Source organism: Helicoverpa armigera, chromosome 10, assembly GCF_030705265.1.
Source record: "Helicoverpa armigera isolate CAAS_96S chromosome 10, ASM3070526v1, whole genome shotgun sequence".
NCBI classification, from domain to species: Eukaryota; Metazoa; Arthropoda; class Insecta; order Lepidoptera; family Noctuidae; genus Helicoverpa; species Helicoverpa armigera.
The window spans coordinates 6,919,261-6,991,349 of NC_087129.1; the positions used below are offsets into that span (position 1 = coordinate 6,919,261).

The window sequence follows — 72,089 nt, forward strand, 5'->3', positions numbered from 1 at the left end:
ATTCTCGTACAGAACAAAGTATAGGTAGACCTTTACGTAGCTATCTTTGTCATCTTTGAGATAACATCAAAGAAAATGTTCCTTATCGACTACCTTGAGAAAAAAATCTAAGAAAAATAAATGCTTAGTTTTTTCGAATGGAATAGAAAATAATTTGTTCGAATGCTGACCAAGCAAACTCTTTTTCGATGAAATTCTATGGAAACTACTTTAAAGGGCCCACCTACACAAGTGCGCAGATAGACGGTATTCTAAGTAGGCTTGATGAATGAAAATGATTCACCAATATATTCTAAAAGGATCTCGATCTTCTTACTTAGCCGTTATCCGCACGGTCGGTTTATTTCAATTTCGTTCATAAAAGACGCTATTCTCGGATTTGAAGTAGATTTATCATGCTCGGATAAAGCGGGCACTTTTTGTGCTTTTCTTGTGCCTGGATCTGACCCGAGATCTGTCCACTTAATGTGAATAATGGTGTACGATGGAAAACGAATGCGAACGCGAACACAAAGGACAACAATGCGAACGATTCCACAACTCGATACAAGGATTTTGGCGAGATAATGCTTGTTGTTGTGTTTTCATGGCTTTATGTTTATTTGGATTGTAAGACGGTACGGTGATGGAAAATCTTATTTTTTCTACGCAACTCCTGAAACTTAGTTCATTATTGTGGTGACTCCACACTACTATTTCCACTCATGTAACAGATTTCTATTTATTGCTCTCAAAGACTCATAAATTAGTATTTATTTTTTCTCAACCATATTTTAAAAGTCTGAAATTAAAAAAAAAAAACCGGTTTCAAACATTTTTTTGTATCACTTTTATTGGAAAATAAAAAACATAAAATTATAAGCACTGGAGAAAACTTTGGTTTGTACAATTCAAATACCTACCATATTTTCTTACACACGTGTCAAACGTCTGTTTAACATCTTTGTAGATATAGTAACATCAAAAAAGTTTACCGTAATTATTTAAAAGCTAAGGTTAAACAAATATGTACAGCTACTTATTATGCCGCCGAAATTATGCATTACGAAATTATTGTGTAAATATACAAACAAGTCTGTGGGAGAGATTCTCAGTAAAATATATTAAAAGTGTGCACAGACCACAAAAATACACCTACCTGTATTTATCTCGAGTCAATGCTAACGGCGTCCAAATATTTGCAAAACATGAGGTAAACATAATTAATGCGAATTTCACACTGTACAAATATGCAGTCACAGTCGCAAAATCATACAGTAAAAATCTTAGTTCCAAGGTAGAATACCACAACTCACCCTTTTAAGTAACTTATCAAGGAAAACTAAGTAGAACATGATTGCATCACAACATTATACATAGACATTTTAATGCACATCGTCATATCGGCCGCCGAGATGAAGACGATATCTGAGGAATGCGAGACGTCTACGGATAATCGATTCCTTAGAGGCAAAAGCTCCCGTGATCGTGAGAGATGCACTCGAGATGAAGCTACGCTGAGTATCCTACTCTGACGTAGTTCCGTGTCTGTGTACTGCGATAGCCTTGATCTGATATACATTTCAAGAAGCATCGTCTGCTTGCTGGCAAAAAAATAATGGACTTTTCAACATAACTTCTCAGGATTGCAATGTTGTAAAGAATTTACGCCACGTATGATAACAAAAGAATCAGCATTCCACACGGCAGGGAGGAGTCACGCGACCGCTCCGCCGGACCGTACACCGCGTAAATAGTTAAATCTACTACTCTAATACAATTTGTAGTAAACCATGATCCCGACGCTAAGGTCGCATTATCGGATTGGAAAAAACTGTTACAAAACAATCTTGGTGGAACAAAATTGAATCTTACATGTGAAGATTTTAAGACGCTATTGGTTTGTAAGTGGAGACGTGAATACGAGGCCGAGTTTTACAATGTTCATGTGACGGCAGGACCTTTTTGTTGGGCCTTTTGTGCAGAGAATCCGCGATGCCCTGGGGGCCGAGGGGCACGATTTCCATTACACGAGAGAGTTTTTCGAAGAGGTCTTTGCTTTCCGAAAATTTTACACTAGATTCAATTATGTTTTTCTAAAGCTTCGGGTTACTAAACCACGGTTCTATCTTTTGTACAATGTTTAATTGCCTATGGAATCCGGTTGTGATCAGGGTAGGTTAATAACCTATGTTTTACAGCAATATTATATAAAAAGTTTACATTACACTGTTCGAGCTTTCTATTTACTGGTTGTAGTAGGTTATGAAACCAATCAGTTCATCAAAATTGAAATGAAATGCGTGCTTCAATGCTGCAGTTCAGTAACGCAGTAAGAACGACAAAGTATTGTAGTGTATAACTATACATACGAGCGATACAACGCTGCGTTCAAGATCAGGGGAACGTGCAGTCGCTGCTGGATGCGGTGTACAAATGATGCAATATCGGCTAGTCACGTTTAGCTAGTATTTTGAGCTTCCACTTTGCTCGCGCTTGTAACACAATGAGTTGCTTCAGTTTTGAAAATATGCTTTGCCTGTCAGAGGTAGGTACTTGTCGACGCGACTGTAATCAAAATAGATACCTACTCGGTATTTTGTAGTGCATCAGTACGATTACCACATATGTACTTTGATATTGTTATTGGTACTAATTACCTACCTTTTGTTAATCGCGGGAGAATTCATTCAAAACTGTTTTTCGCACTCGTATGAAGGAAGTTACTTACCTCCAGTAATATTCATATCAGAAGAAACTGGAGTTACCTATGTTCTTCCTGATTTTTTTAGGGTTCCGTAGCCAAAATGGCAAAAACGGAACCCTTATAGTTTCGTCATGTCCGTCTGTCCGTCTGTCCGTCTGTCCGTCTGTCACAGCCGATTTACTCGGAAACTATAAGTACTACAGTGATGAAATTTGATGGGAATATGTGTTGTATGAACCGCTACAAAAATATGACACTAAATAGTAAAAAAAAGAATTGGGGGTGGGGCCCCCCATACATGTAACTGAGGGATGAAATTTTTTTTTTCGATGTACATACCCGTGTGGGGTATCAATGGAAAGGTCTTTTAAAATGATATAAAGTTTTCTAAAAAACATTTTTCTTAAAGTGAACGGTTTTTGAGATATCAGCTCTCAAAGTCGTAAAAAGTATGTCCCCCCCCCCTCTATTTTTATAACTACGGGGTATAAATTCTAAAAAAAATAGAGGTGATGCATGCTAATTAACTCTTTCAACGATTTTTGGTTTGATCAAAGTATCTCTTATAGTTTTTGAGATAGGTTGATTTAACTGTAATTTACGGAACCCTTCGTGCACGAGTCCGACTCGCACTTGGCCGGTTTTTTAGATACACTTTTGATATCTATTAATCCCTGTCTAATTTAAAAATCTATCCCTTTCAAATCCTGCGTGATGTCATTGTCATGACTTTTGTTTCATTAAACATTTCTTTGCTCTTTCTTATATCTATCTGTCTCTTTCATTTTGTGCATGACGTCATTGGCATGTCTTTTGTTTCATTGGACATTTGTTTGCTCTTTCTTGAATATCTATCTATCTCTTTCATTTTGTGCGTGACGTCATTGGCATGTCTTTTGATTAATTGAACATTTCTTTGCTCTTTCTTATATCTATCTGTCTCTTTCATTTTGTGCGTGACGTCATTGGCATGTCTTTTGTTTCATTGGACATTTGTTTGCTCTTTCTTGAATATCTATCTATCTCTTTCATTTCCTGCATGTCGTCATTGGCATGTCTTTTGTTTCATTGGACATTTGTTTGCTCTTTCTTGACTATCTATCTGTCTCTTTCATTTTGTGCGTGACGTCATTGGCATGTCTTTTGTTTAATTGAAAATTCGTTTGCTCTTTCTTAAATATCTATCTGTCTCTTTCATTTTGTGCGTGACGTCATTGGCATGTCTTTTGTTTCATTGAGCATTTGTTTGCTCTTTCTTGACTATCTATCTGTCTCTTTCATTTTGTGCGTGACGTCATTGGCATGTCTTTTGTTTAATTGAAAATTCGTTTGCTCTTTCTTAAATATCTATCTGTCTCTTTCATTTTGTGCGTGACGTCATTGGCATGTCTTTTGTTTCATTGAGCATTTGTTTGCTCTTTCTTGACTATCTATCTATCTCTTTCATTTCGTGCGTGACGTCATTGGCATGTCTTTTGTTTCATTAAACATTTGTTTGCTCTTTCTTGACTATCTGTCTATCTCTTTCATTTTGTGCGAGACGTCATTGGCATGTCTTTTGTTTTTAATTAAACATTTGTTTGCTCTTTCTTGACTATATATCTATCTCTTTCATTTCGTGCGTGACGTCATTGTCATGTCTTTTGTTTTATTAGACATTTGCTTGCTCTTTCTTGAATATATATCTATCTCTTTCATTTTGTGCGTGACGTCATTGGCATATCTTTTGTTTCATTGAACATTTGTTTGCTCTTTCTTGACTATCTATCTGTCTCTTTCATTTTGTGCGTGACGTCATTGGCATGTCTTTTGTTTCATTGAACATTTGTTTGCTCTTTCTTATATCTATCTGTCTCTTTATTTTGTGCGTGACGTTATTGGCGTGTGTTTTGTTTCTATTTAAACATTTGTTTTCTTTTTCTTAGAAATTAATCTCCCTTTCATTCCGCGCGGGACGGTACTTCACGTTGATTCGAATGAGGGTTTTCTAAAATGGCATCTACGAGGTGGCAGCACCGAGTCGTCAGGTCCACCTGTCAAAGCGCTTATCTTTATTACGAAACGTGAACGATTTTAGTGTTTTTTTATTTTATAATTAAAACAGTCTATTATTGTTTTACAATTCAAATGCCGCCGATAAAAAACTAAACCATATTGTGTAAACAAATTATAGTAAATTATGTTATCTACCTTTCAATGAGCTTTTCCTTAGTACCGGTAAGTTTTGCACCCCTCATTATGAGCTCAATTTTTAGTTCGGAAACCTTTTTCTGACATTAGTCCATAATAAAATCAATAACACTTTCAATACAACTGAATTTCAATAAACAATAAGTTCGGCACCTACAATTCCATACTATTTGACAGCTGTTTGGACCAGCCGCATACGTAGCACCACCCGGTGGCAGAAAAAGAAGAGAAAACACTCATTGAAAAGTATTTGGAAAATAGCGATTATTTTTTATTTATTTACTAATAAAATATTTAAAAAATATTTCACAAATCGGGTCCAGGCATCTTTGAACAACCGGTGAAAGTACATAAATAAATATTAAAGATGCTGACGAATTGGGAAACTCCTTTTTGAGAAGTCGGTTAAACCCGTGTTTTGCATAGATAAAAAATCCCTTGAAAAGGTTTATAATTCCCTGGGGCATTTCTAGCACTACATCCATCGTATATTACATCGGCAGACATTATTTCCGCGGCACATAAAACGTATGTTACAAGGATACATGACTTACTTGGGGACAAAAGTCAGGCGGAACATCTGTTAAGCAACTTCTTAAAGTTGTGTGTAAGAACAAAGTAGAATGTGTGTCCTTAGGGCCCGGCCGCATGGCTCCGTACAAACTTTCTGTATAAACCTCACTCAATACACAAAACCGAAGGGTTTTTTATGAAATGTGTACACGCTGTATTCATGTTAATTTATTTTTAAGCTTGTTTTCTACAGTTGATATTATTGTTCTGGTGTATTCTCCCCATTTATCGATATAGCTATGATTTAAAAATATTTGTTTTAAACTTAAAAAAGCACTAAGCCAATATCAAATCATAATCGATTTGAATAAACGATTTTTGAGTTTGAGTTTCGAAACCAAATCCCGGTTGAAAAAGTTTCAACCTTTTGGACTAGTTTCAAATTTGGATGATTGTTTCACAGATCATAAAACAACATGAAGATCAAGCCAAATTGCGAACCTTTCTCTTTAGAAGTCGGTGTAAACATTAATTATTAGATATTGAAACAACAAAGCATTGCTTTTACGCTCCAATTGTACCTAATATAATGTGTTTAAGGCACACAGGCAGGCAGGCAAGTGAAACTCGATTAAATTCCTTTTAATAGGCTGTTTCTACCTGTCACTCGCATTGTGTATCATATTACAACGTACTAAGTGCACGTTAGACAAACATGAGCGACCAGCGACTTTGGGTCTTGGGTAATTGAGAAAATTGTTCATAGTGAAAACGTTTACTTATAAACAAATATTTGTGCCTAAAAGTCACTGACTTGAACAAAAAATACGTTTATTGTATGCATTATTTGTTTCAATAATTATTCTCTATTATCGAGCAATTAGTTTACAAAGGAGAAATGCAGAACGTTTACTTGAGCACTGCGCACACGGCGCGGCGTCTCGTAGCGTGTTTCTTTGCCATGCTACGCAAATTGAACTACGCGCTCGCGTAGCGTTGTGCCTACACAATACGCTTACGTTACGCCGTAAGCGAAGAGTCTTACTTTAATTTCCTCGAGCTTTAAAATTAAAACGCTCCTCTCAACGTGTGAACAAACTGATCGACACACTAAAAACTAACGTAAGTAGTTCACGAAGCACAAATCTACCCACACAAGCAGTTTCATAAGCAACATCAATTATAATTGTAAATATCAATTAAAGGCTTCAGGCGATACGCTTGCCAAGGTTTATTTAGTCTCAGATCTTCGGTTACATAATTGTGTATGCTAAAGGCATTTCTAATTTCATTACTACGTAAAATTAACATGAAATACAATTGGTTACGAAACATAAAAGTAACTAAGCACGTTGTAATAAATACGATTGTTTGAACTTATCCCTTTATTCTTGAAAATGTCTAAGAATTTATATTTGGGGAAAGCGTTCTTTAATTTAACAAAGAGTAAACACCAAGTGTCTTTAAAATGACGGCTTCCCACAAAAATTGTATGTCAAATATCCCCCTCCTTAGGGTGAAACGCCGAGGGTATGCACCGTAAATGTTGATATTGTAATTACAAAAGTTATTATGTCTGGTACTTGAATAAATGGCCAATTCGTTGGAAATATTGTCGCTACGGTAATGTCAGGTGATTCGGCGACGGGCTCCCAACAATACGGTAAAAACGTTCCCGTAATTACGATCATTTTATTTGCTATTTCATTAACATGAATGGTGATCGCCATCCGGATTGTATCTGTTGTGTAATCATAATAAAATCGATACAACCTATAAAGTGTTTGTTTTGCCGTGTGCGGCTTTGCATGATGAGTGTTTCTTTATACAGGAAAAAGATGAATCTGTAGACGCATAGAAAATAACTGATATATCAAACAACAATTTCTCACGAGACGTTTTCAATTAAAACCCATGCGATTAAAAAACTAAAAAAGCTGATACAAAAATAATGAAATTAGTAAGAGGATTAGCGCAGGCCGGCGTCAGACGTACGAACTAGTATGCGGTCTCGTGCGGAATGAGGACCGCACTGAATTTTCTGGTCCGTCGCGCCGCGAGATGGAGGGACCTTCGGAAAATGCCTAATAACCTGCGCTCTACACTAGCTAATGAGATGCTGATTTTAATTAGTAGCAAATAGGTAGAAGATCGAATTTTAAAAACAATACTTACATGCATTTTGAAATATGTTTCTTGTGACTAAGTTGTGTGTGTGAATACGTTGTAAGTAAGCATCTAGTTTTGCTACAAAATATTTTTATCTAATCATGCTGTGATTTTAGCTTCGTAAGTTAAAATGTAACACACCAATCAAAAGCAATCAGAAAATCACACGAACATGAAAAAAACATCCCAAAACGTCACCAAACCACTAACCTAGGTAATCCAATCAGCAACACTATATGTTGTGGCACGGCCGCAGTAAACAGACGTATATTTGCGTACGTTTCAAATTCTCGGCGCATTCGAACACGCAGGGCATTTCACCTGCCATAGTTTATTACCTATTCAGCGGACTCGCACAAATAAAACTGTATAATGCATAAGCGAATGGCGAGTTTGATTTACGAGCGCGCGGCGGCGGCCGGCGAGTCGCGAGCTGAATAACTAACGCACCTAGGGGCTATTCAAATGCCCTTATCCCGTGTCCGGCTGTTGTTACTGTAGTGTATGCGCGGGCGCCCGGCGTGAAGCAGTCGTGCAACAACCGTGGCCGCGAGCGTACGCGTCCAGCGCCCCGCATATACTAGATTCACTCCAGTCTAAAAGTGTGTTTTATTTGCTGTCCAGTCAGTACAAGTGGCGACGAGGATAAAAGTGAGTACATTGTGTCCATAAAAAATAAAAAATAATAAAAAAAAAAAAACAGAGGAAGAAACAAGTATTATATTAATGGTTGCTTACCAGTAGTTTGCGTATGAATTCGTTGTAAACCACCTAGGTATTACAAATTGATAACAAATAAGAGTATGAACAATGAAAAAATTAATACCCATTGTCACTATACACATAAGCAATTAAAATAATACTTAAGGGATTGATACGTAAACGAATTTTTCTGGTAAACGAATCTAAATATATCTACCTCCATACCTATCTTTATTGTTAATGGCTTGGTATTGCACCAGGTGAAAACAAATGAAGGCCACGCAAACACAAAACTATGAAAAAGAAATGTTATTGTGCACGTATAAACAGAACCGGTTCCTCTTTACTGATGACATATTTAAGTTAAATTAATTTCGAGTGCAATAACGATCTTAAGTACATGCAATAAGGTTAAAAAAGAAAATACATATTTACAATGTATCTATTTTACTTCTCTGTACAAATTACCTTCATAATCTTTACGTTTACCATAGTGTTATTTACAATTCTTTTAAAAGATTAATTCATACCTACCCGCATAATTATTACAATTCCATATTTTTCAATAAGTATGTGTATTTATTATTGGATATGGTTTAATTAGTAATACATTCAAAAAGTAATAACCATTTCAACAACAATTCAGCTTACGGATTGAAAATGTATGTGTATTAAGGTTACATACTTATTATTTTCTACATCATTAACAAAATTACTTATTTTATTTTACCTACTTATATGCTTGCACAATTAACATCATAGTTATAAATGATAAGGTGTAGACCTAAAGGCCATGCAATAAGTTAGTGACAAAAGGCCACGCAAATCACAATTATAATAAAAGTTCAATAAAAGGCCATGCAATGAAGGACCATGCCGATAAATCAACCTATTTAAAGGGAATGTGTAATATGGTATAAGCGACATTATTACACTAATAAACTATAAAAATATAATAAGGTCCACGCTATGATTATTCACCAAATCATAATAAGGCTACGCAATTACAATACTGTTACTAATTTTCAGTAAAGAGCCACGCAACATAAAAGCTAATGTTTTATTACAGGCTGCCCCAAAATGACTCATGCATCATCGGTACTTCCGAACTTAGACCATTTTGACTGCGAAGGCGACCCAACATCTGTTGGCACTCGCTGGGAGAAATGGAAGAGGGCATTTGAAATTTATTTACTGGCTGCCAATGTCGATACTCCAGTACAGAAACGTGCTACTCTCCTCCATGTTGGAGGAATAGCACTTCAAGAAGTTTATTATAACCTTCCCGGAGCTCATGCCGAAGTCGCAGAAGGTGTCGATGTCTATGCAATAGCTCTAAAAAAATTGGACGGTTATTTTGCTCCAAAGCAAAGTCGGATTTACGAAAGGTACCTTTTTCGTCTTATGAAACAGGAGGATGGAGAACAATTTGAACGATTTTTACTAAGGTTGAGAAACCAAGCCGACAAATGTCAATTCCATAACAAAGAGGAGCATATTATCGATCAAATCACTGAAAAGTGTCGATTAGTCGAATTAAGAAAAAAAATTTTAGAATGCGGCGATACAATTACTCTAGACGAAATCATTAGTAAAGCAAATGCATTGGAGGTTGTAACTCGACAACTAGAACAATTTAAAACAATAAATACGAAAGATGGAAACAATTTTAACAAAGCAGAAATTAATGAAATTAATAACAAGAAAAGATATAATAAACATTTACAAAAACAATCATCATATACAAAATGTTCTAGATGTGGAAGCTCTTCCCATTTTTCTAATGACACAAAATGTCCAGCAAAAGATAAAAGATGTGTAAAGTGTGGTTTCATCGGTCATTTCCATGAACATTGTAGGACCCGACAGAAAAGAAAATTTTCAAACAGCAAGACAGAGACGACACACAAAAAACCAAGACTAGGAACCAAAAAAGACGCTGATAGAACTGAAATTGACTACATTTTCAACCTGGATGAAGAAGGAAATACAAAAAGTAAGGCAGATGAAGTAGAAGAGAAGGAAATAGATAAGTCCCGAATTGAGTATATTTTCCATCTAGATGAAGACGAAACTGTTAAGTGCAATTTAGGGGGAGTTAGCGTTGACATGTTAATAGATTCAGGAAGTAAATGCAATGTTATTACTGACAAAACATGGCAATTCTTAAAAGATAACAGCGTAAAAATTTCTAATCAAGTACGCAAACCTAATAAGATACTTATTTCCTACGGCAGTAAAGAACCCTTGGACATTATGGGCTCTTTTGAAGCGGACATTTCAGTGGGTAGTCATAATAGTATAAAATGCACCGTTTATGTCATCAGAAACGGTACACGTGATCTATTGGGCAAAGAAACTGCGATTCAATTAGGCATACTTAAAATTGGACTTCAAATTAATGCTGTTAGCAATGATGTACCTTTAGAAAAAGCTTTTCCGAAGTTCAAAGGAGTGACTGTCCAGATTCCAATAGACCAAAAAGTTAAACCAGTCATTCAACCATATAGAAGGGTTCCCATCCCTTTAGAAGAAAAGGTTGCTAGGAAATTAAAGGAACTTAAAGAAGCAGATATCATCGAGGAAGTAAATGAACCTTCACCGTGGGTATCACCGATGGTTCCAGTTCTCAAAGAAGGACAAGAAGAGGTACGTATTTGCTTAGATATGAGAAGAGCCAATCAAGCAATTATTAGAGAAAATCATCCCCTTCCCACGATGAATGAACTGCTACCTAATTTTCGGCAAGCTAAATTTTTTTCAAAATTGGATATAAAAAACGCGTTCCATCAACTCGAAATTCATGAAGATTGTAGGTACATCACTACATTCAGTACTAGCAAAGGGCTGTATAGGTATAAAAGGCTAATGTTTGGGATTTCATGCGCACCTGAAATGTTCCAAAAAATTTTAGAAAAAATGTTATTAGGTTGCGAAGGTACATTCAATTTTATCGATGATATTATTATACATGGTACTACAGAAAAACAGCATGACGAAAGGTTAAGTAAGGTGCTACGAGTTTTAAAGGAAAATGACGTTTTATTAAATAAAAATAAATGCATTTATAAAACTCAAACAATTGAATTTCTTGGTCATGTACTTTCAGCTAAGGGCATTAGGCCGCTTGAAAAATATTTGACAGCCATTAAAACTAGTAGAATACCAAATACTACTGAAGAAATTCAAAGCTTTTTAGGGTTGGTTAACTTTGTAAGTAAATGGATTCCTAACGTAGCCACCCTTACTGAACCTTTACGGGAACTGTTACGGCTAGGACTTGGAAAGTCAGCAAACGTTCAACAATTTTGGACTTCCAAACAAGATGAGGCGTTTGAAGCTCTAAAAGAAAGCATTTCTAACATTAAAACTTTGGGTTATTATAATCCCTCTGACACAACTCAGGTTATCGCTGATGCCTCTCCTGTGGGGTTAGGCGCAGTGTTGGTCCAGGTTGGTAAAGATGGTCCCCGTGTGATCGCTTTTGGTCATAAGTCTCTTACTGATTGTGAAAAGAGATATTGCCAAACTGAGAAAGAAGCTTTAGCGCTCGTCTGGGCAGTGGAGCATTTTAAAATTTACCTATTGGGCAAAGACTTCGAACTAATAAGCGATCACAAGCCATTGGAAACCATTTTTGGACGAACTTCTAAACCATGTGCCAGAATAGAACGGTGGGTCCTCAGGTTACAGGCGTATAGGTACAAAGTCGTTTACAGACCAGGTAAATCCAATATAGCTGACACAATTTCCAGACTTTGCAAAACTTCTTCGTCAGAACCATTTGACTCTGAAAATTATATTAATCAAATAGTAAATTACAGCAGACCTGTTGCGGTTCCATTAAACGAAATTGAAAGATGTTCTGTGGGAGACGAAGAAATTTTAAAAGTCAAAGAGGGTATTTTTAATAATGATTGGCACGATTCTATTAACTATTATAAAAATATACAAAATGAGCTATGTTTTAATGGGAATATTCTTCTTCGCGGTACTAGAATAGTCATACCCGGTAATCTCCGTCAACAGGTACTGGAAGCGGCCCATGAAGGCCATCCAGGTATAGTAGCGATGAAGGCTCGTCTTAGAACTAAGGTGTGGTGGCCTAGAATTGATAAAGATGCTGAACATCTAGTAAAAGCTTGTCGAGGCTGTACACTTGTATCTAATCCTACTCCACCACATCCGATGAAAAGACGAGCACTTCCCGCCGAGCCTTGGGTCGACGTAGCGATGGATTTCTTGGGGCCCCTTCCTACTCACGATTACCTGTTGATTGTTGTTGATTACTATAGTCGGTATAAAGAGATTAAAATAATGCGTAGCATCACTTCCCTGGATACGATAAAAGTCTTGAAAGAAATGTTCTCCAGACTAGGTTATCCAGCAACTTTGACGTGTGACAACGGAAATCAGTTCACAAGTGAGGTTTTTCAGAAATATTGTAAGGAATGTGGAATTATTTTGTACAATACAGTCCCATATTGGCCTCAGATGAATGGGGAAGTTGAAAGACAAAACCGGGATGTCTTAAAACGACTAAAAATTTGCCAAGCTGAAAACGGGAACTGGAAAGAGGACATTTTTAATTATTTGATGATGTATAATAGTACACCACACTCTGTTACAGGCAAATCACCCTCGGAACTATTTTATAAAAGACAATTTAGAGACAAGATTCCGGCAGCACCAGATATGGAATACAAAACAATAGATGAAGAAGTGAGAGACAGAGATCTACAAATGAAAGAAAAAGGAAAAGAGTATGGGGATCTTAAAAGGAAAGCGACAGATAGCAACTGCGAAATAGGGGAAAAAGTATTGGTAAAAAATGTAATTAAAAATAATAAGTTGACCTCCAATTTCAATCCTACTACCCATACAATAACGGATGTGAATGGTGGCGATATTAGTATTCGAAATGATGAAACCGGGAAAGAATATCGGCGTAACATAGTGCACTTAAAGAAAGTAAATGATTCATGGACTGTAGTTGGTCAAAATAATAATAATGATGATTTAGAGAGCAATGACTGTCAAGGGTCATTAAATTGAACTTATGATATTGTTAACTAGGCTATTATGATTGTTATACCAATTTAAAATGAAGTAAAATCGAGTTCGTTTTGTTTATTTGTCTATTTACAGAGATTATGTAATAATGATACTTACATATATTATCAGACTAGTTGTTATAAAAATTTAAGTTGTAAGGTTAATGTACTCTGATTGTGATTTTGAAATTATGTGTTCAAATTAATTAAAATAAAGAAGGGATGTAGTGTATGCGCGGGCGCCCGGCGTGAAGCAGTCGTGCAACAACCGTGGCCGCGAGCGTACGCGTCCAGCGCCCCGCATATACTAGATTCACTCCAGTCTAAAAGTGTGTTTTATTTGCTGTCCAGTCAGTACAGTTACACTTCAACATCTTATTATTTTAGTTTTGGGGAACTATTTGCATAATGTTGGCTCTTGTTTTAGTTTCATACTTCGAATTTAACGTTGGCTTTAGAACTTTCCAAAAAGAACGCAGCAATTGAATTGAAAATGGTAATTGAAAGTTTTATACGACTGAATAAAAACATTCTGCGCTAGCTCGATTTCCGTTTCAAACTGCTAAATAAAATTAAACAAGTTTTTTCAATTAAATGGTCCCTCACGTACATGCGTAGTGTCCATCTGTCTGCATTGTATTTATTACTAGCGGCATATACCTACATATGGATAGCTTATTTAGTGGGTGTCATAAAAATGAATTTATGGCTACACTAACTTTTTGCCAGGACTCTGTGAAATTCATATTTTATTTGCTAGTTCGTTGAAACTGTAATGCCAAATGATATGGCAATGTTGGTTGTAGAAATGAATAGATAGTGCAGTTTAAAGTAAATTGTGTACAAAATGTGAACACTGTTCTCACAAAAATATTTTCAAACCATGCAAAGAAAACTACGAATAAGTTTGAATGTCCTGTTTTCTTCTTTCATCATGTTTAGTGAAAAAAGCTCGTGAAACACAACAAGGATCTGCTATTTAGAGTTCATCTGTGTCCATATCCATTGTTCCAATTCCAAATGCTTGTTGTATGGTCAAACCTTTCAGTTGACCCTTACGATGCGGTTACTTAAAATCCCCCAAAGGATCGAGAGACACGGTTTCGCTTTTACGAAAGCATTATTAGAGATACTAACTTTTAACACCATATGTGCTATAGACAAGCATCAATATGTGACGTATGCTACATAGATGTTGCTTAACCTAATTGATGTTTACCTACAGAACCACCTGTGAAGCCTAAAAAATTACCACTCAAACCAACAGACGTGATGAAAAGCTATTGGGACATTAATGTAATCAGAAATATAGCTAATTTGCTAATGGAGCCAACCAAGGTGGCGTAAACTCGGCAGAGATTGTAATCTGGCAACCCCGACCTGTGGCTCTTTACAATCCACAGACCTTATGAAACTATTTTATGATCTCGTAATTATGTTGAACACTTCCCGCGAGCGTGTGTGTGTGTGTGTGTTGAAACAGTTTGCGCACGTAATTTAAATAAGTAAATAACGATATGGCAATAAATGTGGAGCTTTGTGATTGCATTATTTAGGTACCTGGATACATTTTCCCCGGGAGTGGTGTTTGAGTTCCTAAGTGCACATAAAAACGTAAGCAATCAAGGGGCCAGATGTTTTTGCCAAGCACATAAACGTGAATGGCGTGAATTGCAATTAAGCTCGAGTTTCGATACCTTCAAAATATATGCAATAAAATTTATATTACCTTACCGAACAAAATCTATTGCCAAAGTAGGCAAATGGCATAATACAAAAGTAAAGTGGAAATCGTTAAACTCTTAGCTATTTCAGTTATGGGATTATTCGAATTTTAACTGGCTTTCAATAGAATTATTAAAATAACTAAAGAAGATCCAGGGCAAGTGTACTACTGTAATTTCTGTTTAGGTACATTTTTATGAAGTTACATTATTATATTTTATTTCTAATATGGAGGCCACTGAAAGTTAAGAAAAATTAACTAAGGTCAAAGGGCGAAATAAAACTTAATAAGTTAATTACATATTTAGTATACTGTGGAAACAAAGAAGAAACCACAGTATCTTAATGCTGGAAAATTTCTGTCAAAAGCCGAATATCACATAAAAGCCATGGTCAATATTACAAAACATCGGTTTTGTTACAACCATTATAACATTATTGTTGAACAGTTAAACTTTATTGGCGATTTATTTTTCTTTGACATCAGAGATTTCGTAATGTTTGTCTTTTTATGGGCTTGTGAACAGTTTGTGTAATCGCTCTTTGATAGCGGCTATTTATTTCGGGTTCACGCCAAAGTACCGATAAACTGTAATGACGTTGGAGCAAATGTATTAAAGTGTATTTGTTTGTCACGTTCTGTCTCTGCCAGGTGCCATAAGAGCACTAGAATAAGCTCAGCAGAAAGCTCAAATTGCACTTAACTAGAAAACGATTTCACAAAAGTGCTACTTTACTGTTGTTTTATTTATTCGCAAGCTCGTTCATTTCACAAATCGTTCATCTTTGGATACAAAATGTTGATTACAACGGGTAATCAAAACAAATGACTACTATTCTCGCAGAAATAAATTGTTTTCATATTTTTGCCGACAGCCAACTAATTGATATAAAATGTTGTTCTTTTTGAAGGATGGTAGTGTTAATAATAGTTACAATATTTCATTACACAACAGTGACTTTGGGCACAGTTCGACAGCCTGTGTGTCCGCGGTCTAGTTTGTGGGAGCAGATGCTAACACGGTTTAGCGGAAAAAGGGAAACATTGTGCTAACGATACTCCAAGGGAGATACAAATACAGTAAGAAATATTTATGGAGGTTTTTCGGAATGAAATCCTTAGGGATAGCGGGACGCGACGGCTTGGCCCCCGAAAATAGGGGAAAACACGTTTCAAATCCCTCGCCACGTATAACTCTTAATACTGGGATTATAGAATGGCTTCTTAAGTCTTGGGTGCTAAAAGAAAGATAACAAGCAATTAGGATGCTGTGATAAAAATAAATAATTACATATTTAGAGGCAGAATGGCTTTTTTCGGACCTTACATTATTTTTCTCTTTATTCTTTCATATTCATAAGTTAAACTTTATTTTTAAGCTGGGGATAAGTTTCGTAGTAATATTGCGTTAAACTAATATTAAAATCGGCCCCGATGAGGTGCTTACGTACGTTTTTTGCGTTCACCTGGGCCTCGTAAATATTACCCTCGACCATAAAATGCATTAGTAAAGTCTGGCTTTGAATAATGCTAGCGCCGCGTTCTTTCCTGTGGAGGAAAATAGCAGTATAAAGCAAGGTCATACGTTACCTGTTACGGTCCACAGAACTTCAAAAATAAATACTCCTTGTGGGGGGTAGCTCCACTTAAACTACTATGAATAGATACTTGGAGGCGAACTTGAGAATAGTTCTTTTATGTAGTTTCATAAGATTTTGGTGAAATAAAACATTAAGTTTAATCTGCAAAGAAGGAGAGAGTAAGAGAGTCTGCGATGCCAACAGTATAGTCGATCTAAAACTATCTTAACACTGTCCGACATAGGTAGTATTTCGGCCACACAGGTATAAAAGTAAGTAGTCATTTATCTTGACGTATCTAGCGGAGGTCGGGTCCAGCCCATGAGTAATGGTAATTAAGTAACGACTCCTGAGGGACACATCGCAAAGGGTTCACTCTAATTAATTAATGACCATTCATTCCTCTCGATAACTTTGACGTGTTCATGTTTTAAATTCAGGTTGAGATGCGTTTAGTTTTTTTTTTGTTTTATAGACAAGCTTTTCAACAGTGCAAGACTTTTTCAAATCGGTTCAGTAGTTAACGAGCCTTTAGGGTACAAACAAGCAAAAAAATCCCCTCAATTATGTTACTTTAGATCTCATGTGTGACAGGTTGTAAAGTATGTATATGTATTTTACATCCAATCCGTTATTTTTCTTCAGGCATCAAGTCTAAATATAAACTTTTATTATCAGCGTTAAAAACAATAAATATAGGATGAAAATAAATCAGTTCAGGCAAAAAAACTTCCTTTTCCCGGATCTTACGGTGAATAGTTATGTTGGGCGTATCTATAAAGAACATAATTGTAATAATCTGAAAAGTATTTATAAAAGAAATAGATATATGTACAAACCAAGTCTATTCTTAAAGATATGCGAAATGTTTAAATTGAAACTAATACAATTTGAAGAGTACAAAAAGCTTTAGATATAATACAAGAACGATATAAAATAATGCATGAATTAATATGAAATAAGAAAAAATAAAATTCAATCTCGTGTCAAAGGTTTTCTGACGATAACATCTTTAGTGCCTTATTGAGTAGGAGGCTTAAAATAGTAAGCAAGTAAGTAACAATATTTATATGCACTTAAATACATACAACAGTTTTATAAGGGTGGTCTAAGAGGAAAATAATACCACAAACATTTAAGATATATGGTGCGTTTATGGATGTCGAATCTTATGAATGAGGGTCGCAGTTTTTACTCCCTTTTGATGGCTATTAAATTTGACAGTTATGGCTCAGAAAAGTTTGTCCCATATTAGCCATGTAATGATTTGGATTTGGTAAGAATATAATACTCTTTCCACAATGAAATGTGTTGAGACAAATATAAATTTATTTTCTCACCATATTTTGTAACATACATTATTTACAAATAAATGATTTCTGTTTCCACACACCAAATCACAGATTACCTGTGTTAAGAGTGTTTATTTATATCTACTACATAATTATTATATTAAACTACAGCTATTAAGTAATAAATAGTAGTTCTAACTTCATTGATTAATTTATTTGTTCAAATTAATCAAATTAAGCCAGGGTGTTAATTGGTTGATTTACGTAACCGTTTAAATTGACATTTAAGCATGTAGATTCCGGAAGGTATTTAATTACTAGAAATTGATAGAAAACATATTTTAGGCCGTACCTAAAGTACAGTAAACACTACATGCTGCTAAATTGTTTGCCTAATTAGGATGTCTGAATTTATTTAGCTGTCTTAATCGGAGACAAAATAGTCTCAATACATGTTTGATTGAAGGAGATATGCACAATCGGTTTATACTTACCGAAAAGTCTTGTATTTATTGAAATAAATAACAATAGACTTTCCGAATATCTTTATTTGATAGCACATTCTAAAGATGTTCCGCCTTAATATGCTTCTCATAAAATTCTATTTTTATACTTAAAAGAAAGTACGCCGAAACAGCTCCGAATAAAAATATTCCAGACGGATAAAAATTTATAGCGAATCGGTTCGACAGGAAATATTGAAGAAGTTAGATTGAGGAAGTGACGACATTGTTATTATCGCCCCAATCCGCTCGAGCTCTGAAACAATCTTTGGCATTCTCGCTCCAATCGCTCGTTGAGCAGTAAAATCTCTGTTATGATTTCCATCGTCAACTTTCATCCTTAAATATTATTATTTCCGTCTCGGAAAGTGAAGGAATCATCTGACTTTAGGTTACACTACGTGTTAGATATGAAATACATGACGTGGCTCCATTGTATTCCAAATAAAAGAATAGGTATGTTTGTTCTTTTGCGGGAAATAATTTTTCAAGTTGAAACAATTGGCCTTAGTTTAAACACTGCTTGCTCACAACTCAAGAGGACGGAAGCGAAAATTTCAGCTTTTTCACAGCGAATTTTTTGTCGTACTTATACCTAAAACAAAGCGTAATGACCCGCACGGCACGCATTTGTTCGGGAACAATCCGAATAGGCCATTTTTCATGTGGAACAATTGAGGGCGGTACTCCGACACAATTGGCAGAGTATTTTGTCAAGCGGTTGTCGTACGCGACTCGAGCGCAGAACATAATAAGTGCACTCCACACGCCCATTCGACTAGTCGCTGCGAGACTTGGCTTACCTGCTATTAGAATATTTATTATTGCTGTGTACTTTAAATCTTAAATCGAAGATTTTCCTCAGTTACATATAAAGTGATGTAAAGGCTCTTGAGACATAAGTTCAATTGTCATATTGAATTGGGCCCGTTTTGCATGCTTATAAAGCCTATAATGTAAAAGAACGACAAAATAAAAATTATAGACCCAACGGGGTTAATGATGCAGTAACGTATTTATTTAACTTCAAGAAGAACAATAGAACACATGAGGCTATTTACGATATTAATCACCTGACGAAGTGTGTTGGCCGATAGGGCATTAAACCTCGACTCTTATGATTTCATGGCGGCTCGAGGCAGTGCGCTGGAATTTTTCGTTTTATTTTATGATGCCAAGCACTGTCGCGGAGAAATATTGGCTCAGCGGAATAGCTCGTAAAGAAAGCCGTTTTCTTTCCACGGGGTTACGCACCGCAACTACATCGCCGCCTTCTGCTTACATTTTATTATTAGTCCTCATCCAGATTTTATGTCATACGAGATTTCATTTTTAATTATGGTTGCACACTAGACACGGGTTGGCTATGCAAACAATGCATTTGTTTTTCCTTTTTTTACTGAAAAAGAATAGTGCATCAAAATGAACAGTTCAAGATTAAATAAAGATTAAAAGGAAAGTTCTACATTAGTTTTTCAATCGGTGAGTTCGACGGCGGCGGCGGGCGGATTGCACGGAGGTTCGCATTTTGCCGGTTCGCCTCACCGATCCTTTTTCCTCGCACATCATTATTCAAGTTAAGTGGACAGGCCCCGGTCAGGTTAGTGGATGAGTAACAAAAATTCAGGGGGTTGAACACAAATCGGAATATCGTATCATGAAAGGTCAGATACATAATGTTGGGGTAGTAGGGTAAATTCCTTATTATATTTCGAGAGATTGATGTGGAATAATTTGATGAAAAAATGTGTAAGTACGTTGTGTAATCTTTATGAAGGTAAGCAAGATTCTTCAGAACACCAACACGCTTTAAAGACAAATTCAAAACAAAACTGTCCCGTGTAATCTGCATCCAAGCGCACCATCAGTCTAGAGGCAAGCTGACAAGAAGTCAGCTAGTGGAGTATACACAGCAAGTACTTATTCATGAGACAAGTAATAGTGTCCCTGATCCCCTAGCTGTCACGAGTCGACTCGTGCGGCGTGAACGGCACAGGCCATTTGCGAAAATTCAACAATACCATTGAATTTCTCCCGAGACCGCTCCTCACCGTCTCTATAATAAGCTAAACAGATGTAGCGTGGATACGCCGCTCTCAGATCGATGCTCACGTAATTATCGTAGTAGTTGATAGTTTTCAACTGTCTTCTACGGAGACTGTTTTAGTACCTACGTTAAGTGTGTTCTACCATTTTAAGAACCATTTGTCTTTCGTTTGAGTAATTGAAACATTTGCTAGATTCGGGGATTAAACTTACTTAAACTTTTATTTCAAAATCAAAGTCTTTTGCCACATTCCCAACCACATCTGGCAATAGATTCGTATTTTTAATATTTTATGCCTCTAATAATATTTGTAAGGAAATTATTATCGTCTACATCTAAATACGCCCTAAATCATCTGTTATCGGAACTGCTTCCATTTACCAAAAATATTGGATCAAGCAGAAAAATAATTGCTAATTAAACATTATACGTGGCGAGGTGTGATGTTGGCCTAATGTGTCATTATAAGGTGCGAACGTCAGGCATATGTGAACCATTACCGTAATGTCTGAATGGATGACCATCACAGATGTGATAGGATAATTAACTTACTAAGCGGTCTCAGATTATCATTGCGAGATTAATATTATTTGCCAGCGGTCCATTAAGTAGAACCGATGTTTATTAAAGGATGTTTTTATAAGGCTAAGTATGCAATGACTGAATTGAAAATGCGCGGATTTGTCATTTTTTATTTTGACTGCAATCAATGGCAAAACACTAATCATCTGGTTTTCAAACCTCATTCACTCGGATTTAGAAAGGTTTGTATTTTTTTTGTACACCACCTACAAGATTAATCCGTACAAAGCATAAAGGAATGGCGTCCCACGGGCATTTTGGTTCGGGCCCGCAATCGTCCCACGCATTAAACGCTACCATGTAGACGTAGCTTTATAGTCATCACAATGATATTGATTGCTTTGAGCATCTATTGTGATGAGTTTCAAAGAGTACGTCATTGAGTGGGCAGTATTTTATCCTTTTTGTTCTTTTTTCCTCATGTTAGATTGTTAGCTTTTCTAGTGTACAGGTTTATCTGCAATATCAAGTACGTTTTCACTGTGATATTGTGAAATTAATGAATATAAATTCAAATTAGTATGCCGAACGTGGATGATGAATTATCATCAACATATTATCTGGAATTTCGCATACGCCCCGCCTGTCATTCAATTTAGCCAATCAGTTTGGCCAGTCTGTCGTACATATAAAAGGAACTGACGCAAAACTGGGCTTAGTACTTAGATATTTATGATGATATATGAGCATGATATCTAATTAGATACTGTGTATCTAAATCAAATTAATTAGTTCAAGGCGGACTAATATAGAGGCTGCTAAAATATTGATAGCTACTTGGAACGTTCGTTAATCGGTGGTGAAATTCTTAAGGCCTCTTCTTTCGGATTCATACCTCACTATAACCAGAAGGACTCAGAAGGATGAGCACAAAATTCAAAGAACGACAAGCAATTTCCCGCCTGTACATAATGCTTCATACAAACCATGTCCTAGCGTTCAAAAAGAAAACCGATAAAGGGAAATCTTGTGCATCGTCCCTAATGAAGGTACATTTCCAAATAAAACAAAAACATAGCGTGTTTCCAAGTGTTTACACTGTATTTAAAAATACAGAACCTTTTGGAGCGAGAAGATAGATCCTTGCGGAGATTTATAGAAGGCGAGGTCACTTGAGTAATGTCTCGCAAATGTTAATTATGTACATCGGAGATACATTCATTAATTCGACTTAAGGGCCCTTCAAAATGTTAGTACAACAGGACAGGGTAGGGTGAACCCAATTTATTGAACTCCTGAGATATTTCAGATTTATTAATAAACATTTAAGTTCAATTTATTTTTCTTTGATTCCGTTAAAGAAAACAAATGAATATATAAAACGAAGAAATAATAAAAAACATAAAACGGATCAAGAATTAAAAGCGAAGTAAAATAAACATGAATTCATCTATGCAATTAAAAAACCCACTGCTTACGTTTCATAAAGCGTAAAAAGGTTTTTATGTGATTTATTCAGCATAATTTAGTACAAAGCTACAAAATCCTGTTAATCGTTCATTCCAGTTAGCTTGTAATGATTACATACAAATAAACGCTTGTAAGTCCTTAGCACATAACGCAAAATCACGAGAGCTCTCCCGTTTAATTTCTCAACACTTAATTATTTCAATATTTGCAGCAGAAGTAATTAAACGCTGTGGAATTACTTAATTATCGCTCATGTACGAAATATGGAAACGGTTCTCAGTATGTTTTTTTTTCAACTTTGAGTAATAACTCTTTTTTCATACTTATTTGTTTTTTTAATGCAATGTTGAAGTGTTTCCTCAAAGCTGAATCATGAATGTTGGTTAATATGTTTATGGGTTACCTTTATTTTGTTTGCTCTGTTAAACAATCGTGGGATACGGCTTACAATAGAATGCATGACATTTGATCATATCACTTCTGTGACTACGCATATCAGGTACCTTTATGATTTAATCTTATTTCCGTGCAACTCATTCATGCTTAGGCTTATAATTCTGCCAATAAAATCTAAGGTCGTATCTCAAGGTTGTGTATTTAAATAAATGGGTACATAATCCTGCGGTTTGTATTATCTGTAATGCTTTTATTTGTCTAAAAGAAATATGATCATTAATATTTAATAGCCTGCAGATGCAACCATTAGAGGTTTATTCAAATGGACAAACGCTCATAGATAAATATAGTTTGAATGGATACCGATAAATTCGGTTTCACGGCGGAGGTTTATTCGTTTACGTAAACTTTGAGATTGGCTCTAACAAGGCTGGGAGAGGCGGAGAGAACGCCGGTGATTTCTACTCTTAAAATCCAATTTAAATGCATTCCTCTGTGCCACAGGAGGGCCCGCCGATACGCCCCGGGGGCCAATTAACTTATTCATCCTTAACATTTCATTGCTCAACTTGGATACTACTTACGCTTTAGGTACTTTCCACGTCTCATCCTTATGGGTACGGTATGATTACCTGCCGTTAACTCCTGCCCCTGGATTTGCATAACAAAAATACTTTAAAGGACTTCTACGTTTTCTTTGTGAGACAAGATTGACTGGTTTATAGTACCCGTAGTTTCATACTGAGAGACTATATTTTTGTTTATGTACTCTGATTTAACTTATTAGTAGTCATTTATATCTCTCACCTTCAGTCCACCTCATTAAGCTGGCTGGTGCGAAAAGAAATTAAATAAGATAACACATATTTTGGAAGTTCATTAATTTTAATGTTTATTATCTTGACCAGTAAGAAGTTATCAGCTGACACGTAATGTCTCCAAGATGTCCTCTCCAAAGTCTCGGAAAGTCATTTAAAATGCAATTTGAACAGCCTAATAGAAACGTTCTCACTAAGAATTGTTGCAAAGTGTAATGGGTTCAGGTGAAATTAACGCAGAAAAATAGGAAAAGTTAGAACGAGTTTCCCGCCAAGGTTTTTTTACCTTCGCCAAGTAGCGCTGTGATTGTAAACCGGTGAATTTATAATGCTATTTTCGAACTCCACTTCATCGAGAAGTTTTAAACCGGTTCATAATTTTACTTGAGAGTACGTAACGTTTAGTATTGGAAGGTAAATTCAATAAGCACGAGTTGGGCAATAAAAACGATTTATTTGCGTACATTGGGGGCGTTGATAATGAGTTGAATATACTGGCGCCGAGCGGAACAGAACACACAACACATTCGCGGGGACGCTTGGCTCCGTGAGCGCCGTGCCTAATGTGACGTATGGCTTCCTGTACTGCTGAATTTTCCAAATGACTGTTTCCGTGTCTGCGCGGTTGGAAAGGGTTGGAAATGATTTATCTCGTTGGAAAAATCACAAACATATTTTTATTAAATGCAATATTTTGGTATGCAAATCGAAACTGGTATCGTAAATAGTAAGCTTAAAGGTCTTTGCGTGGGAAACCAGTTACGATGGGATCTTTGTAATTAATTAACATTGTTGTGGCCTTTTTGTAAGTAAACTGGTACTTAAATAATAACACAGTCATGGTCATCAGATCATTAACTTTTCACAACATCAAACAGGGGTCCCAGAACATCACAACGGTTATCTCAAACACAAAATAAGGAAGACATGAACATAACCCCTAAAAATCTGTTTGCAATTGAATTATGGATAAAAATAAAACGTTGCTTTTCAGACATCTTTCGGACCCTATTTATTTGAAAAGGATGAGATGACTCAAGCAGATTCGCGATAGCTGTGCCCTCTGTGGATTACTTTGCAAGTCTTTTATACGAGAGGCCAGTATCATCACTACTTAAGGATATTAAAATCCCCTATTTGTGTAAGGAGCTTGTTTTCTCGCTGACTGTGGAACGTTTATCGAATAATCCTGATAAAGCTGAGTGAATTGAGCGTGTACAATACTGGCGAAGAATAAATAAAATGCGGATAGGTACGAAGGAGATGCTGCATTTCTATCAATTTTTATCCGCCATTCTCTTCCTGGAATGAAATATTTTTCTAACCAAAGGGCAGATTAGTTAATCAAGGTTTCCGTAGAACTTTACAACATAACACTGTGTTATAATCCCATACGGTCAAATGGCTTTGATTTCAGATAAGTAGTATGAACTTATTCATTCATATCCACTTTTATAATTGTCTTTTAGCTGTTGGGCTTGAAAAACTGGTTACATAGAATGGTTATACTGACATAAAGAAAGTGTTATTGAACATTTAATTGGTGCACTATAGGTACTATGATTATCTGTTATGAGTTTGTTATGTTTATTATTTTTGTTAGTTATGTTAATCAAAACAAATAATAACTCGTAAACTTGGCCATTAAGATTATATTTTTTTGCGTCTTGACTTTAACTACGAGTGAAGAAAAATATACAAATACAGGACGGATAAGTAGTAGGCTCATTTGATTACATATATTGCGAGCAAAACGTAATATTACGCATATCGATTAAATAGTTCGATATAGTTTTATATCGATTTGCTAGAACATATCTGCTATATTGGCACTATCGTAATAACCCCAGTGACCCAACCTTAGAGTTAAGTAAATTTGACCCAAATTATAGTGATAAATACGAAAATTCAGTCGATGCAAATCGCCGGGACTGACTACTTTGCTACATTGAGTTCAAGTGACGTTTTGTGAGAACCAAGTTATCGACTACTTAGCTGTGTTGTGTGTATTTTCTGTAAGTATTTTTTCTTTTTCTTTTTCTGAATATGGTATTTATTTATTTTGTAAGAAGGTCATTGATATTTTGTTTTTGCTGGTTTGTTAAGGGTAACTACCCATAGTTACACTTCTACTTCTTATTAAGTGTCGATGACATGTCTTACACGATAGTGAACCTACACTTTGTACATGGGTTCGATTCCCAGGAGTTCATTTTAAATGAAAAAATATTTATTGATTGTGTAAAGGTAATATTTTCTACATTTAAGTGTCTAAATTATCTCTGGGCCCAGGGGTCTAAAGGTCCTAATGGTATGACATTCTTTAGATATTTTAATGACAGGTGGGTCGAAATGTAGCTCGTTTATTTCTCTCGTTTTATTATTTGTTCATAAACTGAGTACATAAAACGGCACAAGCTTTACATTTTTAGAAATAACTCGGCGAATTAACAAAAGGTCATAACTCGTACGTGTAGTACAATGTTAATAATGTTAACATTAGGTTTTTGTGATGAAAAGAGATTATTTACCATCCAAATATATTGGGCTTTCTGAAAGTTTATACATGAATACAGTTGTTTATTCAATTTTACTAAGTGGAAAAAAGTTATCTACGTGTTACAAAAAAATAATCTGAAATCTCATTCGTTTAAGGAGGTTTTATTAACAAAACCATTTTATTTTTAAGGTACCACCAAAATGAACAAAGCTCTATTATTACTGTTGGCAACATTAGCCCTTCTGGCGATGACTGAAGCGAGATCCTGGTAAGTTTTCTTCTTATTTTTAAATCTCAGCGTATCACGGTCTTAGACTTTCGTTCCATTCCCAATATCCTAAGGCTAGGTGTAGGTAATTCCCACTTCGTACAAACTGTAATTGGGTTTTTACGTGTTTCTCAGCTTGAGATTGCAATTGGAATTGTACCCAATAGTTGGTGATTATTACCGCCTTTAAAACTTTGAGAGATCTGCAATGTGTGGCTACACGTGATTGTTCATTTTATGTCAACTGTTATAGACGAAATAAAGGAAAGCAAGCTTGCCATTGTCATGTGTATTAAAAATGATATTAAATATTTGTTAAATAAAATGATTCTAACTTAAGATTTGGCACCGAGTACAGTACAGAGTTTTTTCTTAACTTCAAAATTATTCTTTATAATATACTTAATACTAGCTTTCTCCAGCGGTTTCACCTGTGTCCCAAGGGAACTACTACCGCTTATAGGCTCAAACGCTTATAGGCTACATAACACTTTTTTTTTTCAAATCGAACAAGTATTTCTTTTCTCAGATAAGCATATTCAAGCAAACTCTTCACTTTAATAATTGAAGTAAAGATATTGTTTGAGTCATTTCCACGTTTTAAATTGCACAGCAAATAATTTGCAAAAAGATGCTCAAGTGTCCTTTAGCTCAAATGTTGACGTAATGTTATTTTATTTAACTGACGTCAAGTATTTTAACAATTCATTATTATTTCATCAAACCTCAAAATAAAGGAACAAATACGTAGTTCTTAGGAATTTTATGTTATTCTAGGTGAATTAAATTTACTTATTTTTCGTTTCAGTGGCGTACAACGATCAAGATGCGAAGATGTAAGTACTTAACACATGCGCATGAGTTCAATTTATATTTCCTTGAATCAATTGCATGTTGACAATGTTTTTGAGTCGTCTGTGTCATTGAAGTGTTTCAATAAATAAAGTACCATTCTTATTAGAATTGAAAATTAATGTATCGGATTGTTGACTTTGTTCGTCACGAAGTTATATTAAAAATTATAAAAATGACTGTTTTTCTAATATCGCGATCGTTTGTTTATTAGTAGGTAATATTGCGATTATTTTTGAAATAAGTAAATATAAGTAGGTAACGAAAAAATGGACAGTGTAGTTATCATGGTATACTGGAAGCCGACCCCAACATAGTTGGGAAAAGGCTCGGGAGATGATGAGTTATCATGGTATAAAAAGTTATAGAAAAATTACGCGTTGGGTATCTTCTACCTATAAAACAATAATATTAAAGTAGCTGGAATTTAGAACAGATCACGGGTGAAGGGTACTGCGACGCCTACAATCTGTATTTGTACCGATTGTTATTGTAACCCACAAAACATCTGGTTCAATATCATGTTTGCATAAATATTTCGGTGTAAATATATTTTAATTGTCTGTTATCAAGCTTATTACTATTTTGCGACTTAAATTTGATTATTGTTGTTTGTAGTTAGCAACAGAAGCGAAGTAGAGAAGACTGATAACCTTGAAACTTTGGAATTACCTGTTGCCATATTTATTTTTAACTTATCTAAGCCTCGGGCACACAGTTGACTCATGCCATAGAATACAGTTGTCTGTCTATAACATAACTTTCATGTGGTCTAACTTAGTACTCATTATTTGTTGCTTTACCTAATACTAGGCGTATTCCCGCGGTTTCACCCGAATCTTGTGGGAATTACTGCCCCTAGGTAGTCTGATAAAATATTGACTTATTTACTTTAAATACATGTTAAATTTATTATTTTTACAGAGGAAAAAATGCGATGACGATTCCAGTTCGTCATCATCATCATCTTCATCGTCTTCGTCATCGTCATCGTCGTCATCATCTGAAGAGGACGGCGATTGTGACAACGTAAGTATGTCAAAATTAACGTAAGTGCGAGTTTCCCATTGGTTTTGTATCATGTTACCTATTTAGATAATAAGGTTAATTACAAATATTTAACGAAATGTTAACACAAAGAAAGAAAAAACCCACAACCGCAGCCAATTAAAAAAAAAAATCTGGTCCTACGTTACGTTATTTCCTTTTAAGAAGTTTGTCATAGGTGCAAAAAAAAGATATAGCGCTTATCATATCTGAACATTCTTTTGAAAAAGCTATCTATGCTCTTTCGTTTTCGTAAGAACTGTAATTAAGTATAGGAATAATTATACAGCATAGGTATATTATGTTTAAATGGTTTTCTTACTTACCTACCGACTTTTCTTCATTACACGGAAAAAATCGCAGAAAAATACCTCACTTATTCACTCCACTCAATAAATGTAATAGTCTGGGCTTCTCCACGTTGAACACTTGAAGACATATTGTATGACTGTGCAATGTGCAGGGAAGTCCCAATAAATAAAACATTTACATTGACGTTGTTTATGATTGGAGATCGCGTCGAACAAATACTGATTACCTACTATATACATATATTACATTGAAACTGCCTATTTGGGACTATTTGGGGATCTGATTACTTTATACCTATTGCAAAAAAAATGTTCAATGATTGTGTGATGCTCGAACATACAAGTACTAAAGAAAATAATTGAAAACCTTCCTTAAAACCTAAATAAACAAAATGAGTATTTGGATATTAATATCCTTCCAGTATACACACTCTTTTTATTTATTTTAATCCCATGTTATATCTAGCTAAGTATGAAGAATGCAATGAACCTATGAAATATTTTACAGGGGAAATGTAACCGCTATAAGTTTCTTGAAGCGAGTTTCAATTGCGACTCTAATGACCAGTAATGATGAAACTGTTTCCCCAACTTTTACCGGCGGTTTATTTTATTTGCACCTCAACAGGGGTTAGGGAACTCCCCTTGATTTAGTCACTCTTAGATATCTTTCTGTTATTGACGGCACCTGAATCAATTTTAAATGATGTTTTTTTTTATATACGCATGTATTGTGGAACTGTAGGTATTTACATATGTTATTCAAAAGCTTACAAAATCGATAAAAGCTGAATTAATCAGCACAGCATATTGTGTATTAAACTACTTGTTTTTAAGAACAACTCGTTATGAACGATATGTTAAAAATGTTAATAACCACGAAAACCAATAAAATGGATCTGACTATCGGAAGAATTGTTAATTTACAAATTCCGTGGAACATTATAGCGATGTTGATAATTTAAATAATGTATTGCGTTAAGGCCCACTTACCGAAGTTGAGTTCGTAAATTCGCTGAACAAATTCAATCAAGTTAAATACTGAAACCGACAGTGGAAATAATCATTTCGTATTATTGCTTTATTACTATAAGAAAGATCAGTTTAAATCGACTTGAAAAATTAATTGTAACTGTACAGTCTTTTCCTTTTGGTTCCACCTGCGTCCCGAAGGAATAACTTACCTTCATCAGGGTATTATGTAGGTGGGCCTAGCCTGCGCGTACACTGTAAACTATTTAGTCAGCCCTTGGTAAGAAGACTTGGTAAGAAGAGTTTTTTTTTAGGAAATTGTGAATTCAATCAATCTTTTTAGTCGATCTGATACCGAACAAGTACCTAATCGTTGTTACGTGTGTACTTCCATTCTTCTTCATACTGATTTATGAGTTAAAAACAACTATCGACTAAATCTTTGTAGTGTGCGAGCGCTCTTACTGTCACTATACAGTATTTTCCCCTTGGTTTTCACCGAGTTCCGCCCACCTTTCATTTTAGATTAGCCCTCACTACAAACAAATAATGCTTATAACATTGTTAATTTATTTCAGGACAAGAAGCATCACAAAGACTCGTCTTCCTCGTCGTCATCATCTTCATCCTCGTCATCTTCATCATCGTCATCGTCATCATCTGAGGAGGACGACAATGAGTGTAACTATGAGGTTTGTACTTACCTGCTGAACTCTTGGTCTGTTTTTCTTGGTTGTTTGTGAAAAACTATTCTCCAAGAAAATCTTCTATGTATCTTTCTGGCAGTTAATGTTAATTGTTGGTCAAAATATTATCTCTGCCTATAACATTTAGAAAATTCATGCATTTATGCAGTTAGTCAATTTTTTTTTGTTTTAATACCAGCATCATCATCATCATCTGCCTAGCCTTTTCCCAACTATGTTGGGGTCGGCTTCCAGTCTAACCGGATGCAGCTGTGTACCAGGGTGTTACAAGGAGCGACTGCCTATCTGACCTCCTCAACCCAGTTACCTGGGCAACCCGATACCCCTTGGTAAGACTGGTTGTCAGACTTTCTGGCTTCTGACTACCCGTAACGACTACCAAAGATGTTTAAATGGCAGCCGGGACCTACAGTTTATCGTGCCATCCGAAACACGGAAGAACTCAGTATGACAAGATGGTCACCCATCCACGGACCGACCGCGCCAAGCGTTGCTTAACCTTATGATCGATTGATCCGCGCGGCTTTGACTTAGCCACGAGCTCTTCTTTTTGTTTTAATACCAGCAGTGACATAATAAACACACCTTGGTGTACACAAATTAAAACTAGGACTAATATTGTCTTATTTATTCCAGCCAAAGAAATCGAGGCACTTCAAGTCCCGAGGATGTGGTGGGACCAAGAACTAAATGCATGATGCTGATAAACAAGAAAAGAATTCTTGTTCGTACTGCTAAGTTTATGCTACCACACAATATACCTACCTATCATATACCACACACTCAGAGAACACAGCTAGTGACATACTCTTTTCTCTTGTCCGTACAGATATGGATTTTAAATATGATTTTAAAATAGTTTCCTATAGGTATATCATCAACTTCATCTTTTTTATGACCTATTGGGTTCAAATGTTGTTCAGTGTAATAGGCACGCTGTAGCCCTAAGCAAAACGGAAAATGTGAATATCATACAGACTTTTTTGGTATAATTTCTGTCGTAGTCTAAACTTAGCTTAAGTTTAAGTTAGTAGCATGACTCAGTGAAAATGAAATTGAAAGCTTAATTATTAATCTGTGATTTTTATGTACGAAATACTTATTGTTTATATTGTTTGGGAATGTTTAATAAATGTTATGTTACAAAGTGTTTTTTTTTTGCTTATTAGGGTAATAAGGAGATCGTTAAAACTTTATCCTCGATTTAGTATAGGTAGGAAGCGTCCTCAAAAATCAAAATCAAGTACTACGAAGACAATCAAAATTACCATCCTTTCACATTTCGCTCTGTTACGATGTTCAATGAAACACAATAAAATAACATTTCTATGAGCGTCGTTAATGTGTCATTTGGATGATTAATTAATTTATTGTTTATTACCTATTAAGTGTAAGTGAACCATTTTAAACAGATAGGTACTGCATTCTTGTGGTTACTCGTAATGTACTCATTTACATACATTTTTGAACGTATTTATTTTATGAACTCATCATTGTCATTCCAACGTCCCATGTCCAAATTATTGACATCGTATTGAATTGTTACTTTATTTAATTATTTTGCTGTACTTGTACTATTTCGTTTAAATGTAAATAAGTGGTGTTTAATTAAAATATCATAGCCACCGGTAGGTATTTTAATCATGAAATGCCTCCCACGTGAGGCCGGTGCGTGGCATTTTTCACTCTCTAGCGTCAGTTATGCCGTCAAAGGACATGACATGTCCTTTTTTATGCTGTGTCTGATATTGAAGCCAGTGTATAAACGGCCTTTGTTTTAGTAAAGCCGGGCCATGTATTGTAGCAAAAGGTTATTCCCCATTTTTTCGATTAAAACCAAAAGGTAGTCCGTACGTAATCTAGGTTATAAAACTACATATGCTTACAGTATGGTCACTATCAGTCATTTCACAGTAATCCCGAATTATAAACGAAAAGAGAGGGCCAACCTGCACACAGTCAGTCCTTTATAACGATTCAGATTCAATAGGCCGAGAAACAATAGGATAAAGAATAGCGAGGTTAAATAGTTAATAAGCGTACAGTCTTTACAAAAATCATTATTTCGCTACCAGTCAGCAAAGAAAAGAGTTCATTAAAGCATTAATGAACACTCTGCAGTCTTTGTTGGTAACAACAAAGTAGCTTCATTCGAACCAAAGGCTTCAAATTTAATTCAAATGGTCAGTTCCCCAGCAAAAAATAGGTCTATCTTGTTCCGAAACGAAACGAATGAAATCGCTGAAGCGGATTTGTATTGCGGGAGCGGCTAACGAGGATTTCAGCATGATGAACTATGAGAGCCCTTTATCCAACCAGCGTAATCATCAATTAGGTAGTTATTACTTACTCAAATAATGTGCTTCTGTTTGTTTTATTTTGTTAGAAGTTTTCAAGCATGCCGCTGCTGTTGTGATTATATTCCTGGATGTAAGTACCTAGATTTGCTTTAATATCTGCAAAATTACAAGTAGGCAGGAAAAATGGTTCAGGTATTTTAGTCTCTTGCTTAAAAACAACGTTGTTTTTCAGCAGATAAGCTTCGAAGAATCGAAGCGATAAGTAATATTGTTTTATTTCAGTAAATCATTATCTTTAGGAATGACCATTTTTTGACGTGAGGGTATTTTTGGCAATGTTTTGTAAGTATATTATTTTGTCAATGAGGGTTTTTGAAATTTTTTCTGCCACCGGGTGGCGCCACGTATGCGTCTGGTCCAAACAGCTGTCAAATAGTATGGAATTGTAGGTGCCGAACTTATTGTTTATTGAAATTCTGTTATATTGGAAGTGTTATTGATTTTATTATGGACTACGGTCAGAATAAGGTTTCCGAACTAAAAATTGAGCTAAGAGAGAGGGTGCAAAAGTCACTGGTAGTTGAAAAATTTGTTAACACAATATGATTTAGTTTTTTTTATTTACTCAACCTCAATAGTAAAACAATAATGCAGTGCTTTAATTATAAAATAAAAAAACCATTAAAATCGTTCACTATTCATAGTAAAGATAAGCACTTTGACAGTTACCTGGACCTGACGACTCAGTGCGCCACCTGGTGGACGCCATTTTAGAAAACCCTCATTGGTTTCGTGGCTTGCATTTGACTTATCAATATTCCGTAATAAATGCTGTAGGCATGCATTTTTGTTAGTCAATTGGCAATAGACGCAATGATAGAAGTCAATTGGTGTAATAGGGTCAAATGCTCCATTTATAGCGGTGAATATGTTGCGGTGCGAACAATATTGATTATGAACTCAGCATCTCTTCATATTCTTTCTCAGAAACTACAAGCAAACAGACGTTACAATATCTAGTGATGGATAAATTAGTATTTATTGTGGTGATTTTGTGCTCCTTCGCGTTTTCAAGTCACGGTTTAGTTCTGCAAAAAGCAGTAGAGGATTTGACAAACTTTTATGAAGTCGATACAATTAAGGAGTCCGACGAACGGCCTATCATAGATTATTTGAAGAATAGTGAAGGCCAATCAGAACTAGCATACATTGTACTAGTTCCAAAGGATAGTCAAGATTATAAAGTTTTGTTAGACAAGAGTGAAAATTACAATAAATACGTCATAATTAAAACAAAACCGAAACTACTTGACCTTGACTCGTATTCTTTAGTACAGCGTGTTGATAAATCTAAACAAATGGTGATGTGGCTCAACTTGTACTGTGAAATGCATCCAGATTGCAACAAGAACAAGTTAAATGAAGAACTGATGAAGGTACGCCCCTATTTAGAGTTTTAATAAGTCAATGTCACAACACCTAAGAGCCCAAAGAGTCCATGGTGCCTTGAAATGTGACCAATATTTTAAATGCGCCTCAACTAGATGGACCCAGCTTCAATCTAGAATAAATTGACCTACATATTGTTGGCTTGAAGATTTGAATTAGTTCATGCTCGCTGCTGTCGGATCATGCGCGTGGTACTTACTTTTAGTTTGTTGTGAAGTTCATAGACAATTAGTGTAGTGAGATAAAAGTATCACTCTTTCATATTGGTGATTTAATAATTAGGTAATGTGTTCGGAAATACGTTAAATAAAATAAACAATTAGTTCAATAGAGATAAATTAACATGATGTTGGTGAATGTTATCGTATTTGTGTAGCCGCCCGGTAATTGTCGGCTGATAAACGAACAGCGGGCAGCGATATGTTTTAGTATTGTAAAATGACTTCTCTGTCAACACGTTTAATTGTGTTTAGTTTAGTAATTAACTTCCTAGTATGTGACGCCAGCTCATCGTTTTCTGGGAAGTTTATCTTAGAAATATTCGGAAATCCGATAAAAGACTTAGAAAATACATTTCTGAAACCTAAGGAAGAACCAAGAACTAGTAGTGTGCGAGAAGAAATATCTCATGAAGGTGGTGATAATCCTCAAACCAAAATGATAGATGTACCACTGAACACGGAGAGGTGTCGAGCGGGATTAGTCATGGACATAAACGGAGTGTGTAGACAACCATGGTAAACACTCGCACAAACTATATAATATATATAAGTATAGCTGCGACGTAGTATTCTCAATGCACTACAATAAAATGGACGCGAAGTGTGTGTTGTTTGTAATGGTGATGGTCGTGGCCATGTGCGCCGGGGCACAACCACAAGTAGTTTTTAATTTCCATGAAAAACTTCGATTGGCGACCACGACTCCAGCAGGAGATGTGACGCAACAGTCACAAATAATACGAGTGCCAGAACTGGAATGTCCTTTGGGCCAGAGACGTGATAAATTAGGAAATTGTAGGCAAAGACTTTAGAGGTAAGATTTTTTTTCTTTTGATATCGTTATCAGTTAGTATGTTACTAAGTTAACTGTAATTAGTCATCATTAGGCAGTTGTTTTTTCATGGTACACACTTAGGTAGTTATGAGAGAACGTGACCTGTGGCTTCAATTACTTTATCAATAACAAAATAAATGACCTATTTCATTTATACCTATTTTTTTACTTATTTTTATATTTTAGAAAATTGTATGAAGAGGAATAGGAGTTATTTTTGTTTTACAGCTCTTGAGTAGAATTATTACGTTTAGCATATTATTTTTAATTTGAATAATTTAAAGAAAAATCCCCCTTTTTTCAGGTGGTGCTCCCTTACGATGGAAGTAATTAAAATTCAAGAAATAATAGTCCTATACTTAAATATCAAATATTTATGGAAGTTATTTTGAAGAGATATTCACATATAGGAATTATATCAGTTCTCGGAATATAATGAAGATAATTTTTAAAAGGTCAATAAGTTATCTTATATACTGAAGTCGCACTCGGGACTTCAGTCAAGAGAAAATATTAACAAGAAGTGACACGAACAAGATCATTTCACAAAATGAAATTAACAATTTCTATTTTATTTTGTGTTATTTTAACACTGCCATTTACGAACGCGGATGGGCCATTGTCGAATTTATTCGGTCGCATCCATAATTCTGTTCACCAATCAGTACAGAAAGTGAGAGAAGATGTTCATAACGCATTGCACCCGAATGACAACGTACAACAAGGGAATACAGATGAGTCCATACACTTTGTTGAGGAAGAACCGAAGGAAGATTTGGCAGCAACAGTAGCTAGGCAGCAGGCAGAAGTGACTACAGCTCCTACCACCAGTACAACCACGCCACAAAGTGGTGCCGTGAATACAACCACAGAAGGTAAGGATGGCCGGGAAAACTTTGCGGGAGGGTGTATCCCTGGCTACATGCGTACCGCAGACGGAAGATGCAAACCCACCTATTAATGAAAATATTGAAAAGTTTACATTTAAGTGATAATATTCTCGAATACAAATCTGACAGCATGATCCCAATTAATGTGAAAATTATATTGTAATCAATTTGTGTGGAGTTATGGTTTGATTGCGAACTATACTTATTACAAGTTCTGTTAAAGTTATAGTTTCGAGTAAGTGTGTTTAGATTTTTCCAGTGTTAAGATTTAGAAGCTTTTTATTGTTTGATTGAGTATCAGTTTGTTCTTTTGTTTAACTTTGTATGTTACTTGTAAAATGAAAAACCTTTGCATTTCTTAACTTACTTTATATTTGAGCAAAAAGTGACATTGTTGTAAAACTATTACATTAAAAATTAACTTTGAAGTGTTGGCTGTTATTTTTCTCCGCTTTCGCTTCACAGTATCATTTAGGACCTGATTTTAAAAGTTTACCTACAACATTTCAATATTTTTATACTAGAACACAGCACTAATTTAGTCTTCTTCAGTTTAGTATGGCAAACATTAACCAATCTTTCTTTTCCTATACTTAAGGTACATAATTTAAATGATTACATAACTACGACTAAGTAGAAGCAGTGATTATAAGCTTGTCGATGTGTATTGAAGATGATTATGAGTCACACTTAAAGTACATAAATAACAGTAGCTGCCTATTACCCTAATCAGTGCTTATTTCTCATTTCTAGGGCAGTCAACTGTAAAAGTGTGAATTTGTGAATATAAGGTGGCTTAACAGTCAATGGCACACTTTGAGCAATATTTAATAGAGTGCTAATATTTTTTTTTCTTTTTGTTATAAGTCTTTTAATCTACAAATCCTGGCCAGTACCAATAATATGTGCTGATGACGATAATGATGTAAGGAGTTCTTGATATAATCACTCTTCTGGAGTAACAGCCACAGCTTGAAACACTGGGTAACCGCCCTGAACCGGTCGCTGAGTGACTTTCTCAGTCACCGGTGTATTCTGATAACGGTCACCGAAAAATTCTTGTAAAACTTCAACAATCTCTTGCTTATTTTTATCTGTTTGTGTTTTGTCTGCTTCTACCTTATTATCATTATTTGGTATGGCATTGTTGTTTGTGTTAGGTGCATTCGTTGGACGATTGCCTCCATTGCCATCGTTATAAGAATTTTGGTCATATGTGTCACCACCTTGCTGTGGTCCTTTATTCGGCGGGCCTCTGTTATTGGGAGGACCTCTGTTGTTAGGAGGGCCTCTATTATTAGGCGGGCCCCTATTGTCCGGTGGTCCCCTGTTGTCAGGTGGGCCTCTGTTAGCTGGGGGCCCACGATTTGCAGGCGGTCCTCTATTAGGAGGTGGTCCTGGTGATCTCTTGCCTATAAAAAAAAAACAAATAATAGATGATGATAATGAAATAGCGCAAAAACACGAAATTAATAGTACGTTTATTTCTGTATAGACGTATTATTAATAGAAAACGGATGTCTTAACTACATGTATAGGTATATAGTTACTTAAACACTTGTAAAATTCCTTAATGATAGATCAAAACCGCAAAAAGCAATGTTCGTATTGAATCATAACACGTTTTTTCTATTTGATGAGTTACGGATAAAAAACATACTCGAGAACAAGTCACAGCCGAGTAAAGTTCATTTGATACATAATATTATTTAGAATGGATAACTATGGTTCTGAATTGAAACATGTAGTCTTATTTTCATGAAAATTCATTTTGGATACCTTATCATTAGTACTAAAACAACTCAAGTACTCATTATAGTTTATTATTAAAACAAAACTAGGTAACATTTATTTCTATTACATATTTTACTATTAAAATCATAATACTAGGTTTAGCGAGGTTTCAATACTTTTTAAAATTAATCTTCAGGTGTTACAGGAGTAGCCTGAAATAGGAATGGCGATAGTGGACGTTTAGTTGTTATATCTCTTTTAGGATTTTGAGAATTAATTGCTGCAGTTGTTTGTTGAGTGCGGTCATCATCGTTAAATCTTATATCAATGTCATATTGATTATCTTGTGTGACTGCTTCAGTGGTAGAGGATGTGTAAGCTGGATTATTATCATACTGAGTATATTTATTGTTTTCGTTGTCTTTCCATTGATCTCTATCAGGTGGTGGTCTGCGGTCTGGCGGTCCACGATTGTACTGGTCAGGTGGTCCGCGAGGTCGATCAGGCGGCCTCCTGTCGAAGCGGTCGGGTGGACCACGATCATAGCGGTCGGGTGGACCACGATCATATCGGTCAGGAGGTCCACGATCATAACGATCGGGTGGTCCGCGATCATATCGATCGGGTGGTCCACCGCGATATGGAGGGGGACCACGCGGGGGAGGCCCACCAGGAGGCCTACCATATTGTTGTGGAGGCCAGTCTCTGCGTGGTGGCGGTGGCCTATCGTATGGAGACTGCCTTATTTGTCTGTCATCATAGAACTTTCTCGATCGATCGTCATCACGCGGAGGGGGAGGGGGAGGTCGCTTTTGATAGTAGCTGTCATATCTGTCGTAATAGTTTGATCTATAGTCGTCTGGTGGCGGTGGTGGCGGGGGATGATGGTGGTGTGGCGGAGGTGGGGGATAGTGATGTGGTGGCGGAGGGGGAGGGGGGTGGTGTGGTGGCGGTGGAGGTGGGTGATGATGCGGAGGTGCTGGTGGTGGTAGATCGTCGTCTTCTGGAGGTGGAGGCGGCGGTGGGCGTTTCTCATCTGAGTATCCAAATTGTTCGCTATCGTAACTATAATTGTCGGACGATGCCAGGGTAGTTTTTTCATCAGAAACACTGTTTGCAGGAATGTCGCTTGTATCTTTCAGTTTGTAAACCACGTAATCCCGATTTTGCGTCACAAATTCTGTATTAGTTTCTGGTGGTTGCTGGAAAATTTGCCTAATGTTCATGTCGGTTTGGTCATTGACTGGTGCTAAACGAGATGACTCTTTGTTTTGTAGGGTTTGTAGTTTGGTTGTGTCTAGAGCTGAAGCATCGATGTATACAATGTCCACTGTGTCCAAGTTCTGACGCCTCGTTCTTGACGCACCATTAGTTTTAAACTGGTCAGTGACATCTTGCCGCGTGGACCGCTTTTCTGATAAAGAAAGATAAGCGTGTCAAAGAGTATCACTTTTGTTAGTGTTAACGTTTTAAGTACACATTAAACTGACGTAGCAATTAGTAAGAACAAAGACTTAAACCAGCCTGAGCACTATTCTTCTAATTTGTATTTGATTAATGTCGGTACACTTGTATTCAGTAATCACTTCTAATTATGTCATTATTTAATAATTTGGTGATCAAAGTAATGACCAAGATCTTTCGGTATTGATGGGTAAAAAACGTACATAATAACACTTCAAAGTTGTGGCTGTTATTGCTGTTAAATCATAAGGTAGTTGAAAACAAAACATGTCAGTGAACTCAGAATGATGAGTCAGTTCTGTTAATACCAAAAAATATTGTATTTTATCGCGACAAATAGTTACTACTGAGCAGGTAACATAAAAAAAAGGAAGATCCAGTACCTACAGAGCATTTGTATAACCTTCCTAAAAATATAAGTTAAAAGATTATCCTCATGAGGGATTTAACAAACTAAAGGCTGTGAGGAAAATAATTGAAACAAAAACTATGTATGTTTATGAGTTGACTGTTCTATTCTGAAATTAGCAATTTCATTTTTTGTGGGTTTAATAATAATAGGTAATTAGGTTTATACTCATTATAGTGGAATCACGTGAAAAACAAGATTGGTTTCCATTTACGTAAAAGACAAAAATATATAACATGAAGTTTTAACTTGTTGTGCTGCTGACTATGTTCATATTTTCATCTATTTTTTGATGAGTAAAACGTTTACGTTTAAATATCTACACTATTCAAACATTGCTTAAAAATATAGCACATCACCTACGTGCAAACAAAATACGACCATAAAGTAATCAAATAAGGAAATCCCAACTAACCTCTATTTTCGTATCCGGGTGCACAGTAAACAATAGTTATTAGCGAACAGACACACAGAGCTATGACAAAACACCTCGCCATTTTTATTCTATTTACTTAAAACTATACTTAATTTATAAATGATTTTTCTTGTACACCAGTATAACGTCTACTTGCGATCGACAATGTTGTAGAATATGAGCATGTTGTTAAACCTTGAAACAGGTTTGGTCAGCAGCTATTAAGCCGGTTCTACACCTGGCTGAATGGCACGCTATGTGACGTCACATGTCATCATGCTGCGTGGTTGAGAAGTTGAGGCGTCGTCGTGCGATATTTTTGCAGTAAGTACGAGTTGAACACATAAATGAATGAATTAGTTAAGAGTGAGTAAAGTATTTTGAGTTAGATTCATAGCTTGGAAAACACAGTATATCCCATGCATATTACTCATACTGTGCGATCTAAAATTCGAAAGGCTGGCTGGCTTGTTTTGGCTAGTCTAACAATTTACTATGAGAATCAAACGCAGATGAAGTCTCAGGCAGAGTCAAGTTATTAATATACATATTCAGACAAATTACGGTAATCTACGTCATGTTGTAATCGCGATAACCTTCTAACCACGTAGGTGTTAGTTTGTAGCTATTTAGTCGCACGCTGGCATATCTATGTATCATAGCAGTGTGTTACTATCTTTATTATCAATACGGACTCTAGATTGTTTTCGTCATGAGATGAGACCGCAAAAAGTTTTCCAAGAGTATTACGATTTCATAAAAAGTCATCGCTTCTAGGGCTGTCTATGTTACACTTTTTATATCTAAGTACCTACTTTAAATTACTGGGTAACTTTTTATATTTTTGTTGACGAATAGACAAGCTGATGCCGATATCCTGAGTGAGCGTATGTCTAGAGGTGAAACATACTTTTTTTCTGACTCTTAGGTCAAGTTGAGTTTTTATCACGATTGTTTTTGCTTCTCGAAGTATCTCTGATTCCACTACCTATCCAATTAATCATTAAAAAAAATCGATAAAAAAACTTTTAAGTTAAACGGTTTTATCTTATGTGCACTGAAAACTAGAAAATAAAAAAAAACTGTTACTTACCTATAAACCTACATAGGTGGTCCCGGTCATATTAGACTAAAATAAAAACGTGGGGGCCCTCTGAAATCCTACCTATGGCAAAGCATATCTTTATACTTTGGTAGATCGTGAACTCGGCGTTCGCTGGTGAAGCCGCTACGGCTGATTATTGATTGTCAAAATCTCCAGTTACGATTATAGTAAGTAGAAATCCACACCTATTATACCTCTAGAAGAAAGTATTACAGCAATAGTTAGGTAATTGGCCCCACGTTTTTATTTTAGTCTAATATGACCGGGACCACCTATGTAGGTTTATAGGTAAGTAACAGTTTTTTTTTATTTTCTAGTTTTCAGTGCACATAAGATAAAACCGTTTAACTTAAAAGTTTTTTTATCGATTTTTTTTAATGATTAATTGGATAGGTAGTGGAATCAGAGATACTTAAATATAAATGCGTAACAACAACATAACAAATGTGGTGGGTTAAGCTTATTATTTACATTTGCATAAAACATATTATAATACCTAAAACAAAAAAAAAACATAAATCGTATTCCAGGATCGTAGCCTGGTGAATCTTCAGGCATGTTTCGAAGTCCATCACAAACTAAACTCGTTCCAACATCCACGAGACTTCCCAAACAGCACAAACCATTACCACAGAATCAAAATCAATGTTAGTTGTATAAAGTGAAATGTAAAAGCCACTTACCTAATACTGGAAGCGGCGACAATCTCATTCCCAGCGACAAATTGAGAACACCTTCCCGTGCCAGCAGCCGCAGGCCGCACTCGCTGGTAAATAGCTATTTATTGTGGCAGAGAGCGAGACACCTGTCCTGCGTAGGGTGGAACGCCACTAAATGGAACACTTCGTGCAATCTTTATTAGAAAAGAATTATTGCTTGCTGGTGAAGTAGCAGAGGCAAGTTTAAGGAGGTTGGCTGTGAACAGTTTCTGCAGTAGGAAGTATCTGAAAAATTTTAAAGGAACTGATTAGGTCATGTTTTCAGGTAAATATTGTAAACGATTAAAACAATAGAGATAGTTTTGTTATCTATTCAATATTTTATGCAAGAAAATGGAATAGATTCGACTCAAGAACATTTTGCTGCTGTTTGTTTTATTCTTAAATTGAAAATTTTGGATAGGAGATTATAGGAATATTATTATAACTTAATTAGTACACAAGTTACATAATCTATATATACATACGAAGATGCTATGTATTATTAAGTAATCAAGTAGACTATTATTTCCCTGGGATATTACTATTACGGCACACTTATTTTCGATGTAACAAAATTTGTCATTTAGAAAATATAAAAGCATGTTCGCTCCTCCCCAGTCTCCTCTAACACGGCTGGCCAAAACCCCGTTCTAAACCTCACTGTCGCCTACCCTTGACACTGTAATAGCCCTCCGCTTTCATACAGCAGCCATTAAAATCTACCTTTATATTTATTACGTTGCATCTACTGCTTGGAAATTATATCACGTAATTTTTAGGTTGCAAAAATGATTGTTAGATATCAAGAAAAATATTTTCAATTAAATTTATTTCCACATAACATGTTACCATTTCCAAAAATATTTCCGAAAACATGGATTTAATGTATTATGACCTTAAAATCATATCGTTTACTGTAAATTAAAATTTCCATGGAACTGTACCTAACCGGACCTATTAATAGCTACATGTAGAATGGGCTAATCGATCAATAAAATACTTTAAACATAGCAATAACTACATTGCAAAACAATTATAACTCTGAAGAGGTTCCAGTTACAACTTTTTTATTGGTTTCTTCATAAAGATGACTTGTATATTCTATAGGTACCTACTAATAGTCGTGAATTATTAATATTGATGAAAAAAATATAATAAGTTCAAGAACGATGTACCTATGAATGATACCGTTAATTTTCGCACTGTGGTTATATTTAGACTTTGAAGATTGAGGAAGATTACGCTTTAAATAGACGTGTACAAAAAATTGGTTCTGGGTTTTACTATTCAAAAGTTCTCCGAATTAGGTTTGGTTCAGGTCCGTTTGGTTAGTACAAAGCTCTATGAGATATATAGATTTTATGTTCTTCGAAAATTCGTGCAGAATAACTACGTTAATCGTTAAATAGTGCTTTTTCCGGGTTCTCAACTGACGAAAATTGTATATTTTGTTCTTCAATGTGCTTCGTCTACATTTATGTAATTCATTTATTTTGTATTTACGATTTTACTTGATCAAGCTCGATACTGCATCTCCCTATAAAACACACGAGTTACGCGTTGTATATCAACGTCGTATTGGATACAAATCCGTCACATACTCATTTTCTTCAGATGAGTCGTAATTCGCTACCGAGATGAAATTCCACAGCTTTCTATCATTTCCATATTATGGCTATGTAGATGCAAAATCCGCGAATGTTACGTATTTACGTTTTTAACTATCTTGTCATATTAGAGGAAGAGTAAAAATACAAGCAAGCAAGTTTACTGAGTAATGAGAATAAATTTACTTGAAAATAATTAGCAGAAGAAAATAGCTTCACGAAAACGCGAAACTTGATAACTAAGAACAATTACTTAAAATATAATAATGTTAAGAGCAATAAAGTCTGACTAACAACTTCTTGGAACTCCGTAATACCAACTCGCGGAAGTATTACTAGCCAAGTGCCGCGAGTTACAACATTCTAAATAATTCTAAGCCAGCGGACAGTTTCCCAACTGACAGCTAATTTAGTGCCTTTGCGATCAGAAGAGCTTGCTTTGAGTCTGTGTTAAATTTGCAACAATCCGAAATCAGGCGGAAAACTATCGAAGCTCAGAGTGCTCAGAGCAAATGAACGGGAAGTTTCCGACAGCAGGCGAGGACTCCCGACGTCTTCGCTCGGCTGTTCCAACTTCTAATAGTTGGCCTCCGCCAGGCGAAATAAATGAAGGTGCAACTCGTTTAGCGATATAAGTTGGCTCCGAAACTGTTTGATACAATTATAAACTAAATTCTGATATGACGACAAAGAGAAAATTTCCCGATTGCTTACTTGTGTTGTAACTTTAGCTGTAATGAAATCTTCATTGTGGATACTTGACCCAAAGAGGAAAACGACTTTGGATAAATGATGCTTGGCTTTAGTTTTTTTCCATATACGTTCCGTTTTACTGGGTGAATGGAATAAGATATTTCCTGTTTATATATTCTTTGTTTTCTTGGCTGTAAGTAAGTTTAGTGTTCATCAGGTAGTATACCTAATTTAGTATTTCTTGAGGACATCTATTTATTGGCGTGGTAAGTGCTAAAATAATTTTATAAGACTTATGACAGGTAGCTCAAATCTTTGATCCCGTAAGGGCCCACCATCGGCCCAACGCACGAAAAGTGAATAAATCAAAGGTAAACAAAGCTTCGATATAAAGTTACGTTGTGGCGTTGTCACGGCGGACTAACACAAATAGCTCAATTAAACGGAGCCGATGTGTTCGGACACGCTGCAACAAATGGACGAGTCATCTGTCCACGTATCGGTACGGTGTCACGTTCTAAATTGGTTGCGTACCGTCATGTTTTTTGGCCATAGTTAAAATATATCGAATAGTAGCAATCAATTGTACTTATATTGCAGTCATGGTGGCTTTTTGTTTTTGTACGCGTAACTGCTAGTATACGTGTTGCGGGATCGTGTATACCACGGAATAAATGGAACGCTGTTTTTGTCATCTGCCTGTGTTGGTTTATTGAAATCGATCCACGCAACTGGTACAATTTTTCAGTATTGTATACTTTGGTATGCAAGAGGAAACAATAAAATAAATAGCCATTAAGTATACACTAATTCGGTAATTGGTTTAATGAAGTTGTAAACTACAACTAATTAATTAGACGGACAGACGATACTAGAGCAATCTTATGTTTCGAGTGACTTAAATAACATCACTAATTGCGCGGCCACTCCAATTATAGGGATATAACTCGTCGAAATAATACAGTAACAAGTTAGTAGTAATATTATTAAAAGTTAAGCCTTTATAAATCAAAAGCCAATAAGCTCTCGATTGTATTCCCGAACAAGTGGAGCTACAGAAAGTTTCTTCAGTTGGTGCACAGCCGCTCGCCTAATTGGCTAGAATTTTCGCTTAATATTTACAAGTTTTAAGCAAATGCAGTCGGAATGCATAGCCGTAGTTTGTTGTAATACACTGGCTTTGGGTAGGTTCGCTTCGCAACTTTTAATAAGACAAGTAAAGTAGGCTAGCTAGCCGGTTTCTATTATTCGTTTTTTTTTAACGGTTCAGATTTTACTTGGTTGATAAATGTTTGACTTTGCTGACATCGATCGTAAACTTGAAGGCGTTACACGACTGACGAAAATAGTTATTCTTTTTATAGCGAGCGTCTGAATCAAACTAAAGTAATAAATCAAGTACTTACAGACTTCTTACCCTATGTTACCAGATTGATGCTTGAATATTTGATCAACAGATGCTCCTCGTGGTAACATCAATTTAAAATCAAATAGTTACACATTACAAATTCAAAAGGGCGAATATTTGGTTTGGCAACCAAGTTAGCATATTTTTAGCTATTTAGCTAGTGCGTTAGTACATTAAACAGTTGTCTATACAGTGGTTTTGACATCAAAGGCTGAGTGAATAGCTTAAACCAAATAATGTTGTTTGTAATGACATAAGCACGTAACGCAGTCTCAAAGGTGTAAATCTCTTAGTATCAAAGTCTTGCCGGCGTTTTATGTTAAATAATTTAATCTCACCGCTGGCGTGGAGCGCAACATGTTTTCGGGTAATTTAATCAATAATCTTTGTCTAACGTAACAAAATTTATTTCGGAAAATGGAGCAGATAAAGTGTATTATTCGATTTCGTGAGTATAAAGGTGTAAGGCTGTAAGACATTCATAGAATTTTCAGTATCAATAAAAAAAACAGTTGTCTTGAAGGGCCGGGGGAATGGGAGGTAACATTGGAAAAACAATATCGCGTTCATGTCTCAGTCTATCAGGCAGAAGTCAATGGCGAGTTCGGTAAAAGTGTCACGTAATATGTAAATCGTTCAGGTCGCGATGTGGCCCGACTGTCAAACACATCCGCCGGGTCAAATACATCTTCTGCCGATTTTTTCTCAATGATCGCTTCACTTTCTAACTGATCAAGGGGATATTTATTACAAATACGGTTTTGTTTTGATTTTGTCTTGTATATTTTACTTTACTCACAGTATTGTAGTAAGTAATTATATTTTTCTGCGGGTGCTGTGATCTTATGATGCAATGTGAATGCATTCAAACGATGTTGATCTACACCGAGTTCTTTGCCAGAACATCAATTAAATAATACAAAGCCATTCATAAAAAATGCAACCATCAGCGAGAGTATCAACATGAGACTTTAGGAACAAGCCATCTGAGTGTAAACTATAAAAAAAAGTGAATGACATTTGATTCCCTCGCACACCTCGTTAGTGCAGCTTAATGCGGCGCCGTAGCGTTGCTCGTTTTATTATGCTAACGGGCGAACGTTATAATATTTTGAGTATAGTGAAGTGACGTCACCGGTGCTGACATGCTGCATATTTAAACAAAGGCGTCGCGTCGCGAGATTCCAGCGAAATTGTTGCGCCATTAAGCCTCACTCCAGATAAAAGTGTTGCGCGACGGCGATCGCGACAACGTTTTAAATCCCGTGCCGAGTGTTATTCGACGATAATTAACGATCGCTAAGTTGGTATTGTCTTAATGAATGGGAATGAAGCTGTATTGATTTTGTACTGTAACTATATCTGTTGAGTTTTACCTGTTGATACTGAAATGCTTATCTTGGTTTAACCTTTTGTATCAAGATTTCTTAGATTGGACCAGTCTCACCTGTTTTTACCAAGTTTTCAAAAAGTCTTCTCCTGAATCTATCTTCTGATGAAAATCTCCAAAATTCCAATCAGATCAAAAACATTCACCATATAGACACTGTAAAACTAAAATGTGTATAGTATTTTACTAAACTGTCGGTAGCAGTGCTTGTTAGCACTAGGTCAATGAGGCGATCATTTGGTGTTTTCCTATAAATTTGGCTTTATGTTCCACTGGTTGTGCATACGTGGTCGTGTACTTAATTAATGGGGCTCGTATTACAGCGTCTATGCTCATGTGCGGTGCCACAGCGCTCTTACGTAAAGCTGTTCCTGATATTTTGGATTATCGAACGGTCAAGAAATAAATGACGATCGTTGCTTTAGATGCTTATTTCTAATTGCGTCAATAATGTTAATAACTCCAATCAACAGAACTTTATATTATAGTCTCCATATCATTTGTAAGTGTGTAAGTGTTAACACTTATGATATTAAGGATTACAAATAATAATACAATACAATACCTTTTATAGGTGAATATCGGAATTTTACAATTCTTTTACAGGGTACACTTTATAACATTGACCGCCAAGTACCAACAAACAATATTTTTCATCTTATCTGAGACCGACGGCAGTTAAAGTCTTCATTTAGGATTGTTTATCTTTAAAAGTTTAAAATTAGGTTGGGTGACGAAATAATCGTGCCTAGATACTCAGTGGTTTAAACATGGCACAGTTACCTTGGCCGGTACATTATTGATACAAGTCAATTTCCAAGCATTTCCTAAGCAATAACAACTTCTTAATCTGATTACTGTGCCTGCTTAAACTCATCTCGTTAAACGTAGACAGGTGTTTACCTCCATTGACAAGAAACACACACAAACATATTATTCACTTAATCGGATACTCCCGAAGGAAGTTCTCAGTGTAGATGCAGCAACGCAATTCCATTTAGCTTCTCTTGCACGGAACTTAATTCTGAATGAACTTTGAATTGGAAAATAAATTCAGAACATGTTGCTTTGCTTTCATTATTATTGCAGGCCACGCGGACTATCGACGGATCCTGCGGCGCCGTGCAATTACTTAGAATACACAAAAAAGTAAATCCGAATGCTTTTAACATCCAAATTCGTATTTCTTTGTTGTATTTTTGTGAACAGATTGTGCATATTTAAATTCAATTTTTCGTTATGCTGATTTAGACAAAGACTATTTTTAGCACTTTTCCAGGCGGCTGAAAATAGTCTTCATCCAAAACTTTCCTCCGGTAGAAAAAAGTTATCATTCGTTTCCTTTGCTTCTTATTCAAGGCTATTTAAGTCGACCGTTACTGTTATTTGGGTACGTGTTTGCCGAGATCATATTTCATACAGGTACCGCGACCATCCCTGAATTTTCCCGCTAAGACGCCGTAAATAGTTGTTTGGTTAACGTATAAAAATTACAAGCCTCACCTATAGAATGGACGGCTAGGGATTATCACGGGCGTCCACGCTCCCAGATTACCTCTGGCTACGGTTAACCGTGAGTTATGATAGCTTTACTTCGGTTCAATCTTGTTGGCGTCTATGAGAAAATACTGCACGCCGACGCCGACCGGGTGCTAAGATTGCGGATATTTAGCGGGCCTTCGGGTGCTCCGCGCGCCTCCGCGTGCTGGCTTGGTCATGCGGCTCTCTATTGCATATATTGCTAAATTGATAATCTATCTATACTTCTGTACCTACTAATAGAATAAAGAGGAAACATTTGTTTGTTTGTTTGTACCCGGAAGGCTTCGAACCTACTGAGCTGATTGAAAAAAATATTTTACTGCTGGGAAGTTACACTATCCCTTAGTAACAGGTTACCTACGGGAAGTAGTTCCTACGAGTGAGATCGCGGGAAAACAACTAGTAGTTTATATTTACTTTTTTGTAATCATAGTCTATATGAAGCTTATAAAAGAGATCTGTTATTCCGTAATAACCAGGGTTTTTTAAATGACGTTTGTGTGGGTTACGTTTAGATTTTTCTTTAAGATAAAAGCTCTTTGGCCTCGATAAGATCAACGTTATAATACACAAGGAGTCGAAGGAGGAGGGAAGGGTATCACAAAATGATATTTTCATCGGAAAGAGGTTCATTTGAGACCATTTTTCATGTCGAAAAGTTCATTTGTGGTATCTCTGTGACTGTTGATGCGAATGTGGCAATAAAACTGGGACTATAAACATTTCGATATTAATTGTTTCAGTTAAAAAAAAAATAGTACTAATGTCTTAAACGCCAAAGTTTGTAAGTATGTTTGGTTTTCTTTAACGAAACAACTACCTAACGGAATTTTAACGACACATGTCAGTAATGTAGCTCATACATCAAAATAAAGTAAAGTATAGTTTTTATCTGGGTGCAGGAAGAATTTCCATTAGGAAGCGAGTGAAACTACTCGTCGAAGCTTGTATTAATGATTGCTCCTTTCAAATGTACAGTAAGTATTCACAACAAGGTTCAATTGTTCTGCCAAATGCTTCAATTACTTCGCTTTATTGACACCATCACGATAATATAAAAAAGTCAATAACAAAGTTTTATTTTATTCTTAAATTGAGGATCAATAAAGTATTAACAATAAAATCAATCTCAAGAGACGATTTCAGAAAGCAGGAAAATAGTGACATCAAGGTAAAATGTGTCAAATGCCTTTTGATATTTTTATTGACCCAACAAGCTTTTCTGAATACTTTCGTCGTTTCAATGCTAAAAATGTTTGTTGTTACAAGTATCTATTTTTGTAAGAAAATTATTTAAGGACTTACATTGGGTTGAAGTATATATGTACCTACCTATTCGTTTCAATATTAAAAAAAGATTTCCTATTTCATTTGACCTTATAAACTTAGGTTAATAATAATAGGTGATAGAAGAGGCGGTTTACGAAAATACTAAATATCAATACGTCTATACCTCATATAACTCAATTCATGCAGGTTATTGGTCGTTTCAACATTTTTACACATTTATATTGACTTTTCGTGCTCCTAAGCTGCTCAATCAACTTGCTTTTGTCAAGAACTTCCTTTGAAAAGTTTCCGTACAGACACACCAATTTACATGTTATTGAATTTTTATACGTTCGTTAAGTCGATCCAAAATAAACCCCTGTATAGGACGGGCTTTATAATATGTTTGGCTACCTTGTTTAGGGAGTTAACTCTTTGTTTCAACCTTCCTTCTTTCATTATATGGACTTAAATCTCGATGGTGAAAATAAACATATTTGAATTGTCTGTGTTTGTGTAGCTACTTAGTACTCGGGAGCGTATATTAGCCACTCAACTAGACAACAAAGAACAGTGCTGGGGTGTGAATGCCTTAATTACCATTCTTGGCGACACTTGACATAAGAGTTAAGCTGCTGTGCTACACTTAATCTCTTTAACACATCTTTGGACATCCACGTGCGGAGTTAGTTTATTTGCAGGTCCGGATAGGACAACTACTGCGATAAACAGTTCCAAGTAAACGTTTTAATTAAACGCATGATCCAGCAGAGATTAACAATTAAAATGTAACAACGCGTAACATTATAAAAAGGGCATTAACTAAAGTGCAATGGTCATGCGGCGTATGTCGGGCTTTAATCCACGCAACTAACTGCACATTCAATTTAGATTCGTGCATAATGCATGCTGGCGGACGGGCACAGACCCTGGGAGCATTTGCTGTATCTAATTACGTATTATGCTTTGCCATGTAGACAGGCACGTCTGTCGACGATGAATATTAGATCATGGCCGGCCTATACTCGCCTTGATATTGCAACCGAAGCAACCGTGCTGCCCTAATTGCTTTCTACAGTTTCTAGTATTCTATGGGCCATTGATTCGTAGTATATGTCCCGTGTGCTTTTAAATTTGAACGGTTAAGTGTCGGCGTAGTGTTGTTACTGCTAAGTGCAGGCGACACACGATGCATAATGAGTGTCTGGGAAGGGGAAGCCGCTCATCACGCTGCAAGCCTTTTCTCGGCTTTAATCCGTTTTCTTGGAGAGAATGAATCCCAGTAATAGTCACACAGGAATGAAGCATTTACTTATATATTTATATCCTAATGAATGAGTACGTTTCCTTGCTAGCTATCTCCAAAGGTTTCGTCTTATCCCGCATCTGAATCTCCAAGGAACCACCGTCTATATGGTGGAGTTCTATCCAGAGTACCTTGGAGTAACGACAATTGATAGAACAGTATTATATTCCAATTTCAGCACGGGACGCAAAAATGGGCATGTTTATAGACTACGGTCACCCAGCTCAACTTTAGGCAATCATAGAGTCGACCCTCCCCGTCTCGGTGCTGAAACTGTCGTATTTCCTCATAAGGGTGGAGAAAAGGCCGTCATAATTCACGGTTAGCCGTCTCCCTAGCGTGTTGTAAAGATGCCCTTAACACTAGTCTTCATTTTCTAGTGGGAACGGTGCATTTGTCTCTGCTTCGGATTTTATAGTCGAAATAAGCTTTATAAAGTCGGAGCGCTTAAAAATATGGACCTTATCTACGAAAACATCTACAGTGGAAATGCAGTGTATGTAATTCAGGCTGCTGTTGTGTGGTATGCACTTTTAATATTGCGTTATTTTATACCTACTGTATTTATTCAAATATTTCTGGCCCGTGTAGCCCACAAAGGTGGGTGATTTAATTAATAATTTCATAAATTCCGCTGGTGACTCTTTGTGCATACAGGCCGTACGAAACCTCATAGATACGCTACTTTGTATCTACGGTATTGTTTACCAGGATATCGTTACTTACTTTAAGTTTTCAATGGAGAAAGGGAAGACTTCAGTGAAACCCTGTACCTATGCTTTTGTTTTTTTTTAATAAGAGTAAAAAGTTGTGTAGACAAAGTATACTTCTCGAAATACATCATGAGACCATGCAAACCCATTTTTATTCCCCTTTGACCGTAGAGCAGCACCACAAGTCCTTTGAATTGATCACATTAATCAATTCGCAAATACGTGACTATTCAATTACCTTGATTGAAATACGCATCTCAGATGTTAAACGTATGTACACAATACACAGTTATAATGATCGCTGTCATGTTACCTGTGAAACGTCTGTGTTTGTATGAAATATACATAGTTTGCTTAAGTTATTATGTTAAACGCCAGACACACTCCGACTGCGATGGATGTCAAGTCTAGCCAATGTTGCAATGAGAACGATTGTTAAATATTTGTAATACATATTAAACATTTACATAATACGTAGTTCAATGGATTTTGAATTGTTATGTTTTAAAAGTGACATGTAGAAACAATTTCGGATGAGCTATATTTATTCATGTGAAATTCTACGTATCTCAGCGCCCTATGAAACCAAAAGCATTGCGGTACTGTTGAAGCCGTTCAGACTCAAACAGATTAAAAATAAAATAATACTCCGAATTCAATAACCATCATTTTCAATATCCCCAATGTACTTTGAAAAGAATTTCATTATTCCAATGAAAAGAGAAGCGAGAGACTTGCAATCATTCTTTTTTAAATCCTTGTAATGGAGCATCCGAAACGGCGCAGGTCGTTACATTGGCTCACGTGGTGTGAGCACCTAATAGCCCCTCTCTATTCCTCACTATTTGCCAGCTGCCTGTTTTCCCACGATTCCCTTGCTAAAGGTTATTGGGCCTGCTTTCACGCTTTTTATTGCCTGAACGCAGTTTGAACTCAATTATTTTTATGGTGGGGCAAATTGCTATTTTGTTGCTTTATCACGATTATCAAGACGAAATTAGTTCCGCGATTGATAGGATTTTTTTTATTTGGCAATTTTCGCTAGTGTGGGGTTGCTTTCATACGTTCATTTTCACAATGCCGGTTCATTTACCGTCAGTATTGTTGTCGTCAAATCTTAACAGGGTCATGGTTTCAAGAATGTTTTGACAATTGTGTTGAAATGAGTACAACCCATTCACTTGAGTTAAAAAAATTGGATAGGCATTAATTCGTCTTGGCGTCTTCGTAACGAACAAACTAGCGTATAATTTCCCACGGGTGCCATAGGAGGCTGCTAAAGAGTAATATCTAAGGGAAGTAAAACGACATCTACTTCACTTATAAATAGGTAGTACCTGTTGGTCCACCTACCTTGTGCGATAAATGTCACTATTCAATAAATACTCTAAAGTACATTTTTAATATCTTAAAAAAACATGTCCCGAATAAAAGCATGATGAATTCTTAATAAAGTCATTTTATAAGAGGATTACGAATAAGTTCGACCAGTGATCCGGTATGTGCTGTGTTCTCACAAAGAGAATTCATAGCAAAGTGTATCTGCGCCTGCCTATTTCCGTGGACATGGTAAAGGGACGGAGCTGGTTTTTAAACCGGCGCTCGCAGCGTTGCGCTTTGATATCAAGCTCTTTCGAAGCCACGTCAACATGCAATCATGTGCACGCCACACACCCATACACGCTGATCATGTAGATATGCCCTAATTTATGTGTATGGGAATTATTTTCTGTGTTCAAATCTAATATGGCGGCATTTACATTTTATGTCTTTGTTTATCGTTCGCCTTATTATCACACGAAATGTGTTTACGTGAAATGGGATATTACACCATTTAAAGGAGATGGCTAAGTTTTCATATTAAAAAAAACCAGCAATAAATTGTTTACCAATGGGTTCATTATGAGAGACGTTTGGTGATGCCAAAAAGACCGGCCTGAAATCCATGGGGTATAGAAGCTAATTTATATTGTCACAAAAATAGGTTATTTTGACTTTATGTTGATTTTAAAGATTTACAAAAGAGGAGTACATAAGAGAGTCCATAAAAGATTTCATAGGTGAATACAAAACAGAGTACATAAGGGGAGTACATAAGAGAGTAAATTAGGGAGAACATAAGAGAGTACATTAGGGAGTATATAAGGGGAGTACATAAGGGGAGTACATAAGGGGAGTACATAAGAGAGTAAATTAGGGAGAACATAAGAGAGTACATTAGGGAGTATATAAGGGGAGTACATAAGAGAGTATATAAGGGGAGTACATAAGGGGAGTACATAAGAGAGTCCTTAAGAGAGTCCATAAGAGATTCCATAAGAGAGTTCATAAGAGAGTCCATAATAAGAGAGATCATAAGAGAGTACATAAAAGGAGTACATAAGAGAAGGTTGATATGAAATATGTTTTTTTAATCCGCCCATTGTACTGAATACATATGACGTTTCTGTCGACTCTGGGTGATTTTTTGGCCATTTCCTTTGTTATATTTTTTCTTTACTCTGTTCTCTGTTTGATTTGAATACGTCTCTCAAACTGCCTAACTATACACGTAATTACCTCTCTCAAGCTTCAAGTGAGTAAACTACCGTTTCGTTTATATCATCTGATTGTAACTTCAATTTAACAGCTTACTCGAAGCTGATAAAACTCCCTAAAGCTTCAGTATTCTTACATCAATAAATTGAAAATCCATATTTTGTAATATTATTAGCGATAAAATCCACGTCATGCCAACATGAAGGAGTATTAAGTGCGAAGATTTCGTACAAGTTAATCTTCCGTACGAGAGTTTGCAAATGAAGCCTTAATAATCTGGAGCCATCTTTCACGGATTACAACGGATTGACACGATTACTTTTACGAAAAATGCGAGTAAGAGGCGGGAAAGAATTCTTTGCTTGTAATACAGATAAATTATGTGCTGAGGTTTTTGTGTGATTATTTTGGTGTCTGAAGCTTATTTGTGTAAGTATTCGATGTATTTTTTAAAGAACGATGTTGTTATTTTTGTCTCTCAGTTTTTGCAAGGGTATAGCAAACATCCTCGCATGTCTGCTATATCACCGGTCTGCTTGTCTGCCTTCTGTCTTCTTAGCACCATGGCTCACGGCTCGTGGAAATAATAAAAAAAAAACAGTATGCAACGTAAACTAAACGTATTTAAAGACAATTATTTAAAATCAACGTAATTTAATGTAAACGTGCAGACCGTCCTTTCAGGTGCCACGGGAATCGAATTGGCAGAGGCGAGAGAAAAAAGAAACAGTTTTATTTAAACGACTGATTTGAGAGCAAACACTGCCGTGGACCGGGAGAGCCGCCCGCATCTCAATGTATTGGTGCATAGCGTTTCAAACGTGAATATTCTAGAATATTTTTCATTTTAACAGAATTGGTTGGATTTGGGCGACTAGGCGGATTACACAGTACCATGCGTCCGATTCACGTAAATCTATACATAACCCTTAGCCGTTTTTGCCACATACCTACTCCCTAATACTCTGCTACCTATGTCGATATGGGCAGAGATGCATTGCTCCTGGAGTGGTCGCTTGGAAATATGAAAGCTGCCTTAGGTAAAGGTATACTCTCTTGTTAATTCATATAAAATATTATGACCTTAAACTCTAACTCCTTAACTTAAGTGTTGGGTTAACTTAAAGATGTCGAGTTTCTATGCGTTGGTATGCACCTAATAAAAAAATTGTCCTGGCAAAATTACCTAAATATTTTATAAGATACTTTAATCAATCAAGGCAAAACAAAGTATTAAATATAAGTCTCAGTAGAAGCCTTACTAATCCTACCTGAAACTAAATAAAACCTAAGACGGTCCCAATTCAGATTTCCTCGTAAAAAGTGAAAAGTATTACGCCAGCGTGTCGTAAGAAATATTTCGGGGTAGCAAACTTAATTAGCGTGTTTTCTTTGATTACAGTCATCAGTGCACCGGCTGGTCCAAATGTTGAGCTCACCTGAGCCACCGTTACGCTTAACTAAATTACAACAATTTCTTTCGCTTCGCAAGGGTGCTACAAAAAATTACAGGTGGAGCTCGCTAATTCTTATTATACGTGCTCAGTGTTCATGTGTAGTGTTGCTTGTTCGTATTTTGTTGCTAAAACTATTTATTTCTTTCTCCCTTGGAAGGTAAGGAAATGTTTGTGGAACACGTGGAACATTACATTATTATGTATTTTACTACTGAAAAATATTTTGAATCTTTTGTATATGTCACCGTAAGATTACAAACATCGTTAGATTACAATCTATCTCGAGAGATTGTAAACTGTCGAATTATTGTGAACCGTAACATCTGATTGCAATTTAACGCATTATTTTTCGCTATATTGTAATCTATCGATGAGAAATTGTCAAATTGTCAACTGTCCGAAAGCTCTCCCTGATTGGTCAGTCTTTTTGTAAGATCGACCAATAATCCGTTCTGTTCCCATGGAGTTCCCGTAGAGTTAGGAATGAAATAGAGGTATCAGTTAAATAAAATAAATGCTCTTCAAAAATTCTTCAAGTCAAGTTCAAGTTTTAGTACGAGTATGTAATTAATATTCCTGATATATGGAGAGAACAAATTGTAACGAAATATTTATTCTTCAAACACAAATTGAAATTGGAAACATATTGATTTCTGACACTTACGCTAATATTAGACATTGAAATAAAACTACTTTTACGGATTTTATCGCGGTTATATTATATTATTTAATCCCGACGTTTAAAACCGACCGCGATAACATCCGTAAAAGTAGTTTTATTTAAATGAAATTGGAAAATTATAAGAAACTTTTATAAAACAAAACAATTAGGTAATTTGTCTTCAAACACAAATTCATTCCTAACTCTACGGGAACTCCATGGCAACAGAACGGCTGGTCGTGATTGGTCGATCTTACAAAAAGTCTGACCAATCAGGGAGAGCTTTCGGACAGTTGACAATTTGACAATTTCTCATCGATAGATTATAATATAGCGAAAAATAATGCGTTAAATTGCAATCAGATGTTACGGTTCACAATAATGCGACAGTTTACAATCTCTCGAGATAGATTGTAATCTAACGATGTTTGTAATCTTACGGTGACATATACACACTATACTACTGTGTGAATTGCAAAAGAAGAATGAGAAACATATTGTGATGAAGGCCTTGAGCGTAAACAGATAGATGAATATGGAAAATAAAAGAGGAAGATAACCAAAGTAAAGATGAATGGATTATGAGAAAAGGACAAGAAGAAAAGTCTAGTTTTCTACAGCGGTTTCATGAAAATAGACTTCTTCTTCTTGTCCTTGTGAGTAAGGTGCAATGATGTCAGTGAATCAGCCATCATCAATTTCTGATCTTCATTTTCTTACTCCTGCCAAAAATCAATCAATTATCAGCAACTTCAAAAACCACTACCCAGATTCTCTTTATTTAACTCCACATAAATCATTATTTCATTCGCAGCAGAGCAGAGAAAACAATAAATAACAAAACTTAAACTGTCCCTATAAATGATCCACGGGTTCAGTTGACTGTGCAAAATCAATTCGTTTGACGTCTGTTGTAATAGAAACAACAGAGCCGTAATTTCCCGTTGTTTGCAATGCCACACCGGGAGGTATTTGTCTCAGGGCGATGCTACGCTGTCTGCTAGCCTGTCATACGAAATATTGAACTTATGCTTTCTGCTCTTTAAAACTTCGCGAGAAAATGTGACATTCCGTGTTCATGGTTGTGCACTTTTCCAATAAATAAATGTTTGCGTTTGCTTTATCGACACTGTCATGTCTTCCGTTTTTATTTAGAAATTGACGTTAAGTTCTCTAAGTAGTATTGTCCGAAACTACGTTTTCAGAAATGAAAAGCTGGGAAAAGCTTATATGTGAACTTTAAAAAACCCAGAAAGTACGCGTAGCTTTATACCTGGTGACTCACCTTTATAACTTAATAAACTTTCAGCTAAATAATGTTTTTCATCTCCTCTTGTTTCGAAAACAAATTGCTTCATTTTTGGCTCGGAGGCATTAACAATGAAATTTATCACCTGCGTATGCCGTACTGTTGTCATTTAACACCCCTCTTACTTAAATTTTCAACGGCATAGGACGTTTCGTAACGATCGGTTAATTTATATCGTGGTAAGTTTTACGTAACTGACGTTGGCATTAAAAGACAGATTTAGTCTTAATTAATCGGTACCTCATAGGCTTTCGCACATGTAGGCTTTAGTTATTTGCTCTGCGCTTGTATTCGTATAAGCAAATAACAATAGCTGCCAGTGTCTTATACTCTTACGCGTCGATATGTTTCTGGAACTAGAAGTGGAAAGAATAAGTTGACGTGACTGGACTTGTATTGTATACTTAGGTAGATGTACCACTTTGGACTAAACTTCTGCCAAAATATGGAAAAATAGTAAAGAGAGTAACTGTATCATTTTACATAATGTAAAAATATGAATATACAGTAGGTACTGTACTGTACCTACCTAATTGTAACCCTATATCTGAGCCCAAACATTTACAGACGTTGGTAACTAACCGTATCACTAGCAAAGCCGTAACTAAATATAGAAACAAATTACTGTTAACACAATAATTACAAGATCACGACAGATTCCAAGTTCCAATAACATGGCACACCTCAGTCCCTGAGGGTTGTGACCACGTGACAGATGGCCAGGCCCGCACTCCGAACAGATAATTAACACGTTTCTTTTCCAACGGACGACTTGGTAACAAAACTTTATTAATACCGGTGGGGACTAGGCTTTGAGGGTAACAAACTTTTCTAATGAAGTCGCCCAGCGGAATATTACTTTCGTTTGTAGGTGCTTTTAATTTGTTATTTATTTACAGTTCAATTAGATGCTGTGACGCATTCCCTCTAATAATTATAGAGGCCGCTTGTTATTTGAATTTATGGTCCGTAATAATTTTGCTTACAAATATAGCATCTGTTGGGGTTGTTTTATTGTGTTATTAAATTGTAAAATGAACACTATTTTTGTAGTCAATATTTTATTAACGTTTCAGTTGGCACACCGAGAGATACGTAAGAAATATCTGACGTCTAGAGATGTTTTCGCAGCGCTCCGTGTGAATACTCATACGCGATGTAACTTATTAATGTTTAAACGGTAGAACAAGGCGGTCGTTACGTATATGTCAAGACGTAATGGTAATTCGTTGGGAACGCTAGCAATATTCATGTCAAGATTTCAAATGTCAGCCATACATAGTGAGGGTGTCAAAATCGCAGCAAATGTGTTTATGCAAATCAGCATCTCCATTAACATTGCCTTCCCTTGTGAGATCGTGTCTAAACGCGTGTTTATTATATAAGTGTGTTATTGTGTACATACATTATAGACGACTAATTAAATAAACATTGTTTAATAAAGTAATTAATTTACGTTGGCTGTGTTTTCATTTGGTACGGTAATATTGAAGCATGGAAACTGTTGAGCGTTAGATGGATTTATGATTGTCTTAGATCAAAGTTTATACAGGTACATGAGCTGAGAAGAAGCATGATAGACTAATAAAATTATCTCACGTCATTAATGATAATTTTTACAGGCCGTTTTTGCACAATACACACCAATAGTTTTATAATTCCATAAAAAAGCTAATAAGAAGCAAAGTCTGTAACCTAATCAGAAACACGTGTCAATATTTCAAATAAACCAAGCCACCATTATCTAAAATAACAATGTTAAGCACAAATAGTAGGAATACAAGCGCAGAGCAAGTTGCCAGATGTCAGACATTGCTCACGAAGTGGGTTTACTGCAGATACCGCAAATATGCGTGCAATGTAAATTTGATACGTCGAGTGACAAGCGCGGTCGGCCGCCGGGTTTCATCTATCCGAGCTATGCCGCTAATCTCCGAGAGCATGTTTTGACAGATTGCTTTGGCCGTACTTACGTTAATTATCGCATATTCCGACAGCAGTTTAAAAAGTTACGGGACACTGGTTTTGGGTATCTAGGTATTTTGGGTGGAACTATTTGTAGTGAGAGTTGCTATGAACGTTTTAATTTTGTTGCGCTCTCTTTATGAACTTTGTTGGGATTTTCTGCGGTTTTGAGGACTCTTATATTAAGTGTTCTTATTTGATGTAAATGAGGTAAAGCAGGAATCATAGATTGCAAAAGTTCCCTCTTCTTGCATATTTAACTTTTAATCATCTTGCCTATTTAATCATTTCTTATTCGTTAAAAATATTACCTATCATGCAAATGATGCTTAAAACGTCTCCTGCAAACTATGATAGTTACGGTAATCATCATTATCGAATCACTCACACCTAAACTGGAGGGAGCCTCATTAATATTACCTATAAACGATAACCGCTAACTACGAGGTACCTACTTACTACTTAGTATTAGTTGGCCAATAACTTCTCCGTACCGAACTCAAGACGCAACCTGCTCGACTGAGAAATTGGACTCACGTATCCCATTTTGTGGAGACAAAGCCTCTTAATGTGTGTAAACTGTCCAAGTCTTGCCATTTGGCTGTATTACTTGCAAATAGGTATTACTCAGTGTAAGCTATTGAAAACTAAAAGCTATGTGATGGACTGAGTAATGGCGGTGATAGGTATTTATAGTGTGGATCATTATTTTGTAATAGGTTTGTAATCAATGCTAACCATATTGGAGCCCTTTTAACGACGATTCTTTATATAATAACCATTTGTGAGGAAATAAAATCATTTTCAACAAAAAAGTACAATTAAGATTATTTTTCCTGGTCAGTCAGTCCTTAATACCACAAATCGTACTTTATTTTTGTAACTCTCATATACTTCTAAAAACTATACGTAAGTTTCAATAGCAGCCTGCAGAAGATCGTTGGTGATCCCAGGAGGCACTTGGAAGGTGAGAGGGCGTGTGACCGAATGCCCGTTTCGTTAGGACGTGATACTTTTGTTAACTCCCCATTGACTCCCGAACTATGAAATCGTCACCAGACGTATAATCACGTAAAGAGACTCGCCTAGGATTTCTTACCTCACATTTGTTTGGGGATTTTGTGTGATCTTTTTATTTACACACTGGAGATTTGGAATCGTGGTTAAGATTAGATGTGAAAATTAATGAAGCAAGATGTACTAAATCCGTGCTTATGCAGTTTTTATTATTATTGAACTTTGTAAGACGGAATATTATAACAAAGCAAAACCATGAAAAACTTTTGAATATTCAAAGGAGTTATGCAAAGCACGTGAGCCCCAACATTTGCTTTCGCAACATTGGCAATAGAAGGAAACGAAAGAGAATGTAATACAAGGCCCAAGTTGCACCGGGCGGCGGCGTGCAATTCGCAAAGCCAGAACGATTGTGAGGATTTATCCATATGGGAGGCAGATCCGCCTAGCAATACTACAGGCCAGTAAAATGTGCAGATACCACTACAAGATTTGTGGATATTTGTTTTTGATTACAAGATTGCTTCGAGAAAGCATAGAGGTATTTATTTATAAAGGTTTACCTATGCATTCGATATTGCAGAAACTACTTACCGTACCCATCTTACGTACTATGTGTACTGAGGTAACTAGCCACTATCAATATTTAAGGAAAGCCTTGAATTTGGATGTACTTTTTGAAGGAGGATAATATTTGATGCTGACTTAATCCATTTGCCAATTAAGAGTTGGTAAACGATAACTGCAATAAGTTGTGGCTAAACATTTTTAAAAGGGAAAGTTTTTAAGCTATGCCACAGCAAAAGTATGTGGAGCGTACCTACAAGTAAACTGGAAGTTTGCGTCTAATTAGTGGTTAGAAAAGACTGGTCATAATTGACGGTTTTACTTGACTGTTTGTCATTAAACAGATTAAATAACAAGCTTCACGGTCCTAATATAGTAAGTATTTAATTGGGGTTACTTAGTTAATCTGGATTGGATATAGGTTCCTACATGAAGCGTTATACACAGAGGCTTCGCAATCAAAGACCAATTTTGATTGGTTCCTAATTTATTTAACTTCTCAAGCCTTGAAATGGGTACAGCAATTAAGTAATGTGAAATATTAAGCTTGATCGCGTTCAATTAATCTTAACATAATTGACACTTCAACATTGGCGTAGTCATTATTTATATTCGCCTGTATTTTGGAGTGCAATAGCAGCGTATTGCAGTGCGTTTCCATTTGAAAATATTTCCAGCTTTAAATATTCTAAATATTGTCATTTGGAGGTAACAAAAGCCCTTGTTATACTTTCGTTGTCGCTATTTGTCATGCTGCAGCGAGTACGCGGTTTTTGTTTCATAAATCAGCTTCTTTACGTTATAATACCATGACAAATTTTTGAGCAGATCTAAGCATTCATTTGTGACCAGTAAGCTGAAAAAATTAAAAAAAATATGGCAAGTTTTTGTGCCAGATTGTCCTGTTATAAAAGTAAAATGCTAACGAATATGTTTTTATCTTGGCAGGGTAGTGAGGGAAACTGGGATTTTTACGATACGCTGAATTTACAATCGCCTACGAAAGCACACTGTCTCGAGCAAACCCTTTGTTTGTTCTATTCAAATCCAATGCTAATACGTTCACAGAATCAAAGCGGACGGATGTTCTTCTTTGCGTCGCTAGAAAACGGAAATTTGAATGGATCAGATGAGATTGTTACGTTTTGTTGTTACTACTTATTCGGTATGACTTGGGATGCTAATCTATTTTTTATTCGATTTTCGGGACAAACGAGACTTAAATAAACGTTTCCCTGCACTTTGAGATAGTCGGTCCCGAAGGTTAAGGGCAAGGTCAACGCACGGCACTGGCACACTTTATACGTCCTCATCTAAATGACAAAGGCCTATTGCCATTTGTTGGGAGCAAATCCAAACTATGGACTGTTACTGATTGAAAACACTGCCTGAAAAATCACGTGCCGACCAAGGAATTAAAGATAGCATGTTAGTCACCAGTAGCTAATAAACTGGGCATTGAGAGAACATTGAGTATAGAGTATAGAAGTACCTAACTTCACGAAACATCATCATCATCATCCTCCGAGCCTTTTCCCAATCATGTTGGGGTCGGCTTCCAGTCTAACCGGATTTAGCTGAGTACCAGTGCTTTACAAGAAGCGACTGCCTATCTGACCTCCTCAACCCAGTTACCCGGGCAACCCGATACCCCTTGGTTAGACTGGTGTCAGACTTACTGGCTTCTGACTACCCGTTACGACTGACAAGGATGTTCAATGACAGCCGGGACCTACAATTTAACGTGCCATCCGAAACACAGCCAATGGTGTCTAAGATATACTTAGAAAGTACATACAAACTTAGAAAAGTTGCAGGTACTTGCCTGACCTGGGATCGAACCCGCGCCCTCATACTTGAGGTTGGTCCTTTACCCACTAGGCTACCACGACTTTTTTTAAACCTAACTTCACGAAACAAAGTCGTTAATATAAATAGATGACTATAGTACGACTTTATAAAAAAGGAACACCTTATTAGCAGACTGAGAGTTTGTCAGAGAGACAGACAAACGCTCTTTGCCTCAAAGCCAACAAATTACATCGAAAAACGAAACATTAGACGCCTCCAGAAAAACGGTAAACATCGTATATAGGGGCACAAAAGGCCTGACATCGGCAATGTGGTCTTGGGGCAGTTGAGGGGGCAACCGCATTAGTGCCCCTCTAATGGCTGTAGGTGCCCGAAAAGTTGGTAACTTGCGAAATCTATCGCTCGCCAGTTCTTTATGAGCGACCATTATCATCGCTTCTGCGTTTTCCGATAAAACGTGTTCGCCCTACTTTTAACAGCAGTTCTCACCGAGTTTAAAGAGCCTATAAAATTATTATATTCAATTTATCATGAAGAAAATTGTTTTCTTACAGGTTTTGCTGTACGCGTTGAATTTGTAATGCTGATTGTCTTTTTTGATAAAGATTTCTTCAGTAAGACTTTATTATATAGACGTTAATCTTCTCTGGTTCAGTCTATTACCTCCACCTGAACCTGATACGTATTCCAACTAATTAGATACCCTTTCTCAATTCAAAAGTGTTGTAGTAGCGTACGGCGTAGTGACCGTAGCTACTACTAAACAGTTCATAAATAAAACCGAGACCGCTAACTTCCCACTTAACTTCTTTAAAGTGTTGGCTTCCTGTTTTTAAAACTCTGTTGCTTTTTGCTTCGAGGCATGAAGGCGGAAGGTTGCGAGTTCAGAACAGCTTTTAACACTGTAAGTACTGGCTGAAAAAAACACAAATACATAGATTATAAGATGTTGATTTTATGCAATTTTGCATGATTTTGGTACTTAGCGGCTGTAAACAAAGTCAAAGGATTTATTTTTTCAAATATAGAAGCTATCTCATCTCTGTGTATAGTGGTTGATTCTTTTGCGTGGGTACTTACATCAGTGCCAATTATGATATGTCTATTTTGGTGGTAGACATAACATAAAATTGTGTTGCCTTCCAAAGGATTGGATCTATGTTACTACAAATAAGTGCTTTTATTTGTTATTGTGTGGGTAGATCATTCGTCTACCAGCCAGATTTATTATTTTTACCATGCTCATAATTAGGTATAATCTGTTATAAAAGTATCCTAAAAATCAGATAGACCCAAGGATACAGTGGCCTCTGCGAGAATCGGATTATCAATAATAAAATCAACAAAATGTAGGGTAGCTGTTTGTAACTATAATATCAAGACGACCTACACCTTAGCACCTTAGTCTGCCCGTGACCATGGATTCTGTAAAGGATCCGAAACGTCGGGATTAAATAATATTAATATACCTAGCCGTGATGAAATCTATTTTCTTTGTGGTTGAAAACTTCACACAAACTGAACTGACCTTGAAAATCCTGCTTTTTATGTACCTACACTTACTAATAAAATACATCGAAGAGTTCTAGGTCATATCTTTTTTTCCATCAATTTTATAGTTGCCTGTTCGTTAATTTGTTTGTGTGTAATCTGACGTAATTGATCAAAGACACGCAATATACGCTAAGGTTTGTAGCAAAATTGTGTTTTTAGTGTTCTATTTTTTGTTAGATTTTTCGCTCGGATTATATCGCGCGTAGTAAAACGCGGCATATACGCGCGACATAATCCGAGCGAAAAATCTGACGCGTGGTTCCAGGCCTCATCTTTCCTCTAGGTAAGTAGTTGTCAATTGTTTGCTGGCCGTGCTTATGACTACTGCATCTCGCCCACGAAGAATAAGAATGGTATCTTATAGAATATTTTGTATTCATTAAAAGTAAATCGTTAATTTAAGTTCCTATTTCTATTTCAAAACATCGCTCTCAAGATTTCTAATACGAGGTCTTAAGACGCGCGATGTGCGGGTTCCCTTTGCTAGCTGTCAGACGTAAGACGTTGACATGACTTCATGCGTTTATTGTCTTCTGTACTGCATGGCTGCAGCCTGTGAGCTATTGAGAAGCTTTGAAGCGAACTCAACCATAAAATTACCTAGGTTTACGTGCGTTTTAATATTTGATTGCTAAGGAAATAGGGTGAGTAGTAAGGAATATTTTTTATAATTTTGTAACTAAGAACTGACTAACTTTAGTTCAGAAAACCTCTGAGAATTTTGAAGTGTTAAAATCACTATTTAACTTATGAAATAAATTGAGGTTTTAAACGATTAACCTGTAGCATCTCAATCAACCTCCAACGAACCTGAAAAGTAAATCATCTTTATTTTTATTTCGAATACCTATAAAAATACCTGCAAATACAAAGACGCCTGAAGTTAAATAATAGTTATAGCAATAAAATTTAAAAGAACATCGAAGGCACGATTTCCTCTCCTCGACCGGCCAATTGAGCTTGAACACGTTTATGCATTTCACTCACTTTTTATTTTACTCAGCCGAGGAAACGGAGATTCTTTAGTTTTTCTAATTTAAATAAAAATTCATTTCAATAAGGAAGTCTCGAAGAATAAAAATCGATTTAAAACTTTTTTGTTGTTGAATGCTGTGTTTATAAATTATTTATTTTAAATTTTATATAAATCTGTTTTGTCTGGTAATCAAAGCACGAGTCTTCAATTAACTACTTATAGTACCTACTTCTACGCGTACTAAATTAAGAACACTATGTATCAAGTAGCTCCTTAAAGCCTATCTATTTCTAATTTAAAAAATAATTAACTCGCTCTAAAACCTTCTTAACAGGTCGTTTATAATAATTACGTGCGGTATTTATTTTGATGAAATTAAGAGGGTGTGTCTAGACAGCAGGCGAGGCGAGGCGAGGCGAGTCGAAGCGACGGAGGCGCGCGTGACCCGGCTATAAATTGCCTCTTGGTAATGACCCCGCTCAGATATCGAATACACGTCAGCTTCGACACAGTATCGACAACTGTACGTGAAACTGATTTTTTATTAGCTAACTTAGGATAGGACTATACATGAGGATATATTCTCATAAAAGGAGTTCATGAACACCGGAAAAAAGTGCAAGGCAAGAGTTCGAATCACAACATACTTCTGACTAACTATTAGAAAAACGTTCATAACTTGTGTCAATATTCCTTGTTCTATATAACACAATTAAGCTAGTTAGTCAAAATATTCTATTTTGGTATTTCAATACTTATTAACATCTCATAACACTCTATAGACCACAGATACCGATGTCAATTATGCACTTACATACACGTCGGACAATGAGCAAAGCCTATCATGAATCTGCTGGCGCCACCTGACGCTGGGCGGTGACAGCGGATTCTCTTTGTGCGACCTGCCTACCAAAGAGCATTATATTGTACGAGCAAGCCAATAAAGCAACGACATTCGCTATTCACACAAGACGGATGTTGTAATAGTCAATTGTATTTGTTGTTGAGGAAATGGAAATAAAGATATCTTCAACGGAATTTTATGAAGTCGTTTTTTTAAAGGTCACAGTTGATATTAATGTTGCCTGTGATCTATTTTGGTAGCAGCTTCAAAAAAGTTTTTGTACTGCGTAGGTTTTGAAAGCCACAATGAATTCGGTCGTCGAAAAGAATTGTATTTTGGTTCTGCTCTACAATACTTTAAGATACTTACACTCTATTTTCAGCGAAGGGTAGTCTAGACGTAAACTTATTCCTAGTCATTATACAAATATACTCCCATGTTGGTCTGTAATTTTTAACAAATAACGAGACTTTTGATACGAGTCAGTCAATAAATGCGAAGCTAGAACTAAAAGAAACACAAGAACGCCTACTTAGACCGATTCAGGAACCAGGCTTAAAATAGAGCCCTTGCAGTGAAAACTAGATCAATAAGGCTGTCTGCTAGGATAAGGAGCAATTACTTCTCATAAAGTTACTGACATTAATTTAGAATACAAGAGGTTATGAGAGCTTATACGTAAGCTTTAAAATTTAAAAATAAACTACTCGTACCTTCATAATCAAAGCAGATTAGTTAACATACAAAAGCCAGTGGATATAACCAGCCAAGAAACATAAAGGGATTGCTTCCAGCGACGCGAATAAGTTTACACTTAGTTAATTAAAAGATTACACACGAACGGGTAATTAACGGCGGATTTGTCCTCTCAGCTGTTATGTTGTCGCATCGGGCGGAGCGCGCAAGCGAACGTAATTTTATACGTGCGAGTTACGCGTCTACTTGCGGGTGAGTGAGTGTTCTTCAAGTGTGTGAGTATGTGGTTCTTGAGTGTGAGTGTGGGTTTCTTGCGTCCGAGTATCCTCGATGCTTGTATTTGATAAGGACTCTTTATTTTGGTGGTTAGACAGGATACATGGGGAACTGAGTAAAAAATATTTCTAATCTTTTTTTTTAAATTTGTAATAAAAATAAACTAATTATTGTTGCATTTGTATAGTATACATGTGCTGATTACTGTTACAGCCTTTTAACGTTCCATTGCTGGGCACAGGCCTCCTCTCACACGGAGAAGGATTGAGCATTAATCACCACGCTATGCGGGTTGGTGATTTCAGACTATATAGAGGTAGTCCAGGTTTCCTCAAGATGTTTTCCTGATGAAAACATGTGCTGATACTTGGGACAAATGAAAATAGTAAAAGTATTCAGTTCTAAAGATACTGCATGCACTTCAGAGTTAAATAATATTGTTCATGAGAACACTGTTACCCGGAATCACAGATATGAGCGTAGGAAGTAACTTCACTTTAAATAAAATGAAACATTATTAAATGGAAGTCTTAAAATAAACATTGACATTTCAGTCTGTTATAAAACTAGTTTCCCGCTTACTCTGAAAACATGGATTGCAGGAACAAAGTGATTTATTTATAGGCGTAACATTTAAAACATGAAGTTTAAGTTATATATGTCGGAGGCGAACATCAAGGATGGCACTATCGTCCGACATCAGTTAGGGTAATCAAGCAAAGAGATAACTCAAAGAAACTCAAAACTCAAACGAACTCAAAAGTCAAACGTTTATTCAAATTAGTCAGAACAAAAGACAGCCCCCAAAACGCCCGCCCTTCGCCACTTCCTATGTGTTTTGGCTTGGGGAGAAGAAGTGGCGGAACAAACTCCCCAGCAACACATGTCTGTCTGTTAGGTTAGAAGAACCTTTACACTTTAATTTCAAAAGACACTTTACACACTTTACAATATGGATCTACAACACTAGGCAATAACACTAGGTACACTACACGTAACGAAAGGCAGTATCGAGATGTGCGCAGCACGACGACTCGACCAAGACTGAGCTCCGCGGACGCCACGCCGACCACCACTACTCTGCCAAGCGCGCCAAAATGTTGTTTCACCGGAAACGCCACCAGAGGGCGCGCTTGCGTGACGTTTAGTGTCCGTACTATTGACAGTCTCCGACATATATTTATTGTGGCTATCAATGTAACCATGTAAGATCACCACTACAAACGATACAATAGTCGAATTCTTTCAGCGGTTCCGTAGCATGGACGGACAGTAAAACACTTGGATAAATTAGAATAGATCAAAGGACATGAAAAATCAATGGTGTAAAGAGCCGAAAACATTCAATTGATCGGTGGTCAAAAAGGGATTGGGGTTTTTGTTGGATTTTAATTTAAAATTACTTTGCGCGCCCTCAGTTTCGATTTGAAAGCCTCGAGCTTTCGACAGAAGATTTTAATTAATGTTGACCCCTAACATGTTACTGTTGTGGGCCGCTGTTTTCATTTTAACACGCGAATGAGTGTTATTAAAAAAATGAAACACAATCCCGAAAAAAATATATTCATTTTATTTTTTATACATATTTAAATAAAGCCACAAATCTGTTTAAGAGTTTCCGCAATTTTACAACACTATCTTTTAACGACTCCACTCGATTCAGGATAAAATATGTACAGTCTCTTTTACAGTATTGACATAAATGTTGATCAGATTGTTTTTTCGATACTCGCGGTCTCAGTTTCCCCCTCAAGGGTCGACTGAACGAATATAAATGAATCTTATATTTATGATTCTTTTTTCTTTTCTCTCTTCTTGGTAGCATTTTATTGCTCGTGAAAGGGTACGAATTGTTTTGCTGACAGATTTACGAGGAAAGATTCGGCGTTTATTTTATCTGTGACTTTTCCATTCTTGAGGAAGGCAACTTTGATTGCAGAAACGTTGAATACAAATTTAATATCGCTGCCCATTTTATGATTTATCAGGGAGCTGTCATGTTAGGGCTGACCGATGTGATCGTTGTTCTTCGGGAAGCCAGCAACTTGCTCTTGTTTGGAGATCTATTCAGGATTTTATTTGTACCAACTTTTTTGTATCAACCTCATAAGAAGAATGATCTGGAATAGAACACTTAATATTCTTGTTAGTAATTATTCCTTACAATTCTGTACTCACCTTCGTAGAGCTCTACTCAGTACTTGATTTTTCAAAAAATCTTATAGGCACTTAACTACTTTCAACTGCAACTGCGTCCGAACTGAAGTCACAGGTTATCAGAATCATAAGTCATAAAGTAAACAAAAGACGGCACACCACTTCAAAATGAGCCTCTAATGAAGGTATTTATTGTAGGTATAGAAATGTTCGATGTAATAACAATGTTAGCTATTAATTCGTTCACAGCTATGCTGGAGTGTTCGTGAGGCGACGAGAGGCTTGAAGGCAGCTAACTCGATAACAAGACACAACAGCTTTCCTAATTGCAATTTATTGCAGGTACTGCAAACAAGACTGTTTCAACGCTCACGTATTTTAAATTAATTTGCAAATACAGACTTGTAATTACATCTTGCTATGAGAATAGGTTGAACTAATAGTGATGGACAATTCTTATTCAATGTTGCTTAGAGACCTAGTCAACCATTATTTAACACAAGTTAGAAGTTTTTGTCTGTGGATTTTCAAAGAATTGTATTATAAGGTCATATCACCATAGACTTAATAAAATGTATTTTTAGTAAACTTTAAAACGAGGAAAACAGCTTTCATAAAAGTATTGAAGCATAAAAATATTTGAGCATTTACAAATACCTTGTACCATCATTCATTTAAAACGGAACAAACAATGAAGATGAGCGAATGAATCTATGTATATTTTCTAACGAGATAGCAAAGTTTAAACAGCTAAAGAGCAACGATTGCACTTTATAAACAGAGGAACATTAAACAAAAGCATTTCCTTACAAAGATGTCTAAGTAATTATCTCAGTAGTTTTGAAATTTCATTTTGCCGATTGCACACTTTGCGGAGGAAGTATTCCTACTTTAGTTCTATTTATAATTTCAGTGAAAAGCAATTAATTTTGAGTCAACAATAGAAAAGTTCCCGGTTGTGATGCATTGTGTTCCGCTTTAGCCGTTTGCTTTCTTGAACTGCTCGACTTGTTCAATGATTTCCTTTATTAGCCGACTATTGAAAATAAGAGAATGGTCTTGTTCTGTTTTGTTTATTTAATTTGCTTATCGTATTTGAACTCGGCTGTATTGTTACTGGATTTCGTGTTTTAATTTACTTTGTATTAAACCCCTTTCTGGGAATAGAGCCGAAATTTCTGTTGCTTTAGGAATTATTTCTAAGCTAGGTTGTATTTACTTTGTTTGTAAGTCTCCTAATTAAATCGTATGTCTAAAGACTTGAATAATTGAATATATTTCGGCTCGAATAATCCATTGAATGTTACCACTACGCGAACAACACCACGAGCAATTAAACTAAGATTGACGCACCTTAAATGGATCGATATAATAGCTCGTACTTAATCGACCAGCTAAACCCGGCTTATATCACAAATTACCTGAAATTAAATGCCTTGTTCGATTGTTCATCGTCAGATGACAGCAAAACGGTATCGGTTATACAATAGCACTGAAAGGGGATTAATTTGTTGACAGTAAATTGGATCCTAATGAAGCAAAGGCTCTTTGGATAAACAAGACGATCGTCTTGGCCCCTGTTTACATGATTCAACGGTTCGTTAGCTTTGTTTCAAATCAGATCGCCCGTTTGTACAACTGTCAGTAGTTGTACGTTTACTGTGCAAGCATTGTTTTGGGTGTCACGGTTCGTGTTTGTTTGAAATCATTGACAGCGGGATTTTGAATTTAAAAATGGAATAAGTACCCGTCGTTTGAAACCTAAGTTTATTCAAAAGAAAAGAAAACATTATTTACCGTGATTCGTTTCGATTGGAGAGATACAATAATTCTCGCAACCTATTTGCCGTCAAAGAAAATTGCTTAAGTCGCTGCGTAGAAACTATTTTTGCGTATAGATGCGCGGTATTTGTGTTTGGAATTTATTTTCTGACTGCTACTGTATTTTGTGGGAACTAGGTGTAGGAATTTTCCATGTATATTACAAAGGGATAAAAATATAACATTATAACAAAGTCAACTGAACGGTTCACCGATCTCCTTTAATTACGTAAATAGAGCGACGCGAATCATAACACTGAGGATATTCGACACTGTTTATGTAACGAGAAAAGTTCACGAGAAAACGGAACTTACTACGAAGTATCTTAAACAATTAATTTGTTGTTTATCTGACATAAATTTATTCTCTATTAGTTGTTTTTAAGTTGAGGAGTTGCCCTATTTTAATGTTTAGGCAAGCGTCTGGAACTACTATCTTTATCAATGAAGTAATCTTTTATTTGAGTGATGATTCCATTGATGAATAGTTCTTGTTGGGAAATCTATTTAGGTAATCTAAAATATTTATTTCTCACCTTTTTGAGTGAAAAAAAGACTCCTTCTTCCAGTATTTAAAAAGATGTATTATAACAAAATAAATCATTGAAAATAGAGTTGGTTTTCAGAAGTTATCACACTACTCTCCTATCAATATACCACACA

The 72,089-nt window shown here is 36.1% G+C and overlaps 4 protein-coding genes across 6 annotated transcripts; 3 read left to right on the plus strand and 1 right to left on the minus strand.

The window, feature by feature from the left end:
• Nucleotides 1-7,777: 7,777 nt before the first annotated feature.
• On the plus strand, nucleotides 7,778-13,643 carry LOC126055134 (uncharacterized protein K02A2.6). Of its 2 annotated transcripts, none has more exons than XM_049842875.2 (2): nucleotides 7,778-8,209; nucleotides 9,330-13,643. In XM_049842875.2, the coding sequence occupies exon 2, from the start codon at nucleotides 9,341-9,343 to the stop codon at nucleotides 13,313-13,315; it is 3,975 nt and encodes a 1,324-aa protein (XP_049698832.2). In that variant the 5' UTR covers nucleotides 7,778-8,209; nucleotides 9,330-9,340; the 3' UTR covers nucleotides 13,316-13,643. The 2 variants fall into 2 exon arrangements, with proteins under 2 accessions (XP_049698832.2, XP_049693551.2); XM_049837594.2 differs by having other exon boundaries at nucleotides 7,789-10,909; nucleotides 12,891-13,643.
• Nucleotides 13,644-25,384: 11,741 nt separating this feature from the next.
• On the plus strand, nucleotides 25,385-31,473 carry LOC110372360 (osteocalcin 2). Its single transcript, XM_064036642.1, has 6 exons — nucleotides 25,385-25,683; nucleotides 26,358-26,436; nucleotides 27,245-27,272; nucleotides 28,213-28,317; nucleotides 30,197-30,310; nucleotides 30,962-31,473. Exons 2-6 carry the CDS (start codon nucleotides 26,369-26,371, stop codon nucleotides 31,013-31,015), a joined length of 369 nt encoding a protein of 122 aa, XP_063892712.1. The 5' UTR covers nucleotides 25,385-25,683; nucleotides 26,358-26,368; the 3' UTR covers nucleotides 31,016-31,473.
• Nucleotides 31,474-35,434: 3,961 nt separating this feature from the next.
• On the plus strand, nucleotides 35,435-36,448 carry LOC110372280 (growth-blocking peptide, long form). The gene has a single exon (XM_021328884.3). It carries the CDS (start codon nucleotides 35,681-35,683, stop codon nucleotides 36,089-36,091), a length of 411 nt encoding a protein of 136 aa, XP_021184559.2. The 5' UTR covers nucleotides 35,435-35,680; the 3' UTR covers nucleotides 36,092-36,448.
• LOC110372279 (basic salivary proline-rich protein 4-like) lies at nucleotides 35,524-40,316 on the minus strand. Of its 2 annotated transcripts, none has more exons than XM_064036503.1 (2): nucleotides 40,043-40,229; nucleotides 35,524-37,432 (listed from the first exon to the last, which is right to left on the minus strand). In XM_064036503.1, exons 1-2 carry the CDS (start codon nucleotides 40,122-40,124, stop codon nucleotides 36,966-36,968), a joined length of 549 nt encoding a protein of 182 aa, XP_063892573.1. In that variant the 5' UTR covers nucleotides 40,125-40,229; the 3' UTR covers nucleotides 35,524-36,965. The 2 variants fall into 2 exon arrangements, with proteins under 2 accessions (XP_063892573.1, XP_021184558.3); XM_021328883.3 differs by lacking the exon at nucleotides 35,524-37,432 and adding an exon at nucleotides 37,826-39,168 and having other exon boundaries at nucleotides 40,043-40,316.
• Nucleotides 40,317-72,089: the final 31,773 nt, after the last annotated feature.

What these genes read in the sequence shown, in the direction of transcription:
- LOC110372279 (XM_021328883.3), bottom strand. Translation starts at nt 40,124, where the DNA reads ATGGCGAGGTGTTTTGTCATAGCTCTGTGTGTCTGTTCGCTAATAACT. An exon ending in ACCCGGATACGAAAATAGAG is followed by an intron (nt 39,169 to 40,042) that starts GTTAGTTGGGAT and finishes TTTCTTTATCAG; the next exon opens with AAAAGCGGTCCACGCGGCAA.
- LOC126055134 (XM_049842875.2), top strand. Translation starts at nt 9,341, where the DNA reads ATGACTCATGCATCATCGGTACTTCCGAACTTAGACCATTTTGACTGC.
- LOC110372360 (XM_064036642.1), top strand. Translation starts at nt 26,369, where the DNA reads ATGAACAAAGCTCTATTATTACTGTTGGCAACATTAGCCCTTCTGGCG. An exon ending in AACGATCAAGATGCGAAGAT is followed by an intron (nt 27,273 to 28,212) that starts GTAAGTACTTAA and finishes TTATTTTTACAG; the next exon opens with AGGAAAAAATGCGATGACGA. An exon ending in ACAATGAGTGTAACTATGAG is followed by an intron (nt 30,311 to 30,961) that starts GTTTGTACTTAC and finishes TATTTATTCCAG; the next exon opens with CCAAAGAAATCGAGGCACTT.
- LOC110372280 (XM_021328884.3), top strand. Translation starts at nt 35,681, where the DNA reads ATGAAATTAACAATTTCTATTTTATTTTGTGTTATTTTAACACTGCCA.